Consider the following 54,041-nt stretch of genomic DNA (forward strand, 5'->3'; position numbering starts at 1 on the left):
GCGATTTGCACAGGGCACAATGAGCTGTTGGTTCATTCATGTCGGCCACAGCTGCTGGATTAGGGCAGGTATTTTGCATATGTCCTTCTCTGTGGCGGTGATAGCAAAAAATACGACGAGGTCGGAAGGGCTGTGGTTTGACGATCGCACCGTAGTAGGTAAGGTACTTCGGAAGAGTCAACGGGCCTTGCAGGATGAGCAGGTATGAGCCCCGGCGACCCATAGGCCTTGCTTGCAGTACAACATGAGTTGAGCAGCGAATATTTGCGCGCACCTCCTCGGGAGGGCTCGTGCTGTCGACATGATAAACCATGCAGCGGAGTGTGTCAGGACCAGATGCAAAATATATTTGCACCGGGACATGCTTGCTGTCATCCAGGGGGATCCGCGTAACTGCGCAAAGTTTCTGGGCGTCCATCAAGGATGACAAGTTTACCGTGATGGTGTTCGATGGGCGATGGACGACAAACCCGCAGTAGTTCGAAGAGCCAAGGGCATGGTCAATTGTGGCTTGAACATTCCGGGTAGGGATGGCAGTCATATCAAAGCGCAATGTAGGCTTGATGGTAACGCGGAACGAGTTCGCAGCAGGCGGAAGAAAGTCTTGACTCACGGGAGGCATCTGTGGAGGAGGCTCAGACGCTGGTGACGGCCCTTGGTGGGAATACTGAACTGGCGCGACGGGCACAGTTTCTTGATGGAGTGCCACGGGCACGGAGGCGGTAGAGCAGTCCATGTCACAGGCCAAAGTCGTAGCATCGGAAGACGGCGCAGGCTGGAGGCCCAGAGGCGCTGACGATTGCGTTGACGTGGATGCTGCGTCAGGTGGCAACACAGCGGGCATCCGCGTAGCCGTCGTCGACAACGCAGAATCCATGCAGACGCGTAGCGCGGCCTCGCTCGGCAGCGCCGAGCTAAGCCTAGCTTGCCCCTGAGGGTTCCGGTTGGGTTTTCTCACTTGAGAATGCGCCCGCCGTGCCGGGAATTTCTCTCTCTGCAGGGGCGTCGTCAGCATTCGGTCTCACGGAGGGCACTGTCCGACCCACGCCACACGCGAGAAGACAGCGAAGAGCGATTCTCCCCTGTTACGCCACCCGCCGCGGTGGCTCAGTGGTTAGGGCGCTCGACTACTGATCCGGAGTACCCGGGTTCGAACCCGACCGCGGCGGCTGAGTTTTTATGGAGGAAAAACGCTAAGGCGCCCGTGTGCTGTGCGATGTCAGCGCACGTTAAAGATCCCCAGGTGGTCGAAATTATTCCGGAGCCCTCCACTACGGCATCTCTCTTTTCCTTTCTTCTTTAACCCCCTCCTTTATCCCTTCCCTTACGGCGCGGTTCAGGTGTCCAACGTTATTTGAGACAGATACTGCGTCATTTCCTTTCCCCCAAAGAACCAATTATCCCCTGTTACGCCAGCTCGATGGTTTGGAATGAACAAACGCGCGTCTAGTGAATATGGTTTTGTCTTAGAAGGGTGCTTTAGAGGCATTTACTGTGGTGTATATTAGTAATTATGAGCATGAGAATAACAGAAGTCGCAGTTAAGCGAGTAGCAAATTACGTTGCCGCTACTTTTCTTCTTCGCTTGGCGCGCACGTGGCGCCGTCAGGCGGCGCCCACTAAAACGACTCCCTCCTCCTCCTCGCAATGTACGCCACTGCCCCAGCAGATAGCGCGCGACGGCGGCGCCGAATGTCCGGACCCCGTAGAGTACCTTTTACGGGTCGAAGTTGCACTTATTTTTGGAAATGTGGCGGAGAGTTTGAAGGTTGTTTCACTCTCGCCATCGGTTGGCCCTGTATTGCACTATACCTCCGGGATCGGCCTTGTCTTTAGCGCGTCTTTACTATCCTGTCTTTCTATCTCACCTTTCAACTCTCCTTCTATCTGCACGTGGTAGCGATTGTGCCTCGGCTTCAGCCAGTGAGCAGGCCTGTGCACTTTCCTTTCTTTCTTCCTGGCAGCAACAGACAGACAGGCCGAATAAAGCCCCTCGAAGGGGCTTTAGCGGCGAACAACGCAGCGCACATCCAAGGCGCGTTCACCACGAAGCTTGCGGCTTGATGCCCGTTCATTCGGCGCGGAAGCTATGCTGGAGTTCGTGGCATCGCGTTTGTCGAGAACGATGTGCTGACGAACTACGACTGCAACTTGAGTCCCGCACGTTTCGGCAAGTCGCCTGGCAGCGCTTCTACGTGATTTGCCACTCCGCGCGTCCGTTTCATCGTACGTAGCATCAGCAGCATGAGGTTCACGCGGCGTCGAAGGCGTTGGCCATGAGCGAAAAATCCCGGACGGATTAATAAATAAAAAAGAGTAGCAGGTTGGTCTAGGTAGGGAATCGAATGTAGGGATCTATGAATGTAGGAAACGACCTTCTGCATATATGGGAATCAACCCATTACGCTATCGTGTCATACCCTCAAGGCGGAGCTTGAGTGGCCCTCCAATTTTTTTCTCCGCTCCTCGTTTGTGCATCCCACTGCCGCATGATTTGTCGCGGCGGTCCGCTGGTTGGCACTCGCGCTGCTGTCGAAAAATTAGCTGCGGTTTAACTACTGCTGAACCTAAAGAACGGAGGCTAGCTACCTCCGTTCTGAAGAACGGAGGTAGCCTGAAAGCGGTGTAGAGGGAACTAGGCATAGGTAAAAACCAGATGTATGCATTAAGAGACAAGGAGGGCAATTTCATTAGCAATATGGATAAGACAGTTACAGTAGCCGAAGAGTTGTACACAAATCTATACAGTAGCCAATGCAATAAGAACGTTAATGATGGAGACAGTAGCGCACAGAAATGCGTCATCCTACCAGTAACGAAAGAGGAAATGAAGAAAGCCTTAGGAGCAATGCAAAGGGGAAAGCAGCTGGTGAGGATCAGGTAACAGCAGATCTGTTGAAAGACGGAGGGTTCTGCTAGAAAAACTAGCCACCCTGTATACGCAATGTCTTATGGCCTCGACCGTACGAGAACCTTGGAAGAACGCAATAATTTTAATTCATAACAAAGGAGACGCCAAAGACTTGAAAAATTACAGACCGATCAGCTTTCTGTCCGTTGCCTACAAGATATTTACTAAGGTAATCGCTAATACAATATGGGCACTCTTAGACTTTAATCAACCAAACGATCAGGCAGGATTTCGTAAAGGATATTCCCCAATGGATCATATTTACACTGTCAATCAGGTGATAGAGAAATGCGCAGAATATAACTAACCCCTATATATAACGTTCATTGATTATGAGAAAGCATTTGACTCAGCGGAAACCTCGCGGAAGTAGTGCAGGCATTGCGGAATCAGGGTGCATATGAGCCTTATGTCAAAATACTGGAAGATATATATAGGAACAGTACAGCTACCATAGTCCTCCATAAAGTCAGCAATAAAATTCCAATAAGGAAAGGCGTCAGGCAAGGGGACACGATCTCGCCATGCTATTCACCGTCTGTTTACAGGAGGTACTCCGAGGCCTGAATTGGGAACAGTTGGGGATAAGAGCTAATGGAGAATACCTAAATAATTTGCGATTCGCTAATGACATTATTGCCTTCTAACTCAGGAGATGAACTGCAAACAATGATCAATGAGTTAGACTTACAGAGCAGTATGGTAGGTCTAAAAATTAACATGCAGGAAACCAAAATAATGTTGAACAGTCTAGCAAGAGAACAGCAGTTCACGATCGGCAATGAGGGGCTGGAATTGGTAAAGGAATTCGTCTACTGAGGTGTCCAGGCAAAGGAAGTAGCTATCGCGCTGTCCATCGCGGATCCCTGCACCAAAACTATTCCAAGCGACTCTAAGAGCGCCATTCAAAATTTCGCCAAAACCTCGGTAAGCGCGCTAGCAAAGCGAATTCTGCGCAACCGAACTCTAGATCACAACATCAATCTCGTATGGGTTCCGGCTCACGCGGATCACTCCGGAAACAAAGGGGTCGACCGTCTAGCCCCAGTTTTAACCAACCGGGGGACGGGAGACCTCCCGGGAACGGACGCCCCCGCCGAGGCGCCTCGCTCGTACGCGCAGACTTTTATCGCCAGCTAAGACAATGTCACCTAGAATTACTTTGTGTAGAGGACGGTGGCTAAGATGCACGTATCCCGGCCTGGACAGGGCGCAAGCAACGACAATCAGACGCCTACAAACAAAGGCCATTCTTAACCCTTACCGATTATGTGTCCACTCGAAGCGAGTGGACGGGTTTTTTAGCTCACCGCTCCTTTGGACACTAGGCCTAAGGCTTCGCGGTGCTGCGGGGCCTCCCTATGGAGGCCACAGGCACCGAGAACGAGCAACAGCCTGCGATCGGCAGTGACGACACGCAACGCAGGGCAGGCCGCTCACGCTCACGGAGACGAGCGACATCCAGGGCAACATCGTCCAGCACCATGCGGCGGATGCAGGCCGAGATCGCTGATCTGCGGGACACGGTCAGGTGCCTGACGGCGGCGCTCATCAACACCTCGGCGAACCTCGAGTCCGTCATTGGGGCCTTGGACGTGTCGCCGACGGACCCACGCGTTCTAGCCCTGAGGGACGCCATGGCGCTGGCTCACCAGATGCAGGACACCATGGCGGCTCCCTTCCCGCCATTGCAGGCCACCCGTGCACCTCCCGCCGCCATGACTACTCCTGAGGAACCGGCTCTGATGCCCTCTCCCCCTGATGCTGCTTCTGCGGCCTCATCCAACACCCTCTAGAGAGTTCTCTAGAGGGTGTTGGCTCACCACTGGCACCTGCAGCCGAGGGGAACACGTCCACCCCGATGGACGAGTCTATTCTCCGGAAACGGCGCCGCTCAACGGGGTCCGAGGAGGAGAGGGACGAGGAGACCAACAGGGACATCGCGATGGCCAAGCAGGAAGTACGAAGCCTCCCACCGTCAACGTTCCCTCTCCCTCTTCCTCCACACTCAAGGGAGGTCTGCGGCCCAGCACGACTCCGCTGCCTGCGGCGAAATGGTGCCCTCTTCCGGGAAGAGACTGACTTCCGCAATAACCGCATGGAGCCCTCCTCCAGCCTGCTGCTGATGCTGCTGGGGCGACGGCGTCCGGAGGAACACCTGGCGCGACACCGCCAAATCCCGCTACACGAGACCAGGCTGCGGCTGGGGCGTCGTCTTGCTGGCAGCGAGCGCGCCCAACTCAGCGGCGCGCTGCAGCAATACGCAGAGACGGCGGCGATGCTGATGCTGGAGCCAGCCTGATCCCGTGGCGCACCACCACTACCCAGGCGCAGCGGCGTCGGAGAGCTGCCCTGGAGCGAGCCGCGGCTGCCGTGGAGCTCCCGTCCAGCCTGGTGGGGACGGTGCTGTTTCGGCCGGCGAGCCGGGGCACCGCCTTCACCAGGGAACAGGGCTGGGAGCTGGCCCAGGAGATCGGGCTCCGTCCGGGTCAACACGCGGCGGAATGTGGTGGCAGTGGACGCAGGGAGCAGCGATGCTCTCCAGGCCCTGGTAGCCACAGCCGTCATCCGCGGCATGCCGGTCTGCGCCAAGGAGCCTCCTCCTCGGAAGCAAAGCTCTGGCCTGGTCTTCGGTGTGGACGGGCGCAGGACGGCGGAGGAGCTGCTAGCGGCGGCGGAGTCAACGGTGCCGATGGTGTCGGCGTCTCTGTCGGGCAGCGCACTCGCTCTCCGTTTTGCGGCGCCGACACCACCGGCTTTCATCACCATATTCGAGCGCAGGCTCGCGGTCCGCCCCTGCCGTCCCCGACTGCTCCAGTGTGCCAAGTGCGCCAGCCTAGGGCATGCCACTGAGGTGTCGAGCTCCTGCCCGATGCACGCGCTGCGGCGGGCCGCACGAGCCTGGTTCCTGCGCGTGCAAGCCCCGCTGCATTAACAGCAGGGGGCGGCATGCGGCCATGGACCCGGCGTGCCCGCACTGACAGCGAGAGCGCCACATGGCCACTTTAATGGCCACATCTATGGCACCAATGTACAGGCGGGTGGTCAGAGCCGTCGTCCAGGCTGAAACAGCGGCCCCAGCCCAGCAGCATCAACAAGCGCCGCGCGCTCTTATGAGAGACCGCCATGAGAGCACCCCAGCAGCAGCAGCGCCAGCGACCGAAGCAGCGGCGATCCGGTTGCCCGGCGTCCCGTGCAGCCCCCTGACGCACGGGACGCGGAGATCGCGCGCCTAAAGCTGGCGTTGCGCGCCCTCAGCGCACTTTTCACGGAAGGCACCGATGGACACCGGGCTTGCTTAGAAGCAGCGGGTGCTCCCGCACAGATAAGCCAGCATGATGGCTAGCCGCCGGACTCCCTCCCGCATACCATCCATCGTGCAGTGGAACGCGCGCTCACTTGCGGCGCGGTACGCCGAAATGCGAGTTCGCATCGCACAGGATTCGCCTAAGTTATCGCACTGCAGGAGACGTACGTACGTTCACATGACGGGGAGCCCCAGATGCGGCTACCTGGCTACATTGGCTACCACTCAGTCACCCCGTGCGGGGAACCCACCTGTGCTGCAGTGCCCTGTTGTGTCACATCTCATTGCCCCGGGAAATCAAGGTGCGCGATATACGTGCGGCAGGACGTCCAGCACACCCTCGTCGGCTCGGCGGCGGCGACATCTGACGCCCAGGAGTGCGTGGTGGTGACAGTGCGCGTCGATGGTGTTGACACGTCGGTGGCCAGTGTTTATGTGCGTCCAGCTGTCGCGTGGAACGCGCTGTATTTTCGTGCTGTGCCCCGCGCCAAATCATCTGTGGTGATTTTAACGCCCACCATAGTGCGTGGGGCAGTGAGCGCCACTCCGCGCGTGGAGACGACCTGCACGACGCAGCATGGACTCACCCCCTTGAACACCGTCGAGCCCACCTTTCGACGACGCGGAACACCCGGCTCTTGCATCGACGTTGCCTTCGCATCCAGACGCATCGAGGCGACATGGCGCCTATCACCTGGGGCTCGGATCATTACTCCATCCTATTGAACCCACTGCAGCGGAGGCGCGCGCCAAACGTGCCTACTCCATTACCAACTGGAGCGCGTCCAGGCGGGCTGTCGACAAGGCGGCGGCAACCGGCGCCGACTTCTTTTCAAGTCTAGTCCGGAGCACCCTCGCAGCCACCCAACGAGCAGGAATACATTTTTGCTAGCCTCGCGACATATGCCATCGATACTGAAGCACCTGAGCTGGGGCAGAGGAAATAAAGGATAGCAGGCAGAATGGAGAAATTAAATGAAAGAGGTGAGGGGACAGAAAGAGAGGATAGGGGAGATGTAATATACACTATTTAGACAAGAAATCTGTACAGGTTGCGCGCGTGATTAGTTCACGATGAACAAGCTCTTGGAAAAAATTTTTTTTTGTGGAATGGAAATGGCGCAGTATGTCACATATCTCGGCGGACGCCTGAACCGCGCCGTAGTGGAAGGGATAAAGGAGGGAGTGGAAGAAGTAAGGAAGAAAGAGGTGCCGTAGTGGAAGACTCCGGACTTATTTCGACAACATGGTGATCTTTAACGCACAGCACACGGGCGCCTTAGCGTTTCGCCTCCATCGAAACGCAGCCGCCGCGGTCGGGTTCGAACACGGGAACTCCGGATCAATAGCCGAGCGCCCTAACGACTGAGCCACAGCAGCGGGTCTGTTCGTCAAAGTCAATATTTTTTATTCAGATTGCACGTGTTCCTGCAGTTGCGGAGGAGAAACACAACTGTTGGAGAGTAGGAACATTAAAATTGTTTTAAATAATTTTTGGGGGAAAGGAAATGGCGCAGTATGTCTCACATATCGGCTGACACCTGAACCGCGCCGTATAGGGAAGAGATAGAGGGACTAAGAGAAGAAAGGAAGAGGTGCCGTAGTGGAAGGCTCCGGAATAATTTCGGCCACCTCGGGATATTTAACGTGCACTGACATCGCACAGAACACGGGCGCCTTGGCGTTTCGCCTCCATCGAAACGCGGCCGCCGCGGTCAGGTTCAAACCAGGGTACTCCGGATCAGTAGCCGAGCGCCCTTATTGAGCCACCGCGGCGGGCGGTGGCTCTAAATTCGCGACGATGGCGTTCTGAGTCGTGTTCGATGGACACGTACATTTGCGACGCACCAGTGCTGAATGATGTATCTCGTAGATAACTAAGCCTAGCATTGAGGGAAGACGTCGCTCGGTGTTGCATGACATCGGCTCCAAGTATTCTCACAGACTGCAATAGCGGGCAGTCTTTCATTCCATGGTAAAATGAACAAAAAAAAAGCAGATGGTTAACTTGGAATTCAGCCAAAAGCAAGCACGCTTGCTACCTCTAAGGCTCGTCCATGGGAGCTCCGCTACACGCTGTTGCGACTGCAGGACGAATGGAAAGTGCACGGGCCTGCCCACTGGCTCAAGCTGAGCCACAATCGCTGCCTCGTGCAGACAGTAGGAGAGTTGAAAGATAGGAGAGGAAAGATTGGATGAAAAGACGCGCGTCGCAACAACCGCGTCATCTGAACCGACGACGACGGTTTAGCAACAGATACCCCCGGTGGCAAGGAACCCTCACCACACGTGCGAGAGCCCCGAGATCCCTGCCCCGTAAGGCCAGGAAGCGAACACATATACGCTCGCGACAGCCGTTCTACATATGCCCACATGACTATGACGTGGTATCACATGGTCATACGACACCCCCATCGGATGTTCTTAACGTCAACTAAACGTCATGGGTTCGACACCATAACTGTACCACATATGGTCATACATGGCTAAGGTGGTTGGGCTGAAGGTCGTTCAAGGTCACTCTCCGGCCTACTCGTCGACTGCTTTACCTACAGTAGTGAAGCTTTTCGCAACCAAAAAAATTAGCTGCCGTTTAACTGCTGCTGAACGTGATCAGAGAGCGAAAGCTGAGGTGTATCGGGCAAGTAGACGCGGCGTCTGTAATGTTGAGTGCGTTCCGCACACTGGATGTTGCGACTGCAGGGAGAATGGAAAGTGCACGGGCCTGCCCACTGGCTCAAGCTGAGCCACAATCGCTGCCTCGTGCAGACAGTAGGAGAGTTGAAAGATAGGAGAGAAAAGATTGGATGAAAAGACGCGCGTCGCAACAACCGCGTCATCTGAAACGACGACGGTTTAGCAAGATACACCCCGGTGGCAAGGAGCCCTCGCCACATGTGCGAGAGCCCCTAGATCCCAACCCCGTAAGGCCAGGAAGCCACCACCACCTCCCGCACACTGGATAGGGAGCGCGCTCACCCTGCAACCCTGGCAGGAGGAAGTTAATGGTTGATCGCGAGAAGTTGGTCACCCAATGAACGCTGCGGCCCATTGCTGCAGTGCCGCGTCTCCCACAACGTTGTCAGCTCTCATGCATGCAGCCCACATCTCTCTCACCACCGCCACGTACCTCAAAGCGCGATTGAAGCGTCCATTGACCCGGGGAGCCGGTTGTGCACCCTTTCCTCAAAAATCATCGTTGTCTAGAGCGTTAACGCGAATGAACGCCTCAGTTGGGTGGCTTAGTTTCGGCGGCGGCTGTCACAACTGTCGTGGTTTCACCTCGGTTCAAGGTCAAACTCGCGTACACGGTGAAGCTGAACCACGCCATAAGGGAAGGGATAAATGAGGGACTGAGAAGAAACGAAGAAAAAGGTGCCATAGAGGTCGTCTCTGGAATTTCGACCAACTGGGGATCTTTAACGTGCACCGACATAGCACAGCACACGGGCGCCTTTGCATTTCACCTCCATCGAAACGCAGCCCCGCGGTTAGGTTCAAACCCGCGAATTCCAGTTCAGAAGCCGAGCGCCTTAACCACTGAGCCATCGCGGCGGTAATCTTGTGGAGCACGAATACACTTTGTACTACAATGGCGCAAATCCACTGGTGGCACGACTAATTTGCCGATGCATCAACCGAGGTATACAGCTGCTCAAAGTGTCCGCACCTCTTTTTAAAACATATATGGGCTAGAATTAAGTGTCACTCAAACGTCAAGGTCATCTGGCAAGATATCAGTTTGGAGAATAGTACAAGTCACAGACATCTGCTAGACAAATACGTGAAGTTCTTGCAATTTTCACTGCATGCAGTGTTTGCATGACATCTATAGAGGTTTTTCATTGTTACCAAGATGTCCAGCTTATCATGCCAAAAGTAAAGATGTCTAAAATATTTCCGTTCTTCAGCAGGAATGTTTACAACAGCCGTTTACAACAGCACATGGCTGGCCTGCATCGCCACAGGCTCGCGTGTTCTTTTATATTGCATCCACCTGTGCAGTGCACACAAACAAATTTACTCGAGCAAGGCTCCGCTGGTCCGGGGACAGGGTCACGAGATTGCCATGCAGTTCTCATAACTGTAGCCCTATGAAGGTAGGTAGACAACAGCAAATGGCGTTCACTAGAGTTCACTTCTTGCAAGCCTGTAGGGAGCAGCGGCGTGTACCATCCCAATTCCTGCTGGACCAATGTCAACAGTTCACAAGACGCTGAGCTGGCTCTTGACTGGTATCGGTCTCCACCAGCATAGGAATGCTACTAGCTTCGAGGGAGTAGCTGTGACACACATGCAATATCTCGCCAATAATTGGCACACTGACGGTTCGCCGAGGATAAGGTACGCCTTTAAAGGACCATGTCTTATTTTGCAAGGAACAAGACTAATTTTGGCATACACTGTTGTAATCAAGGTTAGTTAATCTTTCTCGCAACTTAGTTTGCCTTCGAAAGAATAAAGGACAGCGCTTGATATGACAGCGCAGCAATTATTTGGTCATATGTAGGCATTTATTTCAGAACGCAGTTTTCAGTTTTTATGCAAATACTGTTTTCTACAAATGAATTAACGTTTTTTTCTTCCATAATACGTCGCTGTATTCCTGCGCGGTTAAAAGCCACTCAGAATTTATTTTTGTCATGCTGCATATTTGATTTACCAATCAATGCATAAATGACCACAATTACTGATAAAGTACCAATAGCTGCATATGCAGCTGGAAATCCTATCGACAAAAAATATAACTGAAGTCCTTCAAAAACGCAATGGAAGCCTATTGCTAAAAGGTGGGTCGCCATGTTATCGTTGTCCTTTTTTTTTTGCCACAGAGCGATAAAATATGGCACAGTTACTTAAAAGTGCACTGAATGATTAAAGGGGCTCTAATAAAGTTGCGGTAGGCCTGTGGTGTTAAAGGTGCCGCTTCACTAATATCTTCCAGCATGAATTTTTTTTGGTGCACTTTATAGAAGCTGAGTTATCTGTAATAAAAATTTTAACTTCGTCTTCGCACCTTTCCCTGTACTCCAATCACTTTTTGCACGCTCAAAGGTCAGCGCTCCTCCGCCGGCCCAATGCCGTAGGTGGTGCTTCCTCACCTGCCAGAGGTACACCGCTTATTGGCGCGGCTATGGTAGCTGATCTCTGAGAGAACCTAACCAATAGCCATCTCTGAAGTGCGCAGAAACGGTGCGACGGAGGAGGGTGTGAGCATGAAAATGTCGCTGGAAAGAGCTCACCAACTTTTGCGCGTGATTGTTGCTTGTCTGCTGTGTGTAGAAGTGTAATATTTGGCTCAAGTGTACATGACAACACAATGCAGTCATTAAGCGAGTTGATGTGCTATCCTTTGAAGGTGCTTCAAGGCCCCTTTTTCCACCGAAATACCTTAAGCAGATTTGACGTTATAAATTTATATATGCTTCACTGCTACACCAAAGTTGCAGAAAGCCTGGTGTGACAACAAAACTTCGTAGGAGCCTGCAGCCACTCCAAGTTTGCCCAAAGAAATGGTTGATATAGTGACTTTCTCCAAACGTTTTCATCAGCCTGATCATTAGGTTTGGCAACAGCTTGCAAGGTAGCCACAGGACAGGGGGCACAAAGCACATCTTGCTTGTCCCACCTCTAGGAACCCATTATTCAAGGTCTTCAAAACAGCCCTGACAACACATGCCATAAACACATGCCGTACTTATGGGTTTCTTCCTTTATTATTTTCAGAAACTTGTGAAGCCAATCCATCAAGACAGAGTGCCTCGGGCTACAGCAGGGCCAGCAAGACCACCACACTTCAGGCAGGCTTCGACATAAGCCACATGGACTCTGTGCACACCTGTTTATTGGAAGCACACACGCACACAACCTGCAGAACATAATGAAAAGGAAAAGGAGGAACAACAAACAGAATTCACGCTAGCGTGAGTGCCATTTGTTTCCGCCCACCCTTTGACAGCTGTAAGTAATAAATTGAGGAGCAAAAGGAAAAAAAGGTCTGCTCTGCCCGGTGGACACACATGCTGCTTCAAGATTCAAGTGCCAGGCGTAATCATCCTGCGCTCTGCTTGCTCTCAACCCCTCTGAAATCCCCAGATCGACTAGTTAAACAAATGCCCTACGCCAGGCTTTTTTTCTCAGCTGCAGCCAAATGGTATGCACACAAAACTAAAACAAAAACATGGTAAAAAGACCCGAGATGCACACGCTTCTACGACAGCATGGCAGAAGCACCCGAACTGGCCACCGTGCTGGCACCAGATTGCGTGTATACCAGCACACGCAGGCACTGGCACAAGCGCATGCAATACAGAAAAATTGGCGGTTCACTTCTGGCCACAGAAATGGGGACCGAAGAAAGAATGGATGGTGAGGATGTTGCTTTAGTGTTTCCCTCTGGTGGCACAGTGCAGGCCCCCCCTTCCCCCGAGGTAGGTCCCCCTCGACCCCTTTCTGCTGCTGGCAGAGCCTCTCGCGTCTGCTGTAGTCAGCATCAGCGCATCCGGTAGGCAAAGCTCTCGCACAGCTCGCACAGGTCACCCTTGAAGTCGATGTCTATGCTGAAGTCCAGATCCCGCTGCAAACAAGAAAGCCCGGTTCATCACCACATGCACCACGACTCTGCAGTCAAATCTCGTCTGAGCCAATGCTGTGGTACAATAACACTCGCATCTATTTCAATGACCAGGGAAATCAGGCAATGTATCATGCGAACTAGCCACGCAGTTGAACTGCCCCAGCCAATAAAACATGGCAGCCCACTAGCTCACTCCAGTCTGGCCAGGGGTGTCTGCATGCCGTCAACCAATTAAACTGCCTTGGTGGCATGGCTGTCGTGCTGTTGCTTGCGCCACGTGCAAACCAAGGTGTTCAAAACGTCTTGCCATTATTGCTAAGTGACCACTGCCATCAGCACATGCCAGTTTGCACTACAAAAATTGCAGTGTTGCAAGAACAGCAAGATAGTTTGGTTTATGGAGGTTTAAAATCCCAAAGCGACTCAGGCTATAAGGAACGAACAGCAAGATTGGGTGTTCTGTCATGGCATTTATGACTGCTCACTTTTCCTGCACACCTGTCACAAGGAGGGAAGGAAACAGTGGAATTCTGGCAGCCACAGAAGAACGGCAGATTTCTGTGGAAATGTCCCGACACCAATATATCGATATATAAATAAATATAAATAAAGGAACTAGCTACTGCCTATAAGGGGCCTAATCCTGTTATCAGTACTCTATATATTTTATTTATAGAGTACTGATAACAGGATTAGGCCCCTTATCATAGGCAGTAGCTAGTTCCAAGCCAGCATAAAGGGGGGCACATAGCTACCAGAAACAAGTCACTAGCATAGGTGCAGTGTATTCTTGCTTCTAGTTTACAGATAAGTTTATTGACTGCCATTTTTACATATTGATATATCGAACTGCCGTAAAGACCCGCTTGTTGGTGTAAATTAACAACTTCACTGGCAGTGAAGTGAGCGAAGCACGCCAGGCGAGCGTCACTGCTATGTTTTTCTCAGGCTGGCTTCACTGTATGACAAGCGATTCACCGAAAGCTGCCTTTTCCGCATGACAGCCGTGTTGCGTGGAAAATGAGTACAAGAGAAAGAAGGCTACCTGCGCTCACATATCCAAGTTCACCTTGTGACACGGTGTTTACAACGCTACCGCAGCAAGGAGGTGCACCCAAGGCCACCGAGGTAACCCTTCTCAGCACACCAGAAGTGACTTTGGATACGACGTTAAACAAGCTTTGGGTTCCCTTTAAACACATATTATTGAGAGTTAGCTGTAAGTTCAGAGGATTCCTCAACCACGTGGGGCAGATGTTCAAGCATAGATGCAATTTATAGGTGGGTGTTAATTGCATTTTGCTAGCTGTCATTAAGGGGAGATGCTACCCTAAGACACTTTTGCTTAAATACAAAACCTAGAACAATGAAACTCTGGCTCCTTATAGAGTTTTCTAGGCTGATTTCAAATATATATTTAGTTTTATTGCAAGTTTCATAGTTTTTGTTCTGTACTATTACAAAGTGCAAAATATAAGCCTTTTTGCCCCCCCCCCCCCCCCCTTTTCCATAATTAAACTTCCATAATTATGAACCCCCCATGAATCATATTCTTCCACTTGCACTATAGAATGCTGATAACTAAGTAAGAAGAGCACATAAAATATCATATACACATGAAAAATTGGTACTTGCAAAGTCTCTAATACCCACACCCCAGTACGTGTTTACTTGAAATTTGTCACATATATATAAACAATACTGACATTTAAATAAGATAACAGCACTCCTCACACCTTACAGAAAATGTGGGTAAAATTTCATCCAGATCCGAGCACTAGAAGTACCAAAATCAAAGGAGGCAAAATCGAAAACGGGCCAGAAATTGCATTTCGAGAAAAACGAATTTGAAAGTTAGAATAAAAGTTTATTTACAAAAGAAGGCCAGAAATGTGATTAAAATTGCACAGGAAAAGAATCAAACTGTCCTTTCAGCAGCCACTGCCATTAAAATGAGCCAGCGCCATAAGTTTGTCCCTCACGGCGCCTCCAAGCAGAGTCGTCAGCACGAGACTTTTTTCTCAGCGTGCACCGATTCGCTCTTGACTCCGCTGTCTGTTTCGCAGACATCTTTTTCTGGCGCGTGTTGCCTCTTGATGAGCCCAGCACAACTAAATCTTGAGGCAGAAGCACGCCCAGCTCTTCTAACACACGCTCAAAACTGGAATGCCCTCGGTTGTACCAAAGAACTGCCAAAGCAGTGGCCATCTCCACAACAAATCTTGAAGCATACCGTGTTTTCGGACAGAGAAGCCATATTTTGCTGTTTAGCGACTCCGCTGCGTTCTGAGTTTTGCCCTGAACACAGCGGGCCAGCAGCTTCTCATCAGTAAGCCTCTTATATATCGGAAGTATAGCTTTTCCCTGGGCTTTTGCGAGCAGGGGTGTGGGCTGGTGCAGCTTCACCTAAGGCTTCGGCACGCCTATGCTTGCACCAGGATGCTGGTCCATCTGGGCAATAATTATGGCTGCTCGCACCATCTGATGAAGAAGAATGAAAGTAGGAAGCCCAAATTGCCTGGTGCATACCTTTCACACTGCCCCTGTTGCTCGTGATAGCAATCTGATAATAAGTTGTCAACTTCTGAATGACGGGTTCCTTCAGCTTCTCCCCTCTTGGGAGTGGCTCTTTCAGCTTGCGAAGAGCAGTCCCAAGGCGCTTCGCCACATGATTGGTGCAGTCCTCCTTTTCTATATCCACGGCACCACCATAGACATTTGCTTCTACGACTGCAGCGTAGGCTTTCGAGTCACCATCACTCAAGAATTTTTTGAACTGCAATGGTGTGTCGTAGGATTGGCTCCTTCGCCATATCCGCACTGCAGCTTCAGCTTCCATCGCATGGGATGAACAATCAACATTTTGTTCACATACAGGGCCATGAAAAGCTTGCCAAATGTCTTCATCTGGCAGGGCCTTGTGTCTACTGCATGCTAGGCAGAAGTTTGATAAAACTTCGAAATCCAAACAAAGTCCAGTGTCAAGGGACACAACTGTACCGATGCCATTGTGGCTTTTATGGCCTCTTTTGTGCCAAGTACCATCGTACATAATGGCAATTTCATCGCCTCCTGCTTCACTCTGCGTGATCTGCCTGGACCTCGATAGATTTTCGGACACTGCACTCATTGCCGCATCATGAACTTTTCGGGTGATCGCAGCAAATGTCTTGTGGTGCATTGGCTTTTGCAAGCCAAGAACTGCAGAGAATCGAATTAACTGCTCGAAGCCCATTCCTACCGAGCACGCTGCCACAACTGTTTTCACATTGACAGCGAAGGCATCGCGCGAGCTCCCGCTGTCGTAGGCTCTGCTTGCCCTCAGTCCATCACCTGCCGCACTCGAGCTGGCCTTCCCGCCCGAAAAAACTCGCCGTGATGTGTATGTCGCTGAGAAAACACTTTCGGGGCACGCACTGTTCTCGCAGCGTAGCTCAAGAAATAACGCAAGTCCTTTGCGTTTGTCGGCTGGTTCGCAGACGCGCACTTCCGAACGTCGGCACGTTGGACAGACCGCACCGCGCATAAGAATGTTCAGTGCCGTCAGGTCCGTGATCACAGACGACTCCTCATCTCGCACTCTTCCTTCATCGTCAAAAAGTCCGATTTTCTTTTGCGAGGCACTGACGTACTCCAACGCCGCGTCAAACTCGCCCGAGGAATCGGCGTCGCTGTCGCTAAGCCTCGCGGCCGCGGGTGCACTTGCCGTTGGGCGAGTCTTCACCGTTGATTTGCGTCAGCGTCCTCTAAATTTGTGTGCGGACCGATACTTCACTGGCCGGTGACTACGCCTGCTACTGCCGCCTTCATCCATAACGATTATAAATACGAAAATGAACGTTGTTTATCTATGCGGCTCAACGAGACAACGGACCCAGCAAGTAGGCTTCGCCACACGTAAGGTGCGCAGCGGCCAATGGCGATCCCAAATCCGCACCACGTGATTCGCAGCTCTCGAAAAACGCAGCACATGCATGCCTTTTATTATTATTTCTTGCGCTATATCAGCCCGGGCAACCATGGTTATTGGAAGGAGGAAGGCTTAGCTGAGCTCCGCATGCGATCCGCAGTGGCTAGCGGCCGTGAGTTGTTGGCCGCGAGACGCTAGAAGACGGCGCACTTTAGGACTTTTAACAGCCACCCTGTGCTCTTTAAACGCAATTTTGACCCAGTTACAGTTCGAATTCAGCTCTAATTTTTATTTTCATAATAGTAGGGGCATTAAACTTCACAAAACAAGTGAAAACAAAAAATGTATTATTATAAAAAAAACTGCGTTTTTCGACCCGCATCTCCCCTTAAAACCGAGAGATCCACACTACTGCTCTTCCCTTTTGAATGACTCGTGCAAGGGCAAGGCTCCATTGCTTGGAGTATCACAACCACCAACGCTGCCACTTTTAACTTTTTCGTGCTTGCCTGAGGAGCAGTTCAAACATGCGCTCCACTCTGTCTCTGCACAATAGCCTCTCACTTGAGACTACACTTGAAAAAAACTGAAGGAAACATTCACGCAACCATGTCCAAATGCCCACAGAGACATCATTGACGAATGAAGACGCTACATTTCTGAGAGACATTTTAGTGCACAAAATCGCAAATGCTAGAATGAAGCAATGCCTAGTATGGTGCTCCACTGAACCCTTGTATCGACCGAGAATTGTTTCCTTGGCCAGGGTGTCCGATATGTAAACACGAGGACATTGAGGTCGACATTCATCGCTTACTGTGGGACTGCCCAGCTCTCAAGCCTACAAAGATCCGGCACCTGATGGTAGCAGGTCTTTCACCAAGCAACCCTGCTTCATACATTGCCTGGACGCAGGGACCGTACCACCGTTCTCTACTGGACTTCATCAAATCAGCTAACCTTTTCCCATTAATTTAATCTCTACTACATCATTCATCACACCTTCACCCATCATTGATGCCCTGGGGCAATAAATGTCGCTAAAAAAAAAAACCTTGTATCACAAAAGGAGCGAAACCTCCCGCAGGGCAATGTACTGAATGCCAACTGTTTGATTGGGCCAAAACTCAGGTTAGCAGACTTATGACACCAGTAGGCAATAAAAGAAACTGCGCATAAGTTGCAAACTCCGAAATGGTTGAAAACTACGGTCGCGCCTGGCAACAAAGACGGCATCCCAAATTCACAGACACAATAGTCTGACAGATAAATTAAAAGATAAAACAAGCAAATCATTTCACCGCTTCTGAGGCTAATGGCAACAGACGAAGGCGGTTTTTATCTGCCACTCATAGCAGGCACCTCCATCTTTAACTTCCGCAAAGTGGCCACAGGCAACAACCACACTATGAAGTGGAGTTTAGTAAGTCGTATGACCCAGGTGTGCCACACTCTCGCAGTCACGCAAAGCAAAAAGCCAACCATGGCAAGTAGCGCATGGTGCTTGCCAAACAGTTGAGACCTGTACCTTGTTCTTGGGGTTGGGCTTCATGCTGAATACACCACAGATCTCTTCGCCCTTCTTGACTGTCATGTAGTCGTCGAAGTAGAACACGGTTTGCTTCCAGTGGGTGTATGCAGCCTCAGGGGCTGCGAGCAAAGACACGGCCGGTCAGTAGGAGCCAAGCACAGCACAACCGCACAAAAGCCTAGCAAAAGGAGCGCGGTCAACAACGCTACCTAGCCCACAACATGACAGAGTATCCTGACACCTCATGCCATTTCAAGGAGGCACACAGTTGCAATACATTACACAGTAAAAACTCGTTAATTTGAACACGAAGGGGTCCAGAAAATTGTTCAAATTAAGCGAAGCTCGAATTGTCGAATGGGCGCTTGAATGAGCGGTCATTGTGCCCCACCACGCGGCAGAATCCAAAGTAGTCACATCTATACTCATTATCGTGAGCTAGGCGCTACTACACGTTTGTGGCGGGCGATTCTGAGAATTAAATTCATGCGGTCCTAATGGCAAATGAAATAAATTGATCGGCCATTTATGCACCAGAAACAACTACTGGATTGAATTTGCGTGAGCAGCAAGCTTTAGTGCTGGAATATAGGACGCTATTTATGCTCCAAAACATGTTTATTTACAGGGAAGGGTTGTCAAAATTAAAAGTAATCAGTGATGTCCATTTGCTTGCGTTCCTTCTGCCGAGACTCCATCAGCACTATTTGCAGCTTGCCCAAGAGCTCCAGTGCAACGCCCGAGTCCTTACTAGCAGAGAAGTAGTGTGCTGCAACATAGAGCGCCGACGCTACTTCACGTGCACTACACACACTTGGCAGTGGCATAGGCTCATTGCCGCAGTCGGACTCATCCCTGTCGGCTATGCTCACCGCCCGTGAGCCTTGTGGCGTCTGCTAACAGCATGCTGCCTCAATTATATCAGCGTCACTCGAGGACTCCAAAGTCTCCACACTGCTGTCCATGTAGCTCGTGGCACCAACAAAAAGCATGACGCTGACGCCCAAACCGCCATACTGCGCTGTGTACACCCCGTGATCACGGCCCAGCGACTGCGGCACACCGAAAACCTGGAGCGGCTTGCACCGAAGCATCGACAGCGCGGGTGAGTGCTCCGGCAGCGAAAACCTGCTTTGGCATGCACCGGAGCACAGGCTCCACCAGCCTTGTGCACTTAGCTTTTTTTCTTTTCCATTTTGTTTTACACCTCTAGTAAATTTTCAGCGCGCTGTACTCGCCCAAGAGCCCAGGGGTTCCTAGTTCAAATTAACCATAGCGGATGCCGACTTGTTCGAATTATTGGAAGTTTCCCCCCGTTGGAATACACAGGGCTGTGCCAGAATCCGGGCGTCAGTTCAAATTAACCGAGTTCGAATTAACAAGCTTTTACTGTATTAAGTAGTCAGCTAACATGGGTTACAGTGGCAATGTTCAACCACAAGAAAGCAACTGTCTTAGATATTGCAAAGTACTTTGACGTGCTGCAATGACAACACAAAATCTGTGACTGTGAGTGATGAAAGAGGAGATCTGCAAAGTCCTAGAGGCAAGCAAGCTCACCAGTAGAAAATCCCGTGCGCTTGTGGCACTTGGTGAACTCGACGTTAAAGAATGTGACAAAGGCCTGGATGTAGTCATCGCGGCGCACTTGCAGGTGGAAGGGTGAAGTGAATGAAAGGTCCTCCACCCGCACTGTGTACAGGTCCACCTCCTTGAGAAGGCAGGCGTTAGTGACCACCTGCTTGGGGTCCACGACATCCACCAGGGGCTCCGATATGGCCACCTTACGAATGCAGCTCATGTTGAAGCCATACACACTGTCCCACCCTGCAAGCGCAAAGGGGAGACGAGCACAGCTTCAGGACCGAAAACCTGCTTTGCAAATAAAGCCTTGTTAACTAAAAGTCATAAAGATGTGGCCAAATATTTGCGTACAGATTATGGATAACTAAAATTAAAGCTTTCTATCGAACTTTATTTTGCCAAGCAAACCAAGCAGTTAACCATATACAGTTACCGACCGATTTTTCGGACTCGAAGGGACCCGGAAAATGGTCCGAATAATCGAATAGTTTGAAAAATCTGTGCAGTAAAAAAAAATCACTTTATTGAGATGAAATTGGCTTTAGGGTGTGCAAATTATGCATGTAAATACGGTATTCAGTCAATTATTGTTCACTTGGAATGCACTTCAAACCAAAAAAATACTATTTGTGCCAGCCTACAACCTACTGCGCACAGCAGTAGCCAGTTAATATTACTTGACCTAAAAATGCCATCCAGAAATGGTGCTGGGAATTTAAAGGAAGCTCACAATTTATCTTCTCATCCTTGTACTGGCGGTCCTCTATAGCGCACAGGAACAGAGTGGCCCGGTCAGGGAACATCAGGCCACCAGGTTTCTGGAACAGAACACACGCACGCGATCATCTCACTCGCAGACATCTTCTGCTTTATGAAGTGGCCAAGCAAATATGGCGTACCATCTAAAGACCGTGTACACAAACCAGAGCAGGCAGTGCATTGTTCAGAGAACTTGCACAATCAAAGGCACCTGACACCAGAATTCATACAGTACATCTAGAGGATACAAATTTGAGGGGCTGTGGAAAAAAATTTACAGCACTTAAGGGGGGATGTGGCATTCGGGATCAACTTTCCTATTTCTTCATGGATTCTGATAAAAATTGGCAGGGTTACTGGTAATGTTTCTGTGATATCACCATAAAAATTTCAAACTGATATCTCAACAGCTTTTTTATTTAAAAAATTTTCCTCCTTTTCATCTTTTACCAGGCTTGAGCGACTTACAAAATAAGATAGAAGACTTCTTCAAAGTGTGTTGCATTCCAAAATGAATGGATGAGGTCGTGACATTCTTAGATTTTTTTTATTTACAATGTAAAAGTTTTTAGTTCTAATATTTTATGAGCAGACATTACAATGGGCACCTAAACAGTGAACAACTAATCGAATCAGTAAGTCAGCAAACGGGATGCCGGAAAACCAAGCATGTCACGACCTGAAACATTTCTCAAGGAATGCAGCGAAAAAAACCGTATCAAAATAGCCCCAGCGGTCGAGAAGAAATCAGCGGAACAATCAGAGCAATGACAAAAAAAAAAACAGTTTTGAGAAAATGGCTTTCGAAGTTGCACCTTGTATTTCACTCATCAAAAGGCACCGGGGTTGTAGTCTTTTGTGTCCTTTTTAACACGGGGCTTCTTGGATGCCTTGCCTTGAGATTGAAGTGCTTTCGCTGCCTTTCTTTTCTGCAAGGCGTCCTTTTCCGCTGCTCTGCAAAGAGCATGTTGGCCAGTTTGCAGCCCAAGTGTCGAACAGTACTCTGTGTAAGCACGGCGGGTCCCTGCATTGAACTTGCAAACCGCTTCGTTGAGAGCTGTCTCTGTTGCAGTCAAAGATGCGTTTTTATCTTTTGGCAGCAGCGACCAAATTACTGAATGAAGGCTTTCAGCCGCATTCTGGGTTTTTTTCCCCAGACAACGGCTGAGGAGCTGGACATCCGATAGCCGCCGGTAAACAGGCAACAATGCATCTGTGACATGCCTTGCAAGCTGGTTTGCCCTCTGCTTCTGGAGCCTGGTGTTGGCACCAATTCTGTCGTCCTTAGGGGCAAAGCTCGTGACGTGGGCGTTCATCGGTAGATGTTACGTGATAAAAAGTTGCCATCACAGCTTTCTGCATGTCCTCAACGTTGTCGTGATCGTGCAGGGCCTTGCCATAATATTTTGTTAACTTCTTAATTAAAGCCTGAGTGAGGCCACCTTTCCCACCAATAGGCCGACCCTTTTCGCCTGGTGCTCGTGGACGGCGTGGCGTCGTCGCGTGAAGTGCCAAGAGGACCCGCGACATGCGCAGTGCCTTCATCACTTGATGTTTCCGACACAAAACGCGGCTCCAGGTGCGCCTGAATGGTGCGCCCGGTGCTCGTGGACGGCGTGGCGTCGTCGCGTGAAGTGCCAAGAGAACCCGCGACACGCGCGGTGCCTTCATCGCTTGATGCTTCCGGCGATGCAGAGCGCGAAGTAGAAAGTTCAGAAGAGTCCCCCGTGCTCACACACGATGTTTCGTCCGCGTGTGAAGTGCTCAGCAGCGGCTCTGGAGCGGCGCCACCAACAGTCGTAGCCACGCACGAAGTACAGTAAAACCTCGTTAATTCGAAATCGCTTAATTCAAACTTCCGGTTAATTCGAAATGACGGCCGGGTCCCGGCAAAGCCCTGTGTATTTCAATGGGTCAAAACTCCCGATAATTCGAATATGCCGGTATCCACGTCGGTTAATTCGAACTAGGCGCCGATGGCTGGCATTGCTCCTCGCATATAGAAGTCACCTCGTAGCAAATACAATGCGCTGAAAATTTTTAAAAATGCAGAATGATGAGAAAAAAAATAAGCCAGCACGCATGTCAGCACGCACGAGGTGAGACGTGAATTTCGTTACCCGAACCAACCCTCCGGTGCATGCCGTAGCAGGTTTTCGCTGCCGGAGCGTCGAAGCATTGGCTTGTCTATTTTTGGCTGAAGCGCGGTCACGCGGGTAGCCACCCTACCGCGGGCGCCGCCTATGCTCCGGCCACGGTGGCTCCGGCGCAAGCCGTTGCAGGACTACCTTGCCGATTACTCGCTCAGCGATGTGCTCAATGCAGATGAAACCGCGCTTTATTTTAAGTTGCTGCCGAACAAGACTGCCAGTTACAAAGGCGACACGTGTTCAGGCGGGAAGAGAAGCAAGGAAAGAGTGACGGTGTTGGTGTGCGCAAACGCGACTGGCACGGAACGGTGCCGCTTGCTAGTTATAGGCAAAGGAGCGAAGCCTCGCTGCTTTAAAGGGCTAAAAACTCTCCCTGTTGATTATACTTTCAACAGAAAGTCGTGGATGACGCGAGCAATTTTCACGGATTGGCTGTGCACACTCGACAGGAAGTTCGCGGCACAGAACAGGAATGTTCTGTTGTTCGTCGACAATTGTTCAGCCCATTGCGACATCAGCGGACTGAAGGCGATCCGTCTGGCATTTCTGCCGAAAAACACTACGGCTGTGCTGCAGCCTATGGACCTTGGGGTTATTAAAAACCTCAAAACACTGTACAGGCGCCACCTCCTAGAGCGGATTCTTGTGTGTATGGACGGCGGCAAATCGTACGACGTCTATCTCCTCGGAGCCTGCCACATGCTGGCAACATCGTGGAATGCTGTCAAGGCGGACACAGTCACGAACTGTTATCGAAAGTGCGGCTTCATTGAAGGCCCAGAAGCCTGCAGCACGGCAGAGCTGGATGCTCAGTGTGATGACTCCGTCGCGCTGCACCCTGCCTACGCTGCTTTATCGGAGGGTGTTGACTTCCAGAGCTTCGTAGACGTTGACAGCGGCGTGGAGACATCGGGGCCGTTAAGCGATGCCGAGATTATTGAAGCGGCCTGCGGTGACCAGATGCCGCACAACTCCGGCGCGGCGAGCACAGCTGACAGCGACGATCCATTGCCACCCCCGAGTGCATGTGAAACAGCGTCAGCACTCGATCTGGCTGCGCGCTACTTCTCCGCCGATGATAATTCGGACGCTGCGTTGGAGCTGTTGGGCAAGTTGCAGACGATGCTTGTCGAGTCACGGCAAAGAAAACGAAAACAAATGCGCATCACCGATTATTTTTCTCTTTGATATGCTTTGCCAATCTGCTGTTAATAAACATGTTTTTGAAGCATAGTGTCATATTTAATCATTAAGCTTATTGCTTACGCGAATGCATTTTGATGTTAGCTCCAACCGCATAAACAAATTAACTTTATTTCCTTCGACATTCGGGCTCTATGATTTTAATTCGCGCAATCGCCCGCCGCAAATGTGTAGTAGCGCGTAGTAAGAGATAACGATCTCAGATATGCCTGTTTTAGCTTCGGCCCGTGCTGCCGGGCGTGATGGCCGCTTTTTTTAGCGCCTGCTCGTTAATTCAAACTCCGCTTAATTCGAACAATTTTCCGGTCCCCCTCGAGTTCGAATTAACGAGGTTTTACTGTACTCGCCTGCGAGCCCGTAACTTCGTCAGTGCGCTGCACATCAGAAGTAATTGAAGCAGACGACTTCTTCTTCTTCACCATCGGCGATTTTCGCTTACGGGTGCCATAGGCACGCGCCGTCTTGTACATCAGAGGTCGCCGACCCATGACCGCCAAAGAAAGCCGCTTCCGAAACTATGCTCCGCGCGTACTGACGAACATGGCGGCCGCGTAATCCGTATTCGAAACTAAGCTCTGCACAAGAGACAGTCACGGCGAGCCGAGGTTCTCAGCTCAAATGACTAAACCCCATCATACACGACGAGCAGTGGAGCCGCAGAGTCGAGAGGCACGCGTAGCAGACGACGCACCCGCCAAGGAGACCAATTGCGCAGCGCGCTGCTGTCACGTGACGTGCGGAGCCAATCGGAAATCACCGCGCGACCGTGATACTTTTGCTTTTTATGCGTTTGTTTCCGCTCTGAGGAGACCGCTGAAGCGGGAAATTTGAAGTCGGAGGAATGCGCTTTCCATAGAGACCAAGATGGCCGCGCTACGCTGGGCGGTTGCAGAGAGATCGGGGCTTGAAAAGCGGCGTTTTTTCGCTACTTGGAAGAAATTTTCCGCCACCCTTGATCATCAAAACAATGATTTGGCGCACTTCTTGATGGTTTTCGACGATGAAAATTTGTAATCACACAAAATATGACTTGTAAAAGCAGAAAATAAATATTTCAAAAAATCGCTTTTTTGACCATTTCCCGCGAGTTGAAAGCCGCGTCCCCCCTTAAGGTTCGTATAAACGAAAATGAACAAAATAAATGCACAGAAGCATCGGAAATGCTCTGACAAAAATGTAAGCACACAAGAAGAAGGGGACAAGCGACAGAGACAGGACAAAGCGCTAACTTGCAACTGAATCTTATTGACGACACAGAAGCACATAAATCTGAAGTGAATAAAAAAAAAAAGAACTCAACGCATGCGCTGGCAAATTCCACCTAGAAACGCCATTTCCTCATTTGAGACATTACTTGATGGTGTGCTGACACACTCGGCTGCCTTCTTGCAAATCAATCTTGCTTCTATAATCTCACGCATGTGTTGGTCCTTGCTCTTCGCATCAACCATGCACTCACTGAACAAAGGCTCGCAACTTTTGCTGGGACAATCATGGCAGTGCTCTGACAGGTGACCATTTCTTGGCTGTGCCATAATGCACTTGTGTTCCGCTAGCCTTTCATTTAGGCATCTGCCAGTCTGTTCGATATATACCCGACCATAAGTCAAGCATTTACGCAGATCTGTTAAGAGCTGGGATTTATTTACGGCTGCACATCACCGCTCACTGCTCCCAAGTACGCACCATGCAGCTGGCGGTGGTGGCACCACTCGCCACTGAGAGATGAGGCCACAGCTCATGCATTCGTATCATCTATAGCAGTGCAGGAGAGTGTTCAGAACAGCCGAAATTCAGCACACTGCACACAGCCAGGAAATTTAATGAATTTGTATCAACAGTGCTTGTATTCTACTACAATTCAGAAAATGCAGTAGTATTTGTACCACACATTTCTCGCTCATGACACTGGCTGCCACCTTCTTTCATCCTGTCTTTCAAGCCTTGCATAATTCTTGCAAAACTGACTGTAAGCAGTTGCAGCGTGAACAGGCTGTTGGAAACGGCCAATGAAGCACAGCAGCACTTGCATCACCAGTACACTTTTGCTTTCCCTATTTCTGACAGCTCTCCAATTAATACAGTACACTTTTGCTTTCCCTATTTCTGACAGCTCTCCAATTAATACACTGCAACTTGTTTGCTGGACATTTTTGCCATTGTCAGGCCTCTTATGTAGGCCATAAATGTGCCATTATTTTTACCAGAAAAAGGAGGAACTGAAATGACAGCACCGCAAGCGAGATTTTGCAGTACAGTAAAACCTCGTTAATTCGAACTCTGTTTATTCAAAATCCCGCGTAATTCGAAGGTTTTCCGCGGTCCCAACAGTTTGCCTGCAAATTTTGCCGGATAATTTGAACAGCCAGCGCGCCCTTATCCGGATAATACGTCAATTTAAGCCATGGCCTCCGTGATTTTTCCATAATGCCAGTCTCTGAGGCCAGTATAGTTGCCGGAGTGGAAGCCAGGCGGCACTTTAAATCAACTTTCTGTTTCCGGTGCTTTGTTGTGCCTCAGTGATCTGCACCGGTTTTGGAGGCTAGCTTTAGTTGACAAAGCAACAAGCAGGTGCCACTAGGTCAAAATTTTTCTGGTTCTGTTTCCGTTTTTGTTGTTTGTCCCGCTTGTGGCAGGCACTGCTCGTTGTTCTTTATTGTTCGGTGCCGCGACCAGGCGAGTACTGTGCTCGGCTAGTTCTTGACCACGTGCGCGGTGTTGGTGTTAAGAAAATGCCGAAGTACAGAACTCTGACTCTCTGCCAGAAAGTGTGCCTAATTGAGGAGGCTGAAAAATGTACTAGCTCCAAAACGCAGTTGGCGGAAAAGCACAAGGTGCATTTATCGACCCTTTCGACTATATTGAAAAATAAGACGAAGATCCTCGAGGCCTACGGAAAGACGCATTCGACGAAGCGGACAAGGATTCGTTTTCCTACGTATCCGGACGTTGAAGACGCCTTGATAAAGTGGCTTCAGCATGCAAATGCAGCACACCTGCCTGTGAACGGCACGCTGCTGCGCGAAAAGGCCGATGAGCTTGCACTGCGGCTGGGCCATGAAGCATTTAAGTGCAGCAACGGCTGGTTGTCCAGATTTAAAGACCGCAATAACCTCAAATTCGTGACAGTGTGCGGCGAAAGCAGGAGCGTCGACCCAAATGTTGTCGAGAATTGGAAAAAGCATACATTGGCTCCGCTGCTTCAGCAGTACGCGGAGGACGATGTTTACAATATGGACGAGGCCGCATTGTTTTACAAAATGCCTACGAAGACGTTTGCCCCAAAGAATGCGGTAGTCATGGGAAAAAAACAACCCAAGGACAGAATAACCATTCTGTTTGGTGGTAACATGCCCGGCAGTCACAAACTGCCGCTGCTGATCATCGGAAAAGTGGAGAAGCCTCGGTGCTTCAAGAACGCACGACTTCCTCCTAAAGATGACGTGCTGTACAGAAGCAACAAAAAGGCTTCGATGACGGCAGCGCTGTTCGAGGAGTATGTGAGGCACCTTGACCGTAAATTTGCTGCCGTGGGACGAAAAGTTGTTTTTGTTGTTGACAACTGCCCAGCCAACGCCGACATCCAGAACTTGACAGCATTTAGGCTTGTCTTCCTGCCGCCGAATGTTACAGCTGTGTCGCAGCCTATGGACCAAGGCGTTATTCTGCAAGCGAGGAAGATTTATCGCTGCCATTTGCTTAAAAGAATCTTGTGCTATGACAACGGCAAGCAATATTCCGTGGACCTACTGGGTGCCATTTGCATAATCGTGTACGCCAGGAAGCAGGTGGAGGGAGATATGATCAGGCATTGCTTTATGCACGCCGGTTTTTCCAAGCAACAAGATGACAGTCCCGAGGATGCATCTGATGCCAGCTGTACACTGGATGATGAAGGAGAGTTATTGTGTGCGCGCATGACCGACTTCGACGAAGAAAACGGCGGCGGGAGCAACGGATTGACCTTTGCGGACTATTTGAGCGCCGAACTTGATGTCCAAACGCTTTATGCCGACTTGGAAGGAGAAATATGTGACAACGGGCCTTCCAGTGAAGGTGAAGGCGATGTTGAGCCCGCCCGAGCACCAGCTTTAGCTGCAGTCGTCGAGTCGCTAAACGTTGTGTGCAGTTTTGTGGAGTGTAGCGGCGGTAACAGCGAATTGCTGCGCACTGTAAGCAGACTGGAGGACGCAGCCTACAGTGCGGCTAACTACCGCGCCAAGCAGTCGCGCATCGATGACTACTTCAAGTGACCGTTTTTCAGGCGAAGTAAAGGTGCAGTGTTGATACAGCCACGTTTTGTACGTTTATTTCTTGTTTTTCGTCCATTTTTGATAATTCGAAAACCCGGTTAATTCGTTGATTTTTCGCTGTCCGAGGTTCCACTGTAATCTATTTCTCAGAGAACAGGTCAGACCTAAAACTGAGCTCCTAAAAGGCACTGCCATACAAGCAGCCCGACACACGACGTCACTGTAGCATACCACATACTGTATATACAGTAAAAGCTCGTTAACTTGAACTCGAAGGGGTCCAGAAAATTGTTGGAATTAAGCGAAGTTCGAATTATTGAATGAGCACTAGAATGAGTGGTCATAGAGCCCTACCGTGCGGGCAGAACCCGAAGCAGTCACATCTAGACTTGTTATTGCGAGCTAGGTGCTACTACACGTTTGTGGAGGGCGATTCTGAGAATTAAATTCATGCGGTCCTAATGGCAAATGAAATAAATTGATCGGCCAGTTATGCGCCACAAACAAGTACTGGAATGCATTCGCGTGAGCAGCGAGCTTTAGTGGTGGAATATAGAGGACACTCTTTGTGTTCCAAAACATGTTTATTTACGGGGAAGGGTTGTCAAAATTAAAAGTAATCAGCTAAGTGCACGTGCTTGCGCATCATCTGCAGCTTGCCCAAAGCTCCTGCGCAGCATCAAGAGTTCTCACTGACAGAGAAGTGACATGCACTTGGCGGTGGCATAGTCTCGTCGCCGCCGTCGGACTCATCACTGTCGCTGTTCTCACCACACGTGAGCCCTGCGACGTTTGCTGGGAGCATGCAGCCTCAATTATATCGGCGTCACTCAAGGGCTCCAACATCTCCATGCTGCTGTCCACGCAGCTCGCGGCACCAACAAAAAGCATGACTGCGGCGGCAGAACTGTGTTGTGTACGCCACGTGATCGCGACCCGGCGACCGCGACACAACGGAAACCTGAAACGGCTTGCGCTGAAGCGTCAGCGGCGCGAGAGAGTGCTCCGGCAGCGAGACCCTGCGACAGCATGCGCCAGAATGCACCCTCTGTGAGCCTCGTGCACTCGGTTTTTTTTTTTTCCATTCTTTTACATCTCTGGTAAATTTGGAGCGTGGTTCACTCACTAAGGGTCAGCTTCTATCTACGAGGAGCGGTGCCAGCCAGTGGCTCCTAGTTCGAATTAACCATAGCGGATGCAGACTTGTTCGAATTATCAGGAGTTTTTCTCTATTGATATACACAGGGGTGTGCCGGGACCCGGGCGTCATTTCGAATTAATCGAGTTCGAATTAAAGAGCTTTTACTGTACTCGCATAATGAATCCGCCCACCATTTGTCGTCCAGAATTTACTTTTATTTTTAGCGTTTAGGTTTTTGTAGCGGGTTCCTCATTTGCGTCGTCCATAGCGCAGACCTTGGCAAGTGCACCAAAATCCTGCCTGCACCGATAACACACACCGCTTGTTTATCTTTTGAGGAGAGCTCCTACCAGAGGGATGGGGGGGAAGTTGGGTGCGGAGCACTCGGCGAACTTGGCAGGGCGCCAACACGTTGTGTGCTCTCAGCTAAGGCTTAAAAGGGGCACGCGGGTCTTTGGGACCAAAAAATCGCGAAAAAATCGACTTTTCAATTTGGTCATAGTTGGATAAGTCTCATCATTTTCCATCTTAATTTGAAGTTTCATGGCTGAATACCGCGTAGTTTACGAGAAATCGACTCGCAAAGATGCAATTTTGACAAGAGAGCTCGCGAAAATAAGTTAGAAAATGCCCGTTTTGCGTCGCGTGTCGCGTCAAAAGTGGCCGGCGCAGCTAGGCAACTTTGGACTCGTTTGAAAGAGCAACGCCTCAGCTTTCTTTCCTGCCAGAACGAAAGGTCTACTGCGACTGGTCACCAAGAAAAAGACAGAAAACAAAATATAAAATGCGGCAATGCTATTGGACACCACGTGGCGAAATTCAAACGCCTCATTGGCTGGCGCCGGCGCTCGTCCTGCGACGCCATTTTGAAAAAGACCACCGCGGCTTGAAACCGTATCGGAACTTCGCAAACGCATAAGTTTGGGGAAAAAACGTAAAAAAAATGCTGCAGAAAGTAAGCGGAAGACACAAGTTCGTCGGCAGTGATGTCAACCAGCAGCAGCGGAGTGCCTGAGCGTGAACCGGAGGATGACGCGACCTTGGCAGCCGTTCCGGCGTTCATTCCGAGCGCGGTGCATATCGCGGCTGCAGAGGATGACGGAGAGCCGGAGGATGGCTTTATACAGTGAAATCTCGTTGATACGATTCGGCTAAATACGTTTTTCGGCATAATACGTTTTTTTTTTCGTTCCCGGCCGATGCCCTATAGAGGTAAATGCATTTTTGTACAGCTAATACGATCGTATTTCCACGTCGGTTTGGATAATACGATCCCGGAAACGTCTTCTGTATGATGATGACATCAGAACCAGTCCTTTGCAGTGGGTGGGCAGAGCTACTGAAATTAACATCGTGCAAAACGACAGGCACGGCGGACTAAAGACGCGGCGACGCGCGCTTTGTATGCTCGAGGCTCGGCCTGGCTCGGCTCGGCTAGAGTCCGGCCGTGCCTCCGCACAGCGCCTGCAGCAGTGTGGCGGCCTCTGGGAGCAATTTTCGCAAGCTCGCACACCAAAAGCACCGAAGCGCACCGAAGGTTTTTAGTGCCATCTATCCTAAGACAGTACTCACGGTAAAATCACGTGACCAAGAAGCAGTGATTGGCGCATGCATTGACGATGCTGTAGGCTTTGTTGGCTTTGTGCTTGCCATTTCTCGTTGCCATTTTGGTGTTTCGAGCGTTCAGCTTGCACTTCGCCCTTATCGTTTCTTCTGTTTTGGTGCCGCGTTTCACCCGTGCGCTTCACCATGTCTAGAAAGCGTAAAGCGTTATCGCTGAAAGAAAAACTCGACATCCTCGCAAAAGTCGACGAAAATCCGCAGAAGAAACGTGTCGACCTGGCACGCGAACTTTGTTTGCCTGTCTCCACGCTGAACACGATCGTCGGCAAGCGAGAAGAAATTCAGAAGAATATTCAAGTCTTCGGCGCCGGCGTGAAGCAAACAAGGGGCGCCCAGCATGGCAAGATGGAAGAGCTTCTTCTGGCATGTTTCAGGGAAGTAAGGGCGGCGGGCGTGAACGTGGACGGGACAGTTGTTCGCGAGAAAGCTGATGAGATAGCACTCTTGTTGGGCATCGAAGATTTTAAAGCTTCGGGCGGGTGGCTCCATCGTTTTAAAACACGGCATGGCCTGTCGTATAAAACCGTTTCCGGCGAAGGGAAGTCTGCCGACCAAGATCAGGTCTCCAACTGGCTTCCGACTCTGCTGGCGGTGATTGCTCAGTACCAGCCAAGGGACGTGTTCAACGCAGATGAAGCTGGGTTGTTCATCAACCTTCAGCCCGAGAAAAGTCTCAGCATAAAAGGTGAGACGTGTCAAGGCGAAAAAAAAAGCAAAGAAAGAGTCACCGTATTGTTGTGCTGCAACGCTGATGGAACCGAGAAGCTCAAGCCTACTGTCATTGGCAAATACTGGAAGCCACGCTGCTTTTTGCATAACCCACGCCTTCCTGTCATTTACAAAGCGAATAAGAAGGCATGGATGACCGGAGCCCTTTTCACAGAGTTCCTCACCCTTCTGGTTGCCCGGATGCGTGCCGCGAACCGTAGAATTCTTCTATTTCTCGACAATTGTGCCGCGCACCCTGTCGATACTTCGTGGCTGCAAAACGTAAAAGTAATTTTCCTGCCGCCCAACTGCACCGGCCACTTGCAGCCCCTAGATGCAGGGATCATTAGAAACGTGAAATTTCACTTTAGGAGCTTGTTGGTCAGACGCTTTTTGGCCAAGAATGACCGGAAAGATGCCAGCTTGAAGGTGGATCTTCTTGATGCCATCCATTTTCTGGCGATGTCATGGGATCGCGTCAAACCCGACACCATCGCCAACTGCTTCAAGAAGTGTGGCTTTTTTTGTGCACCTGGCGATACTGAGGAAAATGGAGATGACGGCGCAGAGATTGACATCCCGGACTGGGGTGACCTCAATGTCGACGCGTCTCCGGAAGAGTTTGTATCGGCGGACGACCAACTGGCGACATGTGAATTGCGCACCGTCCAAGACATCATTGCAGATGTTACCGCTGAAGAGGAGAGCGACGACGATGACAACCAAGACGCCGGAGATTGCAGCAGCGATCATCGGCCATTAAATACTGACGGTGCACTCGAAGCTTTGGACGGGCTTCGTGGCTTTGTCGCGTCTGCGGAGCTCAGTGAGGAAACTGCTACTCGTTTTTACGAGTTCCAAAAAAGCTTGCTGCAGGACCTCGAAAAGCAAAAAGTGCAGCGCAAAGTGACGGATTATTTTAAAGTGCTTTAATAAAAGCAAGTTCTGTGCCAAGTATGTATTATTCGCGATCTTTTGGAGTCCGTTTTGGATAATACGATTTTTGAATAATACGTTTTTATTTTCGGTGCCCATGAGAATCGTATCAACGAGATTCTGCTGTACTTAAAAGTGATCGGAAGAGGAATAAGGGAATAACGAGGCACAGGAGTGCAATTCGGCGGTCGTGATAAGCGCTTGTTTACCAGCTTCGGCGTCCGCCTTCGACACGGAGCAAATTGCGGGCTCGGGCGAGATTGGCAGCAGCGGGCCAGATTAGACACATTTCTGCCCAGCGCTGATCACGAGGATTGCGAAGCACGCCGATAATAAAATCGCCAGTTTGACGGCAATTTCCGCAACCTAGCGCAAGATGTGGACGCTAGCGAACGAGCATGTAGACGCCAACCCTCCATTGCCTGCGGAGCTACTGATGTGGTCGTAGATTTGGTGGCGATCGACAGACTGCTTCACATTACAGTGTGCACCCTCGAAATCATTTTTGCAGCTTGCTAAGCGGCGGCAACGGCAGAAATGTGATTCAGACTATTCACTATGCGCCTTCTAAGCTGTTTGTTTTGGAAAATTAAGCACTGTAATGTGCTTACACAGCTTCAAAATGTTAGATTTCGTTTTTAACATTTTTCTGTTTCATTTCCTGCATCACCCTACACACTGCTGACAAGCTTTTCCCGGCTTTGGTTCGCGCGATTTTCACCATTCTTGTTTTATTTGAAAGCTGAATAATTGGACCTTGCAATAAGACCATTAACAGCACTCTTAATAAACTGTGAAAATATTAAACAGCATAAATGAAAATCACCTTTTTCCTCGCCACTTCTATGTGAATTTCTAAACATTGTAACTTTGGTTACAGAAGGGCTAGAACATCGAAAGTACCCTTATAGCAAGCATTAATAACAGTAGAATCCACTGGATAAAAAGTATTTGAATCTGAGTGGCCAATTTTTTCAAAAAGTTGTCAGAATAATTTTACCGAAATTCTTGAATTAATTACAAACGCCATAATATACACAAAAATGGAGACCATATTTGAAATCAGCACACTAAAATACATAATAGCTGATGTTTTCATTATGCTAAGTCCAATATTAAAAAATTTTTCTCTAAGACCCTCTTCCCTATGCAACGAATAAAAAGTCACTTGTAAATGTTTTCAATGCTTAGAAATGATGCTGAGAAGCATTCACACCAAGTACGAGTCTTCAGAACTGAGCCGGCAATTTATTATGAACTTCTAAAAACCGTGATTTTCAAAATTCGCGGGCCAATTGGTGTGCTCGTAGTCACCGATTTTGGAACTAAAATCGTGGAACAAAGACGTCACTGTACCATGACGTCGCCAGGCCACCACACGCTCTCATTCGCTGGAGCCATGGCAGCCACGATGTCACGGACACACTTCCGGTAGCCGTGAAAATCATCTGCTCGTGCCACCGCGCGACCCTTTCGGGCAAGCGCGAGCCAGGGCATTGCCTTCGCGCATATGGTTTCAATTTTCCTCTGCCGCCTCCTTCTGTCGGGAGTTCCGGAGCCACTCACACGGTTCTTCGTGCGCACGCATAGGGCTCGATGCCCATCGCGGCCGTAAAAGCGAGCAGTCGCACCTCAAGGTCCGGGTTTATTACTGCTAATTACCACAGATGACAAGCAAAGAAACCCAACGTGTGCCGCAATCCAGGAAAGAGAAGAGACCGGAGAGATGCCGCCACGCCGCTGACGCTGCTGCTGGGGGGCTAGGAGCGACAACCGGAAGTTGCAAAATAAACGTCAGCGGATGACGTATTCATGGGCGGGGCCCAGTCCCAGAGCTGTTCTCTATTTTTTTTCTGGTGCTCCTTGTGTACGAGTTGAGGGGGGAGAGGAGGAGCATAATTTTTAATCGTCTATATCTTCGCTGTTATTGATGCTAGCTCAAAAATTCTTGCACTCGGGTGACGAGTGATTGAATGCCTGTCTGCTTTACGTAATCTATATTAATTTATTGCATGGTCCCTTTAAGCATTCGCATTACACACTCATAGTTGTCATGTGCGCTTTTTTAAGGGGGGACACGGGTCTTTCGGGCCGAAAAATCTCGAAAAAATCAGTTTTTAGAAAATGTTATTTTCGAAATCAGCAGCCATTTATCTACCTCTCTGTTAAATTTCTCGCCTCTAAGGTCAGTATTTTACTCACAATACCAATTTATATAATCCATGTCGCCTGAATTTGAGCTGAAATCGGCGCCGAAACAGCAGTATTTCGCAAAGCGTAGCTCCCGTTTCATGCGCGGCACCGCAGCCATCTTGGTCTCATTTGAAAAAGCCGCCTTTCGCCTTCAATTTCCCGCCACTACGGCTTCCGTTCGCCCATTGGTTGCCGAGAAAATAGCAAAAAAGAAAAGGTAGTATTCAAAATCCTATTGGCTGCCGCGGATCACGTGACAGCAGGTCGTCATCCGATTGGTGGAGCTGGCTGGCAGCGTCTGCTTGACGCGCCCGAGCCGCGGGGAGACGCGACTCTTTGTGCCGGACCGTGCAGTGCAAGAAACGCGCAGCGATGCAAGAAAAGGAAGAAGTCGCTGGTCGATAACCTCAAGAGACGCCCTGCTGTGCGCCCCGACAATGATGAAACTCCTGCGCTGAACGATCGTGTCGGCGAGGCCGCGCAGGTAGGCCTAACGCGCTCTGCAGCACGGGAAGCTGTAAGCGGCAGCGCCCGCATCCGCCGTGATACAGTGATGCTGGAGCCCTCAGATGTGCTCCAATATAAGACGAAGACTGAACAAAAACTGCGAGAACTCGCCTCAACTCCAGCAACGGAGCGGAAGTCTCGTTGTTTACGTGACGGCAGCGCGTCGGACTGTCTGCTCGACGAGGCAAGCTTCACGATCGTTTGTTTGGAATCGCTCAACAGTTTGTTGAAACTTGTGAAGTGTAAAACGTGTGGCGGCAATGACTTGAGCTTCGTAAAAGATGAGCGAGAATACGGCCTTGCCGTTAAACTTTCTCTTCAATGTGCGAGCTGTGGAGACGCATCGTCTACATGGAGTTCGCCGCGGGTGCGTGACGATCAGAAGATCAACCCTTTTGTGGTGAATGTGCTCGCTGCTCGTGCAATGCAGAGCACTGGCAACCAGCAGACAGCTCTAAATGACATTTTTTCATCGCTGAACGTTTCGCACCGCGGTCTCCACAATAAAACGTGGCAAGACTATGTGAAAAAAAAGTTGACACCTGCAGCAGCTCGTGCAGCCGAAGAAGTTACACAAGAGTGTGCGCGGTCGGTTCGAGAACTTTATAATGAATTGGACCTTGGGAACCCCGGCAATATTGCAGTATCATACGACGGCACTTGGATGACACGCGGCCACACATCCCACATTGGTGTGGGAACCGTCATCGAACTGTTTACCGGGCTTGTGCTGGACTATGTTGTATTGTGCAACTTCTGTGCCGGCTGCGAGCGAGGCCCAAAAGAAGGTGACCCATCATACCAGTCCTGGAGGGCTGGACACCTATGCCAAAAAAACTCAAAAAGAAAGGCTGGAGAGATGGAAGTTGAGGCAGCCCTTATTCTTTTTGAAAGGTCGTTGAAGAAGTGTGGCCTTCGCTATACCACAATGCTTTCGGACGGTGATAGTCGGGCTTTTCTAGCTGTGCAAGAGGCAGATGTGTATGGATACATCAAAGTAAAAAAAGAAGACTGCATAAACCACGTGCAGAAACGCATGGGAACAGCGTTGCGGACTTTGTTGTCCAAACACAAAGGTGCCGAAAACCTTGGAGGAAAAGGCAAACTGACAGGCAGCCTCATAACAAAGTTAAGCTCCTATTATGCCTGGGCTTTAAAATCCCATAATAGGGATGTAGAGGCTACGCAGAAGGCTGTGATGGCCACCTACCACCACATTACCTCTACTGATGAGGCATCAAACCGTAGCTTCTGCCCATCGGGACTGGACTCTTGGTGCCAGAAAAATGCGGCAGCAGCCCGAGGCGAATCTGCTCCAAAGCATCGGTACAACATTCCACCCCATGTTGCTAAAGCATTGCTCCCTGTCTATGAGCGACTGTCGGATAGGAAGCTCTTAGAGCGGTGCCATAGGGGTAAAACCCAAAACAGTAATGAAAGCCTACACTCTTTGATATGGGCCTTGGCACCCAAAGAGCGCCATGCATCATTGTTTACTGTTGAGGCTGCCGTGGCTGAGGCAGTAATGCAGTTCAACGCAGGCAGCAAAAGAACTTCTGCAGCAATATTACAGGAACTGGGCCTCAATACGAATTCTATGAGCGCAAAAAGAATGCGAGAGAAGGATGAGCGCCGAGAGCAAAAGTGCGCTCGAAAGCACTCCATTGCGGAAAATATTCAAGGAGTGCTCAAGAAGCGGCACCTGGATACTACTGGCAATCAAAAGGACTACATTCCTGGTGGCTACTAGCCATTTCCTATTGTAAATATATTACTGCACTTGTAAATATTTATTAACTGTCCCCTGCTTGTTTTTGGGGCTTTTCTCAAAATGCATATGGTTGACTGCTAGCAGTCTTGAGGCCTTGATATCTCAGCAACCAAGTCACATAGAGCTGAAATTTCGGTTGCAATGGAAAGCCTAATGTATGCTGTGTGAAATGTTGGGAGCAGATTTTTTCATTTTACCTTAAAAAAAATAATTATTGTCGTTAATTTACCATTACTTGGTACACACATTCTTTATACTGAAATTCAGAAGGTTGTAAAATGAGTAATAATTGACATATCAAAAATCTGCTCTTAACATTTCATAATTCACTATTCTGGCTATCTAACCATGTCTTAAAATTAATTTTAGATGAAATCATTATTTTGGTATTTGGGCCTCAAACAATGGGCATTAATTGTTAAATATCTTGAAAACTAATTGGCCTACACTTAAAATAAATGCATATTTGAAATCAGCATAAAAATTTGAATAAGTCTATGCACTTTTATTACGATTGGTCGAAAAACAACAAAAATAGCTTTAAGACCAGTGTCCCCCCTTAACCTCGCTTGCAAAACCTTCAGGGCCAGTGTTAAGCCTGTTAGCATTATCTCGCCGCAATTGGCCGGCGCCGCCCGCTACCACAAAATTGTCGGATCACGTCTGACCATGTGTGTTTGTTGACAATGGAAGGACGGACAGAGGTACGATATGAAATTTTGACCCTTCCAAAAAAATCTGCTGAAACTTTCTTTCCTGCGTAATGAACCTTCCCCCCAAACTGATGTCAACTTTTCTGGAAAAAAAGTGGTTTCACTACACAAGTATATACGGTTAGTCCTCTAAAATGAAGTGACCACAAAACTATTGGTCAGCTGCAGGTGTGCTCTGTCAACACAAGAGAACTGAGCACAAGCATCATCAAAGAGAACATGAAACAGCATGAATGGTGCTTCATGCGAGTCCTGCTTTTGCCAGCGGCAGAAGGCATTTCTGTGCCATTCATTTAACAACAAAGAAAAACAATAATACACCTCCCTGGAAGTTGTCATATTGAGCAGTGAACCAAACCCTTGCATTCCCAGCATTGTCAATGAAATGAAGGTAAGAAGTAAGAAAAAGGAGCAGGGAAAAAAAATCACAGTAATGCCAACTTACCAGCCACTTGTCGCGTGCATACAGCACAGTGTCGAGCATGGACTCGTAGAAGAGGCAGTACCCCATCCACTCAGAGATGATGATGTCGACCTTCTCGACGGGGAGCGTCACCTCTTCAACTTTGCCCTTGACAATGGACACCACGTTCGCAAGGCCGTTCTCCCGCACTATGCGCTCCGCATGCTCCACCACCCCTGAGCACTCAATCTGCAAGTCAAACACACACACACACACTCATCAGCCACAAACAAGGAAGCCTAGGGCTGCATGCACAAAGCATTACAGCAGGTATTCTCACTAGCTGCGACAAACGCCTGCAATTATTTTTGCTCTTGACACCCAGGGTCCCTTCTCCTCTATTCCCTTTCGCGCATTTTCTTCGCTTTCTTTAGCAATGCATTACATTTCCTTTCTTGTGCCTATGCATCTCTATGCGTCTATAGGAGCAGCACTTCCTCAATACTTAATGTCAAAAAAAAAAAGTGTGCTGCCTCAGTGCCAACAAATATGTCCCCTCGGCAGCAAGGAACAAATTGTATGCCACTACGCGTGAGTTCGCATTCCATGCCAGCCCATCAGCACCAAGTGTACTGAAGGACTCGTGCACGATAGTAGACTGTGCAGCCAGTAAACCATGCAGCCATCACCAGATACACACGCATGTGTGACAGTTCTGTACTGAACTGCACTACATATGCCTGGAGCAAGGATTGTGCAGACTCAACCTAAAGGTTCCTCTATGGACCTAAAGTGCCGTTCACAGCCAACTGACCAATGCAACACTTTGTTGCGCTGCATTCCTGTACAGTGCCCAAAAATGTTTGACTCATCGACCCAAATCTCCTAAACTAATTCTCAAAGTACTGCACCACGCCATTTGTTGCAAAGTGGAATGGCAATGCATAGGCTGTGGATACTTCCTAAGCACGTGCAAAAAAATGTATTCCAGCTTCATGCATGCAGCACATACAAGTGATGTGTGGGTAATTAGTGCTGAAAAAGTACAAAACTTGGCACTGAGAACTGGACCGCTTGGTGTGCCGTCATAATGACAAAACTAGCCTTACGAGAGCACAAGAAAAGTCCTATGGTCTCTTTACTCAAGTCATGCTGCTTCCCCAGAGTGCCAGTTCAGCCAACAGCTGAAACAGATCTGATTTCCCTTGGTGTGCTGGGTGCTTGGCTACTGAGCCAGAGGGCCTGGGTTTAATCCTAGCACGACAGCCCCTTTCACAGGGGCTGTGAAAGGGGGCCTCAACAAAGATGCGATGTGCCTAGGATGCTAAAGGATGCCGCTTCACAAATATACTCCAGCAAGATTTTCTTTGATGCGTTTTGATGGGAGCCGAGTTATTTGTAGTCAAAATTTGAATTTCCGCGTCTTCGCGCCTTTCCCTCTCCTCTCGTCACTTGGAGCAGACGGAGCCAACGCCTCCAAAACTGATTTCGCGTTGCCGGAGCTAGTATGGCGAACCAATGATAGCAGTCCGCTGCTGACGTAACGAGCGCCACATGATGCGTTGCGCGCGGATTCGGGCCTGGCACCGCTGGTTGCCGTGACGCGCAAGCAGGAGTTCTTAAAATTGTATAGTAAATTATTGGCTCGCTTTTCAGGTCTGCACACGGCACGAATGCTCGATAGCATGTACTCTACATAATGGAAGCATTTTATAGCCAACCGCAAAAACCCTTTTCAGGGACCTTTTAAAGGGGTAGAGACACCAAATTTTGGTTTGCATTTTCTGTTTCAAACGTTGCGTATTGCCCCAGGACGTGTGATACATGCTACGCATATCAGATATGTGCGGTAAATAATTTATTACAGCAGAATCTCGATGATACGATTACAATTGATCCGAATTTCGGAAGTGTCTTGGGCGGTCTAGATTCCCCAGAATGTGTTACGATTCAGGATTATATGAATAATTTTGCAAGCCGGCACGGATGATAAGAATGCGCAACCAACCACTCGCGCATGCAAGCGAACCCACGTAGAGGGAGAGAGGGTGCCGGCTGCCGCCGCTGGCCCTCTCTACCCCCGCCTCCCTACTAACCCACCCGCATGCTGGCAGCTCATTGGACTATCAAAAAGTTGTCTCGCAGCTGTTGGGAGCTGGCCGGGAGGCCGCTGCTGCTGGCTGTGCCCATCCGTTTCCCTCGTTCGTTGCTGCCGTTTGCGTTTCGCCGAGTGCAACATGGTCTGCCCAAACGTGACAAAGACGCAAGCTGCGCAAGCGTTCGCTGTTGACATGTCACGGAAGCGAAAGGCTCTTTTAAGGAGAAGCTTGATATACACAAGAAGGTGGCTGGAAACCCAGCAAAGAAACGTGTCGACTTGGCAAAGCAGTTAGGGCTGGCACAGTTGACACTGCACCATTGCTGGGCAGCGAGATGTTATTTTGAAGAACGCTGAGAACTTCGGTGTCAATGTGAAGCAGACGAAAACGGCGATGCCTGTTAAGCTGAAAGAGGTCCTGCTGCCATGGTTTCGGAAAGTCACAGCGGCCGGCGTCAACGTGGACGGCAAGGTACTGCGAGAAAAAGCTGACATCATCGCGCTTTCTCTTGGAATCGAAGGCTTCCAGGCTTCTGGAGGATGGCTGCACCGATTTAAAGAGAGACACAGACTTTGTAGAGTCGTCTCTGGTGAAGGAAAGAAAGTGGACGAGGCAGCTGTCGACGATTGGCTGAACAAGCTGCTGGCTCTGAGTTGCGAGTACGCGATGTGCGACATATTTAATGCCGAAAAGGCGGGCCTCTTCTTCAATCTGCAACCGGAGAGGACTTCGTGCGTGAAAGGCCAGGCATGCCAGGGTGGCCAGAAAAGCAAGGAACGAGTGACAGTGCTTTTTTGCTGCAATGCTGACGGCTCGGGGAAGCTGCAGCTTACAGTCATCGGCAAGTCCAAGCAGCCGAGGTGTTTCCAATCGGCAGGACGTTTGCCTGTTTTGTACAGAGGGAACTGAAAGGCCTGGATGACTGCAGATTTATCTCATGAGTTCCTCACAAACCGGATCGTAAATTGGCATCCAAAAATTAAAGGATTTTGCTTTTTGCCGACTAGTGTTCTGCCCATCCAAAGCAAACGACTTTCAAAAACATCACAGTCAGGTTCCTGCCAGCTATCTGCAGCCACTAGACGCTGGAATCATTCGCAACGTTAAGCATCACTTCAAAGGACATTTAGTGAGGCGTCTTCTGGCGAAAATTGAGCGCAAAGATGTGAATTTGCGGATAAGTCTGTTAGACGCACTGCACTTCTTAGCCATGTCTTGGGACAATGTGACTGCAGGCACAATCTTGAATTGTTTTCGAAAATGTGGATTTAACATGGGACCTGATGCGGCTCCGATGGGAGATAATCAAGAGCCCGGTGAGGATTTCACGACTGAAACCTGGGACAGTCTCGCAACTCAAGCTTTGGGTCACGACTTCTTAACCATAGACGACGACGTTGGTACATGCCGGCTAAGAACCATGGAAGAGTTAATCAATGAAGCAGATGGAGATGAACTCGAGGAGTCTGACAGCGATAGTGAAGATGCCAATGAGTCAGGCCACCCAGCTTCTCCACTAGCAGCATGCCAGCCGCAGACTCCCACCTGGTCTCCTGGCAAAACTTCGATTGCCACTTCCTGGCCGAATCATCTACACCGACTTCAAGAAGGGCCTGACAGCATACTTTGTCTTGGAGCCCCGCCGCCTCCATGTGCTCCTGGTTCTGGGCTCAGAAGCTGCGCCGCCACTCAACTCACCATCGTTGGCAGAATCGACCGTCAGAGCTGCTTTAGCTTTCCCTCTGCTAGCTACAACACCGGAGCCGCTCCTCACAACAGTCTCCACCATCACCACCCACAAATGAGCCGTTGCTGACTTAGCACCCATGCCGGGCTTGATCATGTCTGCATGTTCCGTGCGCGCGGCGATCTCCTCCGCTGTGTAATTAAACTCCGTGTCGCGTCGACAAAACGTGCTGGTACCGGGCCTCAATTCTGAAGCAAATTGATCAGGCGATGGGGCGGGCGACGCTAGCCGAGGTCCGAACAATCCTCATCTGGTATGGTCGAACATCGCACAGGCGACGAAGCAGGCAACGCTCGCTGTAACTTCGAACATCAACTGGCACGGTCGAACGTAGGGCATACGATGAGGCAGGCGACGCTCGCTGTGGCTGCAAACAATCATCCAGCACGGTCGAACGCCCCTACGTCGAACCACGCTTCGCGTTGGGCGGGCGACGCTATCTCCCGTACGTACTACGCGTCGCCTTCTTCAACTGTACGGCTCCCGGCATCAGTTACTTTGTACTGACAAAGTATGCAACGTAGGAAAAAGAAACCGCAAAAAAGATCTCCAGAAACTTCGCTACGCAAGCGCTACCAAAAAGAGACGGGGTCAAACGCGCGAAACAGGAACCATGACGGCGCAAAAACAAAAAAGAAAGAAAACAAAATGGCGCGCCGGTCGCATTGGCTAATGGTAGGCCTCGAACGAGAGGTTCGACTCGCGCGCGTGCCCTCCAGCCAATTAGCGGTCAAGAAACGGCCTTCAAGAAACCAGCTACTGTGGTCGTTCTCATTGACCGACGCCATTTTGAAATGCAGCAAAATGCGCACAAAGAAACAAGTTTCAAAACGAGCCGAAGATGGCACCGATCGGCCGGATGCTTTGCCCGCAGCACGCGCGAGAAGTTCAAATTTTGCCCGTTTCGGGGCATTTTGTGGCTCCCGTGATGTTCTGAAAGTCGATTTTGTCGTATTCCCCAATCGAATTCAGCGTTAATATTTTGAGGGCAGGTGCTTGAAGGTACAAACATTTCGAAAATGCACTTTTCTCAGAACCGATTTTTTGGCTATATTTCGCCATTCTAAGACCCGCGTCCCCCCTTAACTTCAATAAATATCACTTTCCTACGAAAAGCCAGCTTCAAAACTCACGATTTTCGTCGTTTCCCACACTCCATTTGCAAGCAATATTAGCTTGTATTTGTGCTAGAGTTATGCTTTCATCGTATCCACACTGCACTAGTCTACACCAGCTCACATCACCAACATTAGGAGGTGTGATAAGGCTGTGGGTCATGCCACCGATGCCTGCACTGCGGCAACAGTCCGTTTCCTTGAGAAACGATTTGGTCTAAGTAGCAGTGGCAGCTGCCTCTGTCCCGTTTTCAACACAATTACATGCTCTTCCTTGTAGGCCACTCAGATGGCAACGAGGGGCATGCCAAGAACACTAGAGGCAACAATAAGGAACAATAGCAAGCCTCTCCAAGCCAATCCGTCCAACTGACTAAGTTTATGTTCAAGATGGTGATTTACATGGCAGTGAATAGCTGATTAGCTGTTACAGCAATGCCCACTTGCATCTACACTGGGCCCAAAAAACTATAAAAATTTTACTTTTTGACACCCCAAGAGCCAGAACAATCAGTCAGCTACTGTGTCTGCACAAAGGAGAGTGCTTGGCACTCTTTTGCCAGTCCGATGGAATGCTGGGCTGATTCTCAAGCTACAACAGAGGGACAATAAAAGTGTTAATGACGGAGCGCTTGCTTCACTCACCCCGAAGACCTTGGCAGCACCTGCCTTGGCTGCAAACATGCTGAGGATGCCCGTGCCACAGCCCACGTCCAGCACCACCTGCACCCCACCGCAGCACACATGGTTGACATCAACGCTAAGGGCCACTGCACTGCACTGCACTAATGCTCAGTAGTGCACATAAATACACTTGCAGGCCCGGGGAAAGAACCAAAGGCCAAGAACAGGCATAACGATGACATGGTATGTAAGCAGGACAGCATCCTTAGGATACTATTGTGCTCAGCATTCTGAGGGGGAACTTTGCCCCCAGTAAGACAAGTGATCCTTCGCATGCTGGACATGTTACCACACTCAGCAGTGCCACTTTTGCTGCCTGCTGCACCCCTCTAAGCTTTTTACAGTGATAGTAGTGACACGGGTTGTACTGTTTAAATTAAAGGTTGCTGAATTGGTCTGCTTACATATTTCAAATAAATTCTCTGTCACCTTCAATTCTGAATCAAGAGTCCACTAGCTGCCTACCGCAACTGCACTCGTGGCAGGTTAGCAAGCACCCGAAGTGGCCCCCTTCATGAAATTCCTCACCTTTCCCTTGAAAAGGTGCTTGTTGTGGTACATGGAGTTCCGGTAGGTGGCCGTGCGCACCTCATCCTTGAGCATCTCCTCATGGATGCCAAAGTGGGCGTATGAGTCGAAGTAGTAGTCCTTGGAGGTCATCTCCTCGGGCAGGAAGGTGGTGAGGCCCGTCATCTCCTTCTGGCACCGCCAGCAGTACACAGGACCGCCACTCGAGCCAGAGGCACCAGCCTCCTCACCGCCACCACCACTGCTACAGCCCGGGGCGGCTGGTGCAGACTCGCACTCGCCCACGTGGTTCTGCTCAGCCTTGTGGGGGGTGACCTGCACAGGGCGGAGCCAGTCGAGCCTTTCTTGGTACAGCGCTCTGCTGTTTTGTGTCATGTGCATGTTTTGTTTACCCATAGTGCCCAGTCCTACCCCAAAGCTAGCTTACTCCTATATGAACTGGGATAACAAGCTTGCCTCCTTTGAAGCATTACTGGTATTACCACAAACTCTACTGGACACTCAGGCACGAGTAGAGAACAATTTTAATTTTTCACACCCATCACAGTACTATTTCAGCATTAAAGAGACACAGAGGGCAACTCTCAATTAATGGTTGTTAGTAACAGTTGACTGGCTCTTCCTGGCTAAGCAGCAAAAGACGCATTATTGTTAAGAGTGGATACAGAAGTGCAACTTTTTTATTTTACCTGCCGCTTCACCCAAACTAATGACGCCATGACCAAAAATGTCTCCATGATCACTGTTTGAAAGCAAATGACAATGTAGCCGGGGCTCAGAAATTCACATGCATCACAGTTTTCTTGTGAGAATGTCTGTGACAGAGATACTTTTAGTCTTCACTTAGAGCACGTTTTCAATGAAAGCAGCCTTTTGGCCACTATAACACAATAATCTGTCGATACAGGTCAACTTCAATTTGCCCTCAGTGTATCTTTAAAAAGCAGCTCCAGAGAAAAGCTTGTACAAGTAGTTTGCTGTCAAAAAAAAACAAGTCCAGTATAAGGGACATGTCTACGGCAGCAATGTTAAAGTCTTCTGGGCTTCAGCAGTGTATTTCAATAGGCCAGACACAAGCAGATTTCATAACGAGTCCAAAACGGAGCAAACTAGTGTGTGTTTTCACATACTCTAGGAGCCACATGCATCTCGAACCATGCTTGCCTCAGTCACGCACCCAGGTCTAGCGCTGTCAGTGCACTGACAGGTCTGCAAAAAGGACCACTAAACGAGTACTTGAATGGTGCAATGCCATGAGGGCAACTTGGATAACGCATTCAAAGACAACTCGAAAGTCTTGCACTAATGCATATCACCATGACGTGACATGTTTATGGGAACAAAATTTCCATACTTCAGCGATTCTCACCGACATGCCTTGCAGGACAATCAACCATTTGGTTGCTTTCATTTGCAATGCCAGTCTGTTTCATTGCTTTCACAAGCTCGGTAACATCAAATTAATAGCTAGTATGACCTTGCCGAGCACATGCTCTTAAGGATGATTCCAATAAATCATCAAGAATTACTGCACCTTAGCAGTACTCAATATGCATGATTAGCACATCAGTATTCCACAGCAGCCTTTAGGGCTGCTGCAGCTCCCACAGCCAGGCCAGCAAACAGCTTCTAGCATGGACATACCTAATGCAGTCCTCAGTCAGTACTGCAAGCACATCTGTAATCCTGACTGGTGTCTCAAGGTATTAGCGGCAATTGGGAAATGCAATTTGCTTGCATACATTCTGCATGTTCTTTGATCATTTGTTTCCTTTTTTTTTTTTACAGGTTTGACACTCTACCATGCATGTATTTTGATTTTAGGAACTTGGAATCATTTTTAACTGTCAAAGCTAGGTGTGCGTGAGAACTAACCAACAAGTTAAAAAATTCTATTTACATTTGCACAGTCGTCTGTGCAACTCTTCGCTGCATTTGACAGCAATTTAAAACCTAACAAGCACCGTTACCCAAGCATTTTACAATCCAGAATTCCCAAGCAGGCTACACACAGACAAAAAAGCAGACAGTAGTTTCTCTGATCAGGGTGGGGACCTCTGGTGCACCTCTGGAGCTGTGATGCAAACTTACCTACTGCCTCCACTTGAACAGCTAGGTCCAGGTAGGTGCCAAGATATGGTGCAATGGAGTATATTTAGCCCAAAGTGTACATGTTAGTGAACCCAAACTGGATTTTTTTTTTAGGGCTTTCTCAAGGAAGCCCACCAAGTGCCAGAGGTTCAAAGAACTGTTACCACGACAGCAAAGTCTGGTACAGTTGTCAACAGTTGCCAAGCCAGAATGAAACTGAAATTTCGAAGCAGAGGCCAAAAGCCAACACTACAGCACGACAGCCTCTACAGCCAAGCCACAATTCGTATAACAGGTATTTCCTGTTACTGATAAGTTTGCACTACACTGGGCTGTCATGACCCTCAGCAGTGACCATACTCGGACGCATAAAGATCCGTCTGCAAAAAGAACAAAGCTGCTCTGATAGTAGACTGCCAGAATGCACTTGCACACTGGAAAAATCTGCACACCTTCAACCACCACTCAGAGGAGCATTGAGTTTCAGTTAGGAAACAAAAATCAGACCACCAAAGGGCCAGTTACAACTATTACTATGAGATTGGCCCAACTAAAGACAGGTTTGCTGCATTTTGTGTTCAGCAATCATACTTTTTGCAACTAAGTTGGCTACTAAGTAATGGGGCTGTGGTCTGTTTCCAATGCTATGAGAATCACAGCTCTTAGATCACACCAGTTGCCAAACTCCCCTTCAGAAAAATGACTACACCCAGTAGCCACTTTCCTGGTGTTTACAGATCATAGTAGCACCATTTGTAATCTGCTAATAAAAGCTGTTGCTATTTAACATCATTGTCTTCTGAAAAACATTTATGTCTTAAATCTACGGATTTTTGTTAATGCACTGTTTCAATGATTTTGTTGCTAGGTAATCATGCATTTATCAAAAACCTCGGAAGTTTGCAATTTGATCACAGTTTACTTTAATGACTGCGAGTGGCACAACAATTTGTAAACACCCGAATTTTGGAAACCTCGGACTGCCATTCGTTCTTTGATACATGAACCCTATGGGAAGTTTCACAACTGACAATATGAAAAAGCTCTGATGTCAATCCCACCCCATTTATTCTTTTTCATGCTTACAATCACAATAGCCTTCAGCTAAGGTATTATAGGCTTGTAAAAGCACTCAAAGGCAAGACACACAGTGCATCTGTCTTTGTGTGTTCTTATCTTTTGAGTGATTTTATGATCCTACAATGTGCAACCAACAATCCCAAACACTGGTGCAGCTAAGGTATACAGGAGGCTGTATGGAAGCAGATTTTAACCTGCCCCTTGCTCTGGTAAGTAAACAGAACGTTCTCCATCAAAGCCACTTGCCACTGTTTAGTTGTCAGTCGACATGTGAGCTCCTCTGCATCAGCCGCAACAGTAAAGCAATGCACCCTTGCAACCACCAGTTCAATGAGATGGGCAGCCTCCTTCTCTGCAAGCATTTTCTTGAAGCTCCTAGTTATATGAAAAACAGCTCCGAATGCCTGCAAGGCACTTTCACAAGTGTGCTTATAAAGTTAATCGACTTGGTCTGAATGGTATCTTCACCTCTTGGTCTGTACACTTTTAGATCTCAGTATTTTTACTTGCAGTCCTTTTCTCCAAGTACTTGCATGTCTTTACACAATGACCACTGAAATAAAATCGCTAGTCACTGCCAACGAGTGAACTGCAGATTTTTCTCACATCACAGTGTATGCAATGGATATGACAAAGCTGAGGTATCTATTTGAAAGTGCAGACCACCTATGCCCAACTGCAGAGCCCTGTGGCCAAATGGCGGTTCAGCTAACGCGAGGAGGCTGTCTAGAAGAGCAGGCTCACCTGAGGGCCGTTCACTGAGTCGCAGCCTAATCGCATCTCCTAGAAAGAGGAAGCAAGGGGCTTAGTGTGCGCACCCAGTTGCAGCAAGTACAGCACTGGGCTGCGCTTAGCACTTCCTCCCCACTATAGTCGGATACAACTAGAGAAAAAAGCGGCTTTTCTCCATCAAAGTACCCCCTACCAGCCAAGAGTGTCGGCCGATTCTCATGAACCTGCTAGAGTGACAATGCAGGGAGGGGACTTTTCCATTTCATCTGACACTCCGTGCATTGCCATGCAAGCAGGTTCGTGAGAATCGGCTGATGCCATTGGCTGGAAGGGGGTCCTTTGATGGGGAAAATCCGCTTTTTTTTTCTTTCCTTGTATCAGATTATAGCACTCTTCACGACAATGCTAGGAACTGACTGTTAATCAAATGAGAGCTGTTCAATCCTCAGCTACAAAAACCAAAGCCGCATTGGCACAGAACTCTGCAACAGTATGGTGGTAGTTAACGGCCACTGCTGGTGACTAAATACTGCCTAGGGACATTTTGCAGCCTTACCCTTCACTGCGGCACATCGCAGCACCAGCACATGGTGTAAAAACAAACACTTCTTACACAACAAGCCAAAAAGCACCCAAAGCGCAGCACTGACAGATTCCCTAAAGCTCTTTCCCAGAGGTACATTCAGAGGCCATGTTGTAGCCTGTCTAGGGCTAGCAACGATGGCTGCTTGGAACTTGTAACCCACAACCGCCACAGAAGTATCCTGTCTATGGTAAGGACAAATGCTAGGGGCTGGCTAAGGTTGAGCCGGTTGTTGGCTACAGGTGGGAGGTTTGCCTCGCGTGGTCAAAGGCAAAAGAATACACCACAAAGTAAGAAGCTAACATGTAGACCTCTTTACGGGAAACCTTTTCTTTCTGAGCTCAGCTATTAAGTGTAAAGGTAATTTCGATTTGCGCCTCTAAAGTGAGCTATGTGTAGAACCCGCCGCGGTGGCTCAATGGTTAGGCGCTCGACAACTGGTCCGGAGTTCCCGGGTTCGAACCCGACCGCGGCGGCTGCGTTTTTATGAAGGCAAAACGCTAAGGTGCACGTGCGCTGTGCGATGTCAGTGCACGTTAAAGATCCCCAGGCGGTCGAAATTATTCCGGAGCCCACCTCTTTCTTCCTTTCTTCTTTCACTCCCCCCTTTGTCCCTTCCCTTACGGCGCGGTTCAGGTGTCCCAACGATATATGAGACAGATACTCCGCCATTTCCTTTCCCCAAAAAACCAATAATTAATTGTAGGACGCGACAGCAGAACGTGAGGGCTTAAATTTTTGTAAAAAGCAAATAATTTGGGTTTTATTAGGCTCACTGAATGTGCACCTGGTTGAATGCCCGGGCATCAACACATGTGCGTCATCACAACCGCCGCGATATGGGGAAAGTTAAAACTGGTCGTCGCGACCAGATCCTGCTGTACTTTCCCAAACGGCGGCGACGTGCTCATCATTGATGGAGCGAGCGACATTTCATCGGCAGAAATTCTCCGAGCACCAGTCTCGTCCGGGATTCGCAACGAGTAAAAAATATGTCTTTAAAAAAAGGGCGAATTTATGCCTTGCGCGCCGCAAGCCGCCGGTCAACGGCCGCGAGCAACCACGCTAGAGGCTAGACCGATATGACAGCCTCGTGCGCGACGACCACGAGGGCGCAAGGCGCGGCTACCAGACTACGCCGGCATTGACCGCACCGGCTCAGAACGGGAGCCCACCGCTACACATCACAGTGCCACAGCGGCGCCACACAAAGCCGAGCGGAGTTCAGCACACACCCGAAATTGCCGGCCGGAATGCGCGGCGAGCCATGGCAGCAGACCGAGGCGAATTACCGGCTTTCCTCGGGCCGGCGACGAAACAAAGAAGTCGCCTCGGTATTTGAAACAATCGTGGCGGCAGGCTCCCGCTGCGCAAAACGGAAGCTGCTTGGCGGCGCTGAAACGTTTTCCAGAAAAGCCGCCGTGATGAAAGCGCGATCGGCGGCAGCGCGCGTACCGCAAAGCCGACTCTTTGACACAATCATTCATTCGCGCCGAGATGCCCCGCGAGATGCGACTACAGGGTCCATGCCGGCTGAAGGAAGCAAAACAGGGCAGGCATCACCACAAATGTTCACTGTGAGCCGCTACGCACTAAGATGTTGTCGCAGAGGCGATTATTCCCCATGAAGGAGATGTGCGATAGGAGACAAAAGAGCGACTCACGTCCATTTGCTCCGCCATAGCGTCCATTTGCAATAAAGCCTCCCACGTGGTTTGCGCTAGGAAGCCGGCTAGCTGGCTTGCAGGTTTGAAATGAGAGGAAAAAAATGTGCGCGTTCAAATGCTATTAAGCTAAAACGGTACTAAAATATAAGATATAATGTAATCTTGTATTTAAAGACTAAACAATAGGGCTTAGATTGTTTTTAGTTTGTTTCGGTTTTGCTTCAAATATAATCAAAAATATTATTAAATAATGTCATAAACTAGTAAAAATAAAACCAAAATACATTAAAATTTATACAGTTTTTTTGACAAAACGTGGACTGTATGCAACAAAAATCACACAACCGAAAATTCCACATGCTGAAAGCTTCAGGTTTCTCCGCTAAAGGGCTACCGAGCAGTTGTGATGGGAATTAAGGCGGCAACATTCAATTCTTGCATTCTGTCAGAGTCCTATCTGCTTTCTCATTGAGGAGCTCGCTTTCCTCCTCTCACTTTTTCTACAGCAGAAATACTGAGCTCAGCGTCACCAGAGTAGTCGAATCCACTGCCGCGAACTGATCCACCCGATCCTATTCTGCCCTCGACTACGTCTTCCTACCGTTGGCAGGAGTAACATACCGGGTGTACTACAACGTATGTTACCCGACTCATCATTTTAAAAATGTGTGCGCATTACAGTATGACGCCACCAAAGAAGTGGTTTTGGCCGCCCACTAGAGCAAGTGACGACGTGATTTGCGTTCCATCTGCAGCATCTACATCTAGCTACGCCCACTGCAGGAGGCCTTCGATTAACCTTATCATCTCATCTGCCCACCTGACTGTCCGTCCTCCTGCTATGTCTTGCTTCTCTTGCAGTCCAATCCGTAACCCCAGAGTACCGCCAGGACCATTTGAAAAAATTAGCTGTGCTTCAACCCGGCTGAACCTGGTAAGACTAGCGAATGCTCTGTTAAGCATCGTTATCCAATCTGACGCCTTTCCATATCGTAAAGGTCATCAGATTCCGCTGCACGGCGACGATACATCGTCGAAGCACTCGTTCCCGCACGTTGCTCATCCATGGCTTTGTGGGAAGGTAAGCACACGCCACACGCTTTTATATAGCTAACGGCGCGTCACGCGATTTCCGGTAGTTGCGAGAGTGTCGTCTGCTGCGCATACACAGCTGAGTTGTGGCGAGCCGCAGCGAGTCACGTGATTCGATAGTTGCGAGGCGAGCGAGTGCCGTCGGCTCAACGCACCCAGCTGTGGCGAGTCACGTGACATGACGTCAGAGCCAAGCCTCCGCTCCTCCTGGTTTGAAGGTCAAATTCCATAGCCACATGACCTTCAGCTTTGTAAGGGAGGAGTAGAGCTTTCGCCGTAAAGGAACGCTAAAGAACCTGGTAGTACGTAGGGTTATATCGAATCTGCACATGGGTTATGCCGGACGTAGTAGTGGAGGGCCCTAGATTGGTTCAGACCACCTGAGGTTATTTAACGTGACATCCCACTGTACAGGAGTGTGGTCGCAATTCGCTTACATGAAAGTGCGGCCGCCAGGGCCGGGATTCGATCCCGCAACCTTGGGCTGAGCAGAGGGGCGGATATGGGGGTGATTGGGAGAGAGGCAGCCCCATTTGAACCGTGTGTCTTGTGGACTTTTTTCGTCGGCAAAATGAGATTTAGCATGCAATTCTCATGTGAAAATGAGCACTTAGGAAGAAGTTTCTTTTTTCTTTGTATTGTTCTTTATTGGTGCACTACAAGAAATACGCAGAGACTGCTTGGACCCACAGCCGGTGGCTAGTGATGGGTTCAATGGAGAGAATTCAGCACATGAATTGCAGCCAACCATTTGTCAGGGGGGTCAGTACAAGGAAATGACAACAAACATGCAGAAGTTAGTTGTCACTCTAAACACTCATAAAAATACCAGTGAACATAAGCCAAATAAAATATAGATAAAAACCTACAAATTAAACAAGTACGCATAGAACTTGTGCAAGGAATAGAACAATGTTAAATGAAAGGATATAGTATCATCTCACAAAGACCACAAACAGTATCACATCGCACAGATCATAAAGAGTGCATAATGCCACACACCAGATTACAATGAATGTAAAATATTAGGGGTGTGCGAATGATCGAAATTTCGAATACGAATCGAATATGTTTCATATTCTGGTCATATTCGTATTCTAGAAATGATATTCGTGAATTTCCGAACATTCGAACATTCGCGAATACTCGGCAGCGATCCTATACCGCGCCGACTTTCGTAAATTTTGGTTGTGGCAAAAGCTCAATATCTGGGCAAATTATCTTAATATAGAATTTAAAGTTCCAGAAAAACAATATAAAAGACCTGTTCTCTTTCTTCGCCTTCGTTTATCGCGTGGACCGATCGCAATCCGATGCCGCTAGGCTTCACCTTGTGTGAAATTTCGCAAGTCGGCTTTCCCACATACCACACGTGCTGCGAGCAAGATGGGGGATGACCCGCTTCTAACAATTGCAACGCGAAAGCGCGTTTATTTTTTTATCCTTACGTAATATGTTATATAATTAATGCCCACACCCATGGCATTCGTTCCGTCACCTTAACTCTCCGAGTGTGACCACCGCCATCTTGTTTTGGTCAACTACGCTATGCGGAAAAGCCTACTTGCAGCATTTTGCGTGAGGCTCCTGAAGTGGCGAGTCGAGGTGTCACAACAGGGCAAGCGATCCTGTAAAAATCCCGCCTATTGCGTGGTGCACTGTAACCCATGCACCTCTTAAGTGTGCATAACGGCACGCGTGACAACATTCGGAGGGCCCCAAAATAACCTGGCCGCGTAGTTTTGGTTTCTGAGCTTCGCCACTCGCCCGTGGCAATGGCAACTGTCTGCACGCGCATTCGCCAGTAGTGCAAATTTAGCACCGTGCCACTTTCAGACGCTGACTGACGCGTCGATGGTGAATATTTTTTTTCCTTTTTAGAAGACGTGTCGCCATTCCGACGTCAAAGTGCGTTCCCACCTCACTCACGTTCGCGATTTCTTCCGGCGCGCCGAAAATCGGTGCTCGTCACGGTATTACAGGTGTTTGCACGATAGAGCTGCCTCATACGACTACCTAATTCTCGGTAGTTTTTTTTTTCGGGGCCACGGGGCATTTTATAAGTCGACATTCAAATAACCCGGGCATTTCTGTCGGTTCTTTGAACTCCGAATTAATGAGGTTTTACTAGCCATCATGTTATTCTTGTTTCCAGTCTTGTCATGTTATGGATTTCATTTTGCCTGACCACATTACAGGTTGGATACTGTTATGCTGCTCAATTAAGTAGTATACATTTCTGCGCACGTTGTTTTTTTTTTTTACGGTGCTCAGGCAGTCTAGATTTGTTTATTTCAGTTGCAAAGGCCATACACTATTTTGAAAAAAAAATATGAGCAACAATTTTTGCTTGTTTCTTTTCTGAATTTATTTTTTTTTTTGCTGACCAGATATCAGATATTCGATTCGATAGCCATTTTTTCTTTATATTCGTATTCGATTT

General features: G+C 49.2%; 1 protein-coding gene and 1 pseudogene across 3 annotated transcripts; both read right to left on the minus strand.

Annotated features, from left to right (window-relative positions):
• Nucleotides 1–11,916: 11,916 nt before the first annotated feature.
• Nucleotides 11,917–50,642, minus strand: LOC144128079 (protein arginine N-methyltransferase 1-like). Of its 3 annotated transcripts, none has more exons than XM_077661138.1 (9): nt 50,504–50,577; nt 48,269–48,307; nt 44,354–44,668; nt 43,787–43,864; nt 38,223–38,429; nt 20,551–20,638; nt 19,797–20,063; nt 18,234–18,355; nt 11,917–12,795 (listed from the first exon to the last, which is right to left on the minus strand). In XM_077661138.1, exons 1-9 carry the CDS (start codon nt 50,528–50,530, stop codon nt 12,712–12,714), a joined length of 1,227 nt encoding a protein of 408 aa, XP_077517264.1. In that variant the 5' UTR covers nt 50,531–50,577; the 3' UTR covers nt 11,917–12,711. The 3 variants fall into 3 exon arrangements, with proteins under 3 accessions (XP_077517264.1, XP_077517263.1, XP_077517265.1); XM_077661137.1 differs by lacking the exon at nt 50,504–50,577 and adding an exon at nt 50,075–50,341; XM_077661139.1 differs by lacking the exon at nt 48,269–48,307 and having other exon boundaries at nt 50,504–50,642.
• On the minus strand, nt 14,349–16,786 carry LOC144128077 (uncharacterized; annotated as a pseudogene).
• Nucleotides 50,643–54,041: the final 3,399 nt, after the last annotated feature.

This window comes from Amblyomma americanum, chromosome 4 (assembly GCF_052857255.1).
Source record: "Amblyomma americanum isolate KBUSLIRL-KWMA chromosome 4, ASM5285725v1, whole genome shotgun sequence".
Lineage (NCBI taxonomy): Eukaryota > Metazoa > Arthropoda > Arachnida > Ixodida > Ixodidae > Amblyomma > Amblyomma americanum.

Bases quoted from the DNA above. Each gene is read 5' to 3' on its own strand.
- LOC144128079 (XM_077661137.1), bottom strand. From the start codon at position 50,326: ATGAATGATTGTGTCAAAGAGTCGGCTTTGCGGTACGCGCGCTGCCGC. The intron at 38,430-43,786 runs GTGAGTGAAGCA...TTTGACTTGCAG, and splicing joins GTGCTGCCAAGGTCTTCGGG to ATTGAGTGCTCAGGGGTGGT. The intron at 20,064-20,550 runs GTGAGCTTCCTT...TTGCGCTTGCAG, and splicing joins CAAGGATGAGAAGATAAATT to GGTGGGACAGTGTGTATGGC.